The 72,089-nt window shown below is 40.6% G+C and overlaps 3 protein-coding genes across 3 annotated transcripts; 2 read left to right on the top strand and 1 right to left on the bottom strand.

The window, feature by feature from the left end:
* The first annotated feature begins 40,378 nt into the window (after window positions 1–40,378).
* Window positions 40,379–42,123, top strand: LOC128714713 (calcium-independent phospholipase A2-gamma-like). Its single transcript, XM_053809591.1, has 5 exons — window positions 40,379–40,400; window positions 40,466–40,545; window positions 40,637–41,048; window positions 41,121–41,341; window positions 41,455–42,123. The coding sequence occupies exons 1-5, from the start codon at window positions 40,379–40,381 to the stop codon at window positions 42,121–42,123; spliced, it is 1,404 nt and encodes a 467-aa protein (XP_053665566.1).
* Window positions 42,124–43,751: 1,628 nt separating this feature from the next.
* LOC128715138 (uncharacterized) lies at window positions 43,752–44,600 on the top strand. Its single transcript, XM_053810019.1, has one exon. The coding sequence runs from the start codon at window positions 43,752–43,754 to the stop codon at window positions 44,598–44,600; it is 849 nt and encodes a 282-aa protein (XP_053665994.1).
* A 13,544-nt stretch (window positions 44,601–58,144) lies between these two features.
* LOC128716222 (ankyrin repeat domain-containing protein 13C) lies at window positions 58,145–63,479 on the bottom strand. Its single transcript, XM_053811142.1, has 6 exons — window positions 63,368–63,479; window positions 62,786–62,827; window positions 59,786–59,890; window positions 58,904–59,706; window positions 58,572–58,819; window positions 58,145–58,202 (listed from the first exon to the last, which is right to left on the bottom strand). Exons 1-6 carry the CDS (start codon window positions 63,468–63,470, stop codon window positions 58,145–58,147), a joined length of 1,359 nt encoding a protein of 452 aa, XP_053667117.1. The 5' UTR covers window positions 63,471–63,479.
* Window positions 63,480–72,089: the final 8,610 nt, after the last annotated feature.

The following is a 72,089-nucleotide window of genomic DNA, read 5'->3' as shown; positions in this document are numbered from 1 at the left end:
ACGAGGCCCCCTTTTGTACCGTACTTTAATCCTTATCTGCCTCCGCACACCGTGGATGAAGAGCTGAAGAAAATTTCGGCACCAAACTTCTTCCTCTCATGCTTTGCCCCGTGCTCAAAAATCGATACTCACTCAAAACAGTATAAGCTATTTCCCACCCGAAACGGGAATATTTTTGTCCATCAGGGCACGCTTCAAAATATTTGACATTTTCAATCAGTCCTTCCCGTCGTTATTCCGATCGTTACCTCGCTCGTTCACCACACACCCATCTGCACAGATGCTGCTTCCACCGTTTGATACATTTGCAAACTAAATACATTGGTTTATTTATTTTTCTGCACTCGGGAGTAAAAGTGTCCACCCCATTTAGTGTTACTATACAAGTTCAACGAGTCTGTGAGTGAAGTTTAATTTCCATCGCACCATTTTTATGCCCCCCTTCTTCCCCCTTTCCCTCTATCCCATCTGTGCTTAGCATTTTTGCTTTCCACTTTCCACAGCCTGGCATTTGGGAAACAATATTCGCGATAGCGGTTTCTCGGGGGTCCGTGAAAACTCTTGCCCGTTTGCTGTAAAATCCGACCGGTAGTCGAAAATTACATTTCCACAACTGATGATGATGAAACGACATTTTGTTTCAACCTATAACCCTCCACGTCCACCCACCACCCCCGTTAACCCGTCCATCTGTCTGTCTTTCCATGGCCCCATGTGCTTCTTACCACCACTTACCCAATGCCCATTGCTGAAGTGCTGCTGGAAAACATGTTGCTGGTGGAAAAGCGAACGTGGTTGTGGTTGTTCACCTACACCCGCAAAAAACGTGTGGAAAATGAATCCGTTTGCGCCTCCACCAACACATCAGCAAAGGCCAAATGAGGAGACATTTTGGGGATGTTCTCCCTTCGGCAAGGAGGTTTTTTTCTGCTAGTATTTGTGAGCCCACTACACATGGTCGGCCGCATCGAGAGGGACAGAATCTTTTCCACGCAGAAGCCAACCTGCTGAGAGCGGAAACATGGTTTTGTCCCGCTTCCAAAGCTGCAAAAGAAAAGTGCTTCGGCATGTTTGTTCTCTCGTTTTGTTCTACAATCGGCCACCGCGAGAGGAAGTACGGTGCCATATGAGCGACAGCGGGGCAAACAGGGACAGCTGAAATTAATTTAAGTATTTTAGCGACTGCGCAGTTACGTTGCCATAATTTTACCCTTCGACCTTTTTCTGCTGTATTCTTTGTCTGGTGCTGCTTTTTGTCACGTTTCTGCGAAGGGAAAAACTACGCCGTAGCGTAATTGGAAGAGATCTTTGCTATTTTCCGTTCGTTTTACGTACCGTCGGTACGGTTCTGGTGGAATACGCCGTGGATGTGACGTAATGTCTGCCATTGCTTACTGCTAGGAATCTAAACGATGTAGGAATAGAGGCGGCATTTTTAACTGGCTGAATGTTTTCGCTAGCCATCCTATTTGTGAAAACTGGTGCTATGGTTTATCAATTTTAACCATTTGTGCAGCGCGTGTTTCCGAATTTCGTTGATAAATCAGCTATGCTGTTGTAAAATTCTCGAATAATGGAAACATTCTTTGATCGTTAGGTATAAAACATATTAATTTAAATTTGATATACAAATTTTGAATAAGAAGCACTAGCAACGTAGTGTCACAAACTGCGGGAATAAATTTTGCTTCACTTAAACACATTTTCGACGTTAATACCTTTAAAAAACTGCATGCAGTTTTAATAGTGAGTAGCAAATGAATCACCTACTTCAACCACATAAGAAACCTGTTACTGATGCACATGACTGATTGTTCCAATTTGATTTCAATTCCCTCATAAAATGTGTTATGCTTTGCGAGGCAAGGTCACCAGACGACCGATGAACAATGGTAAAACGGGTAATCCCTGCATCCCTGCTGAAGGCTCAAGGGGAATGGGCAACGTGCAAAGCGAAGGGATCGAGGTAACAGCATTAGCAGCAGCATAGAAAGTTGTTTTAAAGTCAAAGCTTTTTATTGTCCTGTTAAGTGGCTCGTTGGCAGCAGCAATTCAGTTTAAACACTATTCATTACTGCCCTTTCTATTTCTTCCAAGCCAACACTCCTGTTCTCCTGTGGTTCTCCTGTGCTCTTTCGCACTAGTGTGGGGTTGTTTTGATACATTGAAACGTACACTCACACGCAGACAGACACACGTAATCGCACCAGACAAGGCGCAATGATGCAAAAGCACGTGAATTATCCTAAGTGACGAAATGGGGCAGCACGAAACATGTTCGCATTCCCCAACACACAAACACAGTACATCATAAAAACATTGGGGCTCAACAACGAAAATGAGGGAAAGAGTCTCACTCAAACACATGCACACAGTGGCTGCATTTGAAAGAGGAAAACAAACCCTCCATCCCGGTCGCTGCTCCCGGCGTCCCCACCTCTACCAGCGTGGTCCTTATCATTGTCCTACGCTAACGCTCCTCCGTTCCCGTCCCTGCGATCCCCTTGACACGGTGCAAGGGCAGACAGTGGTGGAACGGAACAATGCGCACACAAGAGTGAAAGGCGAGGTGAGGTTTATCGACGCTAATTCCATTGTTGCATCATTCCGCTATTGATGCCAAGGACGAGTGCCAGTTTATTGACCCACCAACCGGATCCTTTCGGTCGCCGTTTCGCTGGCCAGCATTGGAGTTCATTGAACGTGTAGATGAGAGGAGTGCTGTAGATGGCTGTGCAGTGGGTTTGGATGGAGACCACGGGATGTGTAGATGATCGAACGAAGGGATGACGAGGAGGCACTGCGGGGCTGTGTGTCTGGTGCAGACGGAAGGATCGGAACAACAATAATGGCCGCCTGACCGACCGAATGCGGCTCTGCTTCTGATGCCGCTTTCAACTGGACAAAGTGCCGGCATAAGTGAAAGTTTTCAACTGAAAAGTTGCAAAGCATCACACCGCGACCACCTCACCAACCGTCCCGCTTTCTTTGTCCAGGAAGAAATCAATGTCGAATGGAATGAATCCGCGGGTGTTTGGGGTTGGTTGCAAGATTGGTGGCAAAGAGTGCTTATGGAAAACGATAAAAAAGGCTGATAAACGGGCACACGATTGTTGCAAATTTTCGCAATCGTTTCCTTTTCACTTGGTTTTGTTGTACGATAGCAGGACATGGTCGTGCGCACGTAGCAAGTATGCCCTTTTGTTGGGCCATAAACTTTTGCTATGAATCGATAAATTTAAATTTCTTCATATTTTGCATCGTATATGCACAGGGAACTGCCAGGATGGTTCAAATTGTGGCAGATTGTTGATGGACATTTGTTGCGTGTAAAAAATCTCTTTTGGACAATTAGTAACAGTAAACGATGTTAAAGTTGTTTCTCAGTATAAAAAATATTAAAGTATACCTGAAAATGATGGATGTTAGTAAGAATTCGAATGTTTGTAAGAATTTTGTAAAATATACAACACAATAGACTGTATAATTTTAATCAAAGAACAATTCAAGTTTATAGCATCAAAAATTATAACGTTTGCTTAATAATTTAAACTGTGACAAGATATGATGTAGATTTTTTTTCAGCAACAAGCAATTTCTCATCACGTTATGATTTCTTCATTCGAAAGAAATTTTTATTTATTTATTTATTTGATTTGATTTGATTGAAATGTTAAAGTTATTTTTATTAATTTAAGCAAAGCTTATTTGAATTGTAAACATTTTAATTCATCCTTCTCTCAAGGTAGGTAGTTTTGAAACGTTTATTTAAACTACCAATGTTGCTAAAAAATCCCCAAACCCATTTTCTGTTTCTGTTCAATTAAAAACTATTAATAATGTCCAAGCTTTTCAACATTTTTGACACATTTTTCCAACTAATTATATACCATGTGTTTTACTGATTTGTCCTATTTTTTCTGGATTTACTGAATGTTGTTCGTAATGTAGGAACAAACACATTAAAGTTATCACGACCAAACGCAATTATATCTATTATGGCATTGCGAAACAAACATTCATCATGGAGCTAATCATCGAGAGCATCTGGTTTGTCTCCTGCACGCCCCAGACTTCTCACCTTATATTCCGTCACATTACATTCCCCGGGCGAAGATACACAGCTTGCTTCCTTTGCGCAGCAAACGTCAGCTTGAAGGCGCTCCGGCACAATAGACACATACACTCAGTCGTGCTTCCGTAAGCAGCGGGAGTTCTAGAAGTGCTTGCGTCTCGTGATGGCCACTGACAAAACCAAACGCACAGCAGCAAACAGCGGTGGGCCACCGTTGTCTAGTGTGATTAGTTTTCCGGCCATAACAATGCGCCGCGGATGCCAGTTGGTGCAGGAATCAGGACTCCGATTGGAAGACAGTGCAATGGTCTGGAGAAACTTTTGCGCCAAGCCGAAAGAAAAGAAGGGGCAGAACGATGGCGACCTAGTTCGAACACCCGCAGTGCTGTTTGGATCAAAAGGATCGCCGTGTCTTGTTGAAGGGTTCATCGAAAAGGGATGGCGGGTCTCTTCTTATGATTTTTTATTATATTTTTCATTTTAGCAGAGTTCTGTGGATTCAACAGTAGAACAAGGAGGAGTAGAATAAGATGATGAATAGCACAGTAGTAGCTGTCATTCATCGCCCTGTCAGTAATTTAAACTCACACACTGTTTAAATGGGAAATAGATAGTTTAGACGGTAAACTGAGCTCAACAAAATTAGATTAAATTGTGGGAGTTGCTGCTGAACCTATCGGATTACCTTGTGCGGTGAATATTGGGTGTAATTATGTTAAAGTTTCACGATTTCATTCTATTTAACCACTTGTGAGCATAAACGGTTCATCATTCTTGAGCTCCTTTGTAAGCAGTAATATATTGCTATTCTAGAATTCGCTTCAATACCCATCGCAGTAGTTGACAAATGCCACAAGAAGCGCGTCACATTCCTAGATTGGGAATGTAAATTATTCGACCGATGGGCCGAATAACCCACGCACGCCCACACGGTTTCATGATCGCACAAGGAATTTACCACTTCGCCAAACTGCACCTTTATCCGTTCCCCTTCGATTTGGATTGAAAATGCCGGCAATGGATGCGAGAAGAATTTTGGGAATCAGGACGAAACTCATCGGCACCATTGGCATTAGAGCACAAACATTGCATAATTTCCTCCAACAAGGGACTTTAATCATGCTGTCACCGGAAATAATGATGGCCACCCCGTGGGCTAGTTTTATGTTATGTGCCGTCCAATGTGTGTAGGAATTTGGAAATTTATTTCTTTGATACCCCACGCATACGCTTTGTGTAGTGACTGAAGAAAGGAAAACAGAAGTTATAGTACTATCCAGTGGACGAAAAGACATGGAAGTAATGGTGTTTAAAGCATATTTCAATTCGCAACGGGCTGTAAGTAACTTAATGATAGTCTTACAACTAGGGTTAAAAAATTTTCAAACTGCTAAACGAAGGTAAAGTTTTCTCTGTAAGATCTTCTTGAAAGGTAAACTAATCGGTCGGAAACGAATTTCTTGGACAAGAAGGACTATGTTTTTGTGAAAGTGTTTCTCAAGCATATAATCTTCTTCGAATCCAATAATTTGATTTCCTATCCAGAACGGCAGATGATAGCGAATGCCAGATGTTTTAGTGTAAGCCAAGGTTTCGTAGTTTAAATAAGAATTAATAGTTTTTTTTCGTTTTCATTTCGTAATAAATTTTTCTTCATAGCATATGAAACATAGTATTCCAGCCATCTTTATAGTGTTCGATTATCATTATTCTTTTTTATCGTCGTTTGAAATTTGTCTACTTGTATTATGCATTCGTTAGTTTCAAAAAGATACACAATACTTAAGTTTTCTCTATGTCTTCTTTCCGCTTTCGCCTACGATTTCCTTTTGAATTCATTCTCATCTATTAGTTTCTTGTAGTTGAAATTGTAGGCTCAGAACAGTGTTTTAAGTATATTTCATGTAGTTAAAATGTTTAGTTATGTGGCAGACATACTGCTAAAAATAATCGTAAATACATCGCATAAATATGTTATAATCCATTCTGTTCCGTTATTCCATCCTTATTTTCGTTTCGATAACAGTGTCGTGATTCACGTGGGTTTGGTTTAGGTTTAAGTTTCAATTAGTTTTAAGAACTTTTTGTTCAGCCGTATTGGCGAATTTTTTTTTTAAATAAAGATAAAGATAATAGTAATCTTAGGTTCAGTCTCAGTTGACCTAAAGTATGAGTCTCCAAATACGAGAATACACTGTAAGGAATTCTTGTAGCCTGTTATATGACATATATGAACTTCATGAGTAGAATGTTGAGCCAACGTCGTTGTTTATTTTAGTTCCTTATTAGTGGGTTAATGTTGGTCTTTGGTATTTTAAAAAACTGCTTAGAAAATCATAGCCATAATCATATCATAGCAAAGAAAACAACAAATACAAACCCGCACTGGAAAACCTGCGAATGAAAACAAATTTGCGGGTTGAATAAAAACAAATTTGTTTCTCTTCAAACCGTTTAGCAACTCATTTTCATATTACCGTTGCGCTGTTATCCGTATGAACAATATTCGTTTGGGGTGGTGTTGCCGGCCCGATCCGGCGACCATACCTTAACCAAAACACTCATCCTCCGGTCCATAGGCGAAGTAAATGGCATCATTGCACCACCATATGATTATTGCTTTGAGAAAAAGCAAAAAATGAAAAACAAAACGCACAACGTACAATAAATCGAGGGAAGACAGAGCACGAAAAAACGAGCACATCCATGATCGTTAATCACTTCCGCGCGCCCTCCGACAGGCGGATCCCTTCGAGTGTGTAGGCCATTCGATGCGGTCCTTCAGGCGGGCCCTCGATATAGCACCCCGCAACCCATTTCTCGACCACGAGAGCGCCCATCGGATTAGAATCCGTTACAATTACAACAATATTTCCCTCCGCACTGTGTGGTACTTATTACACCCAACACTGAAACCAAACTGCAAAATCAAACTACTCCAACCGGCGCGACTGTGCAGGGCTGTGGAAGTGCAGTTGGAGGTTGAAGAAGGCCCGAACGCGATGGTTGGGAAATTAAAGAGTGCGCCGCACGGAGCGGTCGGTTTCGTTACATGTCCTGGTGAGTGTTTTTTTCATTTCCATTGCCAGCAATACTTCATCCTTCTAAACTAGCCCCTACGGATTCGAACACTCTCCCTACATCCGGAAGTTCTGCTGCATTCGCATCCCGATCGATTCAGCATTACACTAAGGTACACCAAGTGTCCTCCTGTCCAAAGGGGAAAACGATAAAAAATGATTCTCTACGTACGTCCTGCTTCCTACGTCAGGCGTTTCTTCGTGTCGTTCTTCTATTAACTTTGTCCATCCCTTTTCAACGCCAGCAAACTAGGGCTTTTCATGAGTGTTGCCATCTCTTTGAAGGCCCTTCCACAATGCTCTGATTGCACCCGAAAACAACGTATACACGCAATGACATCGCATAAAAAACGCATTGAAAATATTCCGTCCATCAAATCTGGGTCGGGGTGTTTCGTCATGGTTTTGCTGTCGGTACTACTTTTTTTCTACAGGCAATCAGACAACCCAAAACGGCGCAAGTCATTGCCAAACAAATCCACCGGCCATAATTTTGGTCGGTTGATTTTGCATAAAAATTTTCTGAACAAACTACTGCATAATTGTCAACAACGAGAATTTGAATTCCCAGCGAAAATAACGAAAGATGGTGCATGGATTTGAAGGATTTTATTTGATTATGATGTTTATATTCTTGCTTTACACGTATCTTTTCTCCATTTGGTTACAATTAGCTAATAATGCGAAAATCCCACTAGCTTAGCTGGTGTCCTTGTTAGATCCTGTGTCCAACACAGCTCACTTCAAGACATTCCGGCAGTGTCACGCAAAGACCGGTTGCGAACTTTCGCTTCTTCTGTCTACTTTTGCGTGTAAAATCCATTCAAGGATGGTTCAAGTTCAACCAGCATGAAGTGTACGGCTATGCTTTTCATACCGATCGAACCATCGAACCGCCCGGTTCTTCGCCATCATTCGCTACGGCATCGAGATGAGCGGAACGATGATTAAGCATAGAAAATGTTGCAGCTGCTTGATTGTCACGTGAGCATAATTTTTATGATATCCGTCGCTAGTTGGATCGGGCATGTTTTATTTTCTGTTCATTTTTTACACACACTTTTCCCGTTTCTTTCTTTTCCATCGTCAGTTCCAGTAAACCCTCATTGATGTGTATTTCAGATTATGTGTATTTTCTCTATCAGCGAATGTCATAGCAAATGCGCTGTAAAGGACCCATAGGGAACTGGTGTTATGCCTTTTATGATGTGGTTTTGTAATTGTGGCCAATATTAGCGATAATCGATTTTCCTGTGCTCGATAAGTCAATGTGTTCATCAATAGCTAGCCACCTATACATTATGTATTTACATGAACTTTATCCTTTAAAATATGCTTTTAGCATAGACGCGGTACTGATCAAATTTATGAATGTTGTACCTTTTCAAATATAATCAATAATTTTTAGAATTCTGCGAGTCCAATAGACTAAAGCTGGATTAAAGAAAAGTGAAAAGAAGCAATACGAATACAGGCAGTTCCTTAGATACGCTATTATAGCGAACCGCTATAACGCGGGAAAAATCCGCCTATCTCGAATTTCCGCGTAAGTCGAATCCAGGAGTAAAATTGTTTATACTTCAAAGTTATATAATTGACTTTCTTCTCTACACTTCATTTACTAGGCGCGCTTTACACGACGCGACTACGCGACTTTCCGAAAGAATGCATTAAATTAAATGAAAAAGAAATGTTTTATGTTTTATGGAAGATATTTTTGACAATTTTTTTCATCTTTTTGCTTAGGTTTTGTGCTACAAACTAACTCAGCTGTCAAATTTCCAAAAACTGCGTATCTCGGGGACTGCCTGTACATGCATTAATTTGCAAACAGAAATATTCTGATGACCACATTAATCAAAAAAATATTTGGTCCTTCTACAGTGAGAGACACAATGCATAGTTTAACAATGCTTTCCTATTTCCATTAGGCTCTAATCAAATGGAGAGCAAGACATTGTCACCTTTTCACATTATAAAACTTCAAACTTATTTATTTACTTGGAGAGGTCCTTTTGCATTTCTATTGTGCTTCTGGAGGAATTAATTGAATATGACATAAGCCGCTTTTAATTAACATACGTACCGTCTGTACCGTTTTCTTGCAAAAATGGTACATATTAAACTACAATTTGCATACATAATAAAGCATTATAATTGAGATGTATGATATTGCCAGCAATAAAAAAACACCTGTTCAAGAAGATGTAAAACATGTTATCTTCTCACCTCGATTCACGCTGCTTAAACAAACTCAACTCCAAGCGAGCTCCTTAGAAAACAGGCAACTGCAAAAATGTTTTCCCCCTTTGTCCTATCCGTGCCGAACCTCAACAAGATGCGAACAGCGTGGCGTAATGCATACCCCAAACCACAATTGATGCTTAACACCGGTGCTTCACGGAAAGAAGCACTGCAAAACCCTCCTCATCACCTGAACGTAACTCGCCGGAAGCAGCGCTAGGGAACCACCGGTCCTAGTACAATCAAAGTCCTGGCAAACAATGTGATCCTTAGCGTTCGAAAGAAGTCATTCGGTCCATGGTACAAACTCTCCCAAATATCATTTGCACCGCCGATTATCCTTTGGCACCGGGGAGGGTTTCAGCAAAGGTTCAAACCGTTGCAAGGCCAATCGGTGTTAGGTGTGCTCCGGAACTCGAGGAATCACGGATCACTTTCGGCCGCTACGTGATTGAGTGTGCGAGTGGTGATTTTCTGAACCGGTCTAAGGGCGCTTGGACCGCTACGCACACATACCAACCAAGAACCACTCCCACACTAACTATTATATACGCAAACAGACACACACACACACACGAACTTCATGAGATTGTGGTTTTTTGGAACTTGCAGAATCCTGCTTTAAGCACTTCTCGACAAATCCCCCTTAGGGGGATGTAGTATGTGATGTGTACATTTTTTTTGTCTTTACGACCCTACGGCACCTATTTGCATGGAGATTTCAAACCGACAATTGCGGGCCAACGATATATTGTATAGACAGGGGGTGCAGGAGAGATGTCCTCACGTATTTACATCGCGTGTCAATCGTCTGCTGCGGGATGTTTGGTGCCTTGGAACGTTCGCACTCCAGAATCGCACCCTCGGCTACTTGTGGTTTCAGTATTATTTCGGAGTAAAGCACACTCGAACACATACTCGCACTCACCCGGACAAATCCCGATTTAGTTTGCGAGGTACGACAAAAATGCAAAGAGAACAGAGAGAGAGAGAGAGAGAGAGAGAGAGAGAGAGAGAGAGAGAGACCGAAAAAAACGTACAGATAAAACAGTGCGTCCTGCGCCAATGGGTGTAAGACGGTCCTTGGTAAGTGTACGGCCCTGGAGTGATCATCAACGCTCAAGTGAAGATGAAAGTTCGCTCGACTTTGCTCTGCGGAGTTCTTTGCTCCCGGATAATGGAGGAGCGCACCGAAGGCCCTCCAACCCGCAGGAATCCAGTGGTAGGGCCAGGCTTCGAGTACAGAATATATATAATTTACATACTATAACGTCCGGGACATGGCCGAAGCATAGAACCAATGCCATTCAACAAATGATTATAGTCCGTATGACGCAAGTCTGTATCATTGATAGCAAGTAATATTATGTTCTCTCAACATTCAACAGGACAGAGAAGGGAATGCCAAGAAGGGCTCCTTTTTTATTCTTGTCAATTTCTCCGTAAAAAGACCAAATTTTATTCCTGATCGATTAAGTTCCCCACAAATTTTACCCGAGAGACGCACATTATAGACGAGTTTACCGACTACTGCTGCTTCTGAGGCATCGGGCACAAACCGGTCCGTATCGTAAACCGTACCCGGATTAACAGTGCGCTAAGCTGCGATGATTGCGAGAAACAGAAGGATTAGATTTTTATCGTCCCCTCGAGGCATCTGATCGTATTGCTGGAAGAAAATCGAGGGTTGTGCATTCGGAGACAGTGGTTTTCCTCTTTGGTTCTTTCGGACCACGAGACTAATCAGACCGGTTGGCTCACGGCCATCACATCACATCTGGCTAAATATCGAGTTGATAGAGCTCGATAAAAACGCAAATCTCCACAAGAGAAAAATGACCATTAAAAAATGACTCGCCAGGGGACGTATGGAGGGTACTCGAAACTACAAGGCTCATTCTAACGGATGTTATCATCAAAGAATATCTGGCGAAAGTCAACAGCGTAAACGGCGGTTGTGCGCCAGGATGTGGATTACGTGCTGCATTTAGTATTACGCTTCGTGGGACGGATTGCAAATGAAGCGAATGGAGAGCAGATTACCGCATGCCTACCGAAAGTATACACCGTTAATGCTAGCCTGCATCAGGTTTTTTCAGAGTTTTTGCACATGTGTAAACATTTTCTTCAATAATGGCGAAAATTTGCTAAGATGCGTCAGAAATCTTAGATTAACTTGAAATAAAAGGATTTTTATTTCTTATGCTTCAATGCTCAACAAACTGTAAATTATGGTTGCCTTTGTTCGAGATATTTAGCACCATTGCTAAAGAACTCAAATCCATTGTAATTTATAATTTAACGCATTATATTCTAGCTATGATTATGATTAATCAATCAAAATATCCAAAAAACATTTTGTCCAACTTATATCAGTTCCTCATAGACCCTACCACAGAAACTCATTGTACGCATCAAACAGGTACTAATATCATTCGTTAAACGTTACAAAACTCATCTAACCTTTTTTTTCTACAATCTTTCACCTCTCTGCCATCTTTACCTGCGAAAGGTCGGATGGACCAAATTTAATTATAATAATCCGCATATAAGATTATCTGTTAATTGAATTTCCATTTCCTGTGTGCGTTGCCGCATGTAACAACGCTGCTAGGACTATTCGAACGGTTGGTCGAACAATCAATACGAGGATACTTAGGAGCTTGGAGCTTCTGCCGCATCCTTTGCAGCGTACGTTCAGCACGGCAAATTCCTCACAGCATTCATCCGGTGCAAGCGTTCTACCAGTCGGACCCACATCATCATCATCAACGTCCATTAGATTGGTAGGGTTTCTTCTACGGTTTCCGTGTCTTCGGTTCCTCTCGTCATCCCTTTGGTTCTATTCGACGAATCCTCGAACTGCGTGCAACGTCAATCAAAATGTGTCACAACAGATTTAAAACGATATCGAAAATGCAAAAAGTGCTTCATTTGGTTAAATAAATTAATGTCACGTGGCCGACCGTACGCCACCGCCACACGACCCACCACCTTTCCTGGGTGTCCGAGGAAGCCATGGAAGGGTGGTTGCTAGGCCTTGCGGGGGTTTTCTCGCCATTGATTGAGTGAACTGACAGCCGCAAAATCGCACTTCCCGCGTTCAGCATTCTTGGAAACGGTTCCCTTTCGGTCACGTCACGTCACAACGGTCACTCACTCACCAACACCGAGCGTGTATACCAAACGTGAATGGTAACTAATCCGCCCAAAGCACAGCCGGCCAGAATTAACTTCGGGCCCCGTGTGCCTTATTAACTGACAATGATTATCGATTTCATTACACGGTAGAATTGTTCGCAGGGAAGGATTATTTGCTCAGCACCTGAGCGAGAAGGTGTAGTCTTGCCGAGTGTGTTTAAGAACATTAGCTCTATGAATATCGAGTTACACGTGAAATAGCCTCGAGTAGAAACAACATTGATGATTCTAATTATAACTCCAAGCTGAAACCGCACGATATAAAATATCATAGCAGACGTGAATTACGTTACGACCATCTCATCCTTTATACATTGCTGCATAAATTGGAGACTTTATATATCTTTTACAGGTTACGTATTTTTTTAGAGTTTTCATCGGAAGCTCGGAATTGAAATTAGATCGTGTGAAGGTAATTATCTCAACTTCTTGAAAAGAAATCTGTTTGGTACAACGTTAATGTCCATCCATTCCCCATGTCGTTCATCCATTGCCGAAACCCTGCGTAACACATGTTTTGCTGCATCGCGTGGCTACTTATCATTAGTATCTCCCAGATAATAGTCACACACACACAACGGAGGTCGTTCAGCGAACGCTTCGACATTAAACGTCCGGCAACGTCAATCGCAGGGCCCCGGATCCGATTCGCACTATTTCGGTGACAGTAGGTATGATTCCAGCGTTCTGTCTCTCCTTCCCTCCCTCTCTTTCTCTATTTGTGATGTTTCGAGAACTAGATTGATGTACGGACCCGCGGACCCAGCTGTATGAAGCAGGGAGACCAGGCTGGATGATAATCACCATTTGGAAGCCATAACGAACGCCGTACGAATGCACGGCCTGGGACGATTTTCTTCCGGAGCCGCCAGCTCCGACAAGGAGCGGACACGGGAAACCGATCACCTTCCTGGTGCTTCCTCCGGCTTCCGGGAATGAGCCGAGAATCAACCATTTTCACTCATCGCACATCAATGTCATCGCGCGTACAGCCCAGAAACATCATTCTGGCACGGTGGCCCGGTTGATAAATGTGCGGATAATGAAATTCAATTTTGCACCCATTCGGTACCCCCCAGCCTCCCCACGGTTCTACACGGTGTGGTATCTGTAGGATGGGCTGGTATCAGCGGCAAGGTTTATATCTCACCGTCACCGTCCGTTCGGCTACAGCTTCAATCCCCTCCCGAACGCGACGCCGCTGATGAAGTTGATGAAGTCTATCGAAGCCTTGTTCTTGGCTGACGTCGCCTAACCATCGGGGCGTTACCGTTGAAGTGCGTTAGGCACGTGACAGGATTGTGGTGAAAATTTTACAACTTCTCTAACCACCCCAACAGATCCACCCCTACGCAAGGTCGGTCGCAGTGCGACTGTATGCGTAATGCTGATGTTCTTTTCCTACTTAATGGTGGCAGCTACTTTGCGAACGGAGCGTAATCATTCTCATACCCCGAATGAAGTGATGCAGTTGCAGCGCACGCTTGCACACACAGGCGCTAAACGCCCTTGAGGATGTTTAATGGCAGGCAAGGATGGTTGGTTTGCTGCTTGCTTTGCCACTGGTTCCCTGTTGCCGGTGTTGCCAAGCAACTCGTCAGAAATATCATCCCAATCCTTGAGCTCGAATTCTCGGACCGAATCCGATTTCTCCTGGATTCCATACCGCTTCCGTTTCCTGCTGCTGCTAGTACTGATTGTCAGTGCAATTGTTTACCTCGGCTCGTTAGTGAGCGCAAGCTACTGGAAACTCGAATCGAAACGTCATTCAATTCGGTCGCATTCAGACGCCGCCTCATTCGTAGCCTGGAGGCCTTCTTGCTTCACATAACCCGAACGGTAGCAATACACAGCTGTTTTGCGCTCATTGTCGGTTTTAGCAAATGAACTGTCGATAAGCGGTTAATGAATGCAATAAATTAATTAGGACCTGCGGCGGGTTCAATATCGCGAATGCATTCGCTTCAATCTCCCGTGTTCTGCGTCCGGAAGCCCTGCATCGGATTTGTTAAAGCCGATTGGAAAGAGCGGCTTTAAAACAGAAAGCCGTCAGATTATTAAACCATTTAATGCCTTCGTGGTGCTTTGTTTTCTACAATGCAGTAATTAGTACACCAGGGTGTGATTATTTACCAGCATAGGTAAGCGGTGGATTTGTTTGTTTGATCAACAATTTAATCACTGAGACCCGCTTTTAATAGAATACTTCTTACTGAATTATATAATAATTTTGATTCTTTTTAATGAGCTCGATAAAATTACTTGCAAGCTTAATTGATTCCATTTTTTGTAAATGTTTTAATCGATTCTTAAAGAGATTCTGGACATTAATTCTTTGTTGAATTTAACATGCTACTGGGTTAAAATTCGTTAAAGTTGCTTATTTTACATTCCCCATTTCATCGGCCCAACAGTCTCTTGGTTAGGCTGTTCCAAACTGTGCGCCACAAAATTGAACAAAAAGTGGACCCATCGGTGCCGAATGAACATAGTACGGCTCTTCAAAACTTTAAACTCAATTACATAATGACCAGTGAAACACTCGAAGCTGATGCCTTCTCACTCCAACCGCATTACTGGGGCTGCGGAAACGATTCAAACCACAACACACTCAGAACACTCTCGGGAGTTGTTGGAGTCCTTTTTAAATTACCATCGAGCGTGTAATGCAGCTGAATCAAGTGGTGACTTTGGAGTTGTTGGTCCACAAAGTGAAAAACGTTGCAGGACAACCACCAGTCCAGCACCAGGTCCAGTGCGGAAGATACTGGACGGATTCCTGCTCGAAAAACAATCTCAATTGCCCATCATCAACGGTGTAGCTAGAAGCACACGGACCATTGACAGTAACCTAGCTGGTAGAAAGGCAGCTAGAAAGCATGATAAATGAGATCATAATTTTTCAACAACCTATTTATACCTCCCAGTTTGGTTTAGCCGTACGTTCGGAAAGGAATTTCAGACTTTTTTTATGTTTTGGCTCTCTCCGTATTTCACCTTTGGCTATGCAAAATGATGTATGATATTTACCTTTACACGGCTAGCCGGACTAATTCAAACTGGCTATGGAAATGATTATGATTTTGATGATGTTTTTTTTGTCGATAATGACCACGGCATGTAATGGCCCGTAGGACGTCCTCGATGGTAAAGCACTTGGCAAACGATAATTAATCGGGTGGCTTTTTTATATCATTCTCTTGGGTGTGGTTTGGTGAAAGTCACGATCTACAAATCCTAATTCAGCTTGAGCAATTACATGTATTAGCGTACCTTGTTGAAAGAAGTGAATTTGGAATCAACATTTGGGCGTACCTTGCGAAGTTTTATATTCCATAACGTTACCACAATTCTGTTATTTTTGAGTTATTGATCCGCTATTTTTGGGTTATTAAACTTTAAATGTTGGAGTAATTTGAAGAATTATTGTGGTGCTAAGCCATGCCTTATTGAACGTAATATCGCGTTACTAATTGGCCAAGTTAAAATAAAAAAATACATACCCCATGACCATGACAAAATCTGCACTAGAGATGGTCAAAGGACATGAACAGAACGTAAAAAATTAGACCATTTCATTAAATGACATTTGCCGCTGGCCTTAAACGAAGCAGACAGGAAACGTTGGTGCAATGAAAAAAAATGGCAAAATGACATGAAAATCTCGTCAGCATCGTCTTATGGACGTCGATTTTCCGTCATCGCTATTACACTATCGCCCTGTTCCGTCTCATTACACATTTTGCACATCAACATCGTGCGGATCACGTTTCCCAAACCTTCCGTCTAAAAACGGAACAGTGAGAACGGGTATCAATGGATGGTAGACGGCATATTCGTTCAAATCCTTGACGAATGACCAGCTTTTTGTGACAAGCGCTTGGGTACCATCATCATCATTAGACGCGATCGCGATGGCAAAAACAACACACAAGTATTGGTATGACATTTGGGCTGTACTAGTGTGTTCAAGCAAGGCTTAGAATAAAATGGAGGATTGTAGAAGGACATTAAGTCCACCGGTCAAAGCTTGTCAAGATTTTGAAAGCCCCTTTGATTTAGCAAAAAACAATCCACATGTTTTTGTAGCTAAAATTGGTTCGGCTTTTGACACGTTTATCGTTGGATTTATGTTTCCTTGAATCTAATTAACATCAGTTAAAGTAGAATTTTATCAATGAACGATATGATTCGTCGTTAATCGTTTAAGATTAATTTATTTTTATATGTACTTGAATAATAAAATTATTGTCTTGTACATAGCACATGTTGTAACAAACAAGATTTATCTATTAAAAACTTTTAATAAGCTGGGATAGTTGTATTTCCATGACCTTTTTTTAGAACATGATCAGTTTCAAATCCCACTTGAATCATTCGTTCATCGTATTCAACCGCAGATATATAAAGTCAATGAATAATTTAAATAATTACAATTTATTGGTTTTGTTTGATTAAAACCATGCACAGTGCAATACCATTTATGTGGCCTTATTAAGAAAGGACTATAAGGATAATTGTACAACACAATTCAATTCTATTTTTAAATTTTATATTTAAACACTAGCCTCACTGGAGATAATTTTAACTATGTAACCGACCAGTTTTCTAGTTTACCGACTAGAGAAAGGTCGATTTAAGAATAATTTTGTATTACAGCATCGAATACTTATTTTCGAACGATTTTTAAATTATGAAGTGACAAAATTAAAATTTCGACGTATTTCGATTGTATTTTAACAATAAGAGTTAAATTCTACCGAAAGTAGTTTTTAGAATAATGGAATTGAATAATAATGGTTAATATTTACTTAGGGATATTTAAAATTAGAATTTGAAAATCACATATAAAACTCTACGAGCTGTTCAACTTAAAAACTCTGCATATCTCCGAATCAGCGTAAGTCGACAACCGCATAGCTGGGGTAAAGACTGGGGTAAAGGATTTGTTGTGATCTAATATCCTGGAATAAAATGCTGTACAATACGCAGCCATTTGGCTTTAAACCATATAAGATACAACTATACATTTCATAAATAATACCAACAGTGCATCAAGTGTTTTTAGTATTTCCTGCCTATAAACTGTAAAAATCTCCTTAATGGAACGAGGTCCAACTTGTTTGACGCCTTGAATAACATTCACTTACCTGTTCCCTGTAATTTTCCACCATTGTAGATCTTCTATTTGCGGTAGCTCTAAGGCAACCAACAAAAAACGCACACACAATTTGCAGTATTGAGACGTTTCACATCCCTTAGCAAACACACCTGGGGCAACAATTTGATGCGGTTTATCAGCTCATTAAAATCAATTTGGAGGTGATTTAATTTTTCCGCCAGCCAGCACATTTTCACCCTTGCATTGTGGTGCGTGGTAAGATTCTAGCCAAAGTACAGAAAAGAACTGAGGCTCACTCGTAAATCTAGCACTAAGACTTCCTCCCAGGCCCCGGTCTGTTATGATACCCGTGACGGTATCATCGTCAAGTTGTCCCCCACATTCCAAACGAACTGTTACTGTTACGTGAAGGCAAATGCGTGTGCCGTGTTTTTTGATTGATTAGCCCTTAATACCATGGCTCCGGACGGGGCTCCGGTAACGACCGTCATAATTCGCAATAATTTATTCATGCATCCCTGCACACGATAAGCCTCCCTTCACTCTGTCTTCGCTTCGTGTGAGTCTCTCGTTCCCTCTACTACCTCGACTTCGGCGGCAGCACCGTCAATAAGCGACGCCACGAGTCCGGACCGAAAAACACATCACCAGCGCCTAGTAACGTGGCAAGCGAGCGACAATCTTTATTAGATATTATTACATTATTATGTTGTTCTCGGGCATGTTGCGAGCATATGTTCGCTCGATCGGGACGAGGTGTTATGCTTCGACACCGTCGGTGCACAGCACCGGAAAAGCCACCTACGACGCGAGCCGAACCAGGATTGATCGAAGGGAGTGCGCTGTTCCTTCCCTTCCGGTACGCATGGATTGTTACTGCGTCGAATTTTGGTCCTCACCAAACCCATCGCCCCTGTCGGGTGCCATCGGGTGTGAGACAAACTCGTGATTTTACTATAGCATTATCCCCCGAAAAGGGATTGGTGGAAATTCAATTTACCATCACTACTATCATTCCGTCCTTCTCGCTCATCACTCAGATGGTGGGATTTACGGGAAAGAGCTTAGCACACCGTGCCGAACTGAACGCTTGTTGCCATCGGCCGGAAAAAGAGATTAGGCGCAGCAACATCAGCAAAGTACAGTTTAACACGGGAGCAGTCGCACGCACACGGGTGGCGGATTTTCGGACCGGTTAACCCCGCATGCATAGCATGCGAGGTTGACGAAGGCTAAGAACATCGACCGTAATTTGCCCCATCTTGTGCAGCGGTTCCTTTTCTTGGCACGAAGAAAGGCCAAGCAGCTCTGGCAACAATCTTCTCCGGACCCGGTCCCTACAAAACACAACGCAGGAAGCATGCAAGCTGTGCAAATCAGGCATAATTAGAAGTAAATAACAATCATTAGGAAACAATCGAATTTTCTTCCCACCACCGATGCACCAATGTGCAGAACGAGCGCAGAAATTATGGATAAAGTTTGTTAGAGTAGTTCCGAACAGAGGCCGGAAATAGTTATGGCAAAAGTTATAATTAATTGTCGCTGCATTTGGCGCGCATGGGTAGTAATTTTCGGGTGTTTATCCTCGTTTCGGTGGATGGGTGGATGGGCCTGTGGTTTGGTTTATTTTATTTTAATGTTCAAACGTTTTAAGATCAGCTGTTTACTCATAATTCTTCAATTATCAAAAATAACATTAGTCCGCAGATATTATGAATGATATTCGATATCAGATGACATACGATATTATTAATAAAGTATATTCAACTAAATAAGCGAATAATGTGCAAATGATCAACATTGAATGAGATACTTTTGCAAATAGCCTTATGCAATCTCCATAGGCTGATTGCTTTTGCATGTGAAGACAATAGAGTTTTAAGTTTAGTTTAGTTTTTAAGTTTAGGAAAAATAAGAAGAACTTTACTGGAGAATGATTGCTCCCTGAAAACAACGTTCTGGCGTCTAGTTTTTCAATTTGAAGAATTATCTTTTGAATAAGCGGTAGAAGAAAAAACTCCAACACAAATCGTCTAGCAAAGAACTAATTGAAATGTCTATATTTTATTTTTAAACGTTGTCATATGGATTTCACAAAAGTTGATGAAAGGACTAAATTAAGTGAAACTAAAAGCTTATTTGAGGGCATTACGATCAATCTAAGCCCCATTTATTGCTAGTGGAGTAGTCTTCTTCGCCGTAAACATTACAGACATTGTTATTAAACATACGAAACAACTTTAAAAAACAGTTAATAAAACCAGCAACACTTTTCCCGATCTCTCGATCTGGGATTCTACCACTTGTCATCGCTTAAAAAAAATGCTATCACCAGTAACGAATCTGGCTGAAAGCCAAACTACGTAACATACGTTTAGTTGAGGCAATGTCAGGTTATATTTGCTGCTCGTGTTTCCGTTTATCTAAATATTTGCCCACTCAATCAAACCAATCTACAGTTCACACGATACCCTAGCTTCTCCGGCCGAGCGGGAGTTCCGGAGCCCTCGGTCAAAATTGGACAGTTAAAAATTGGAAAGACGATCGCCCGTAAACGGTACGTCGTGCGACCCACTAGACGCCGTAGTGCCGTTGTGCAAATCGGGCCCATCCGTACCGGGGTAGGAGTTGCTGTGTCTAAATCTGATTTATATTTACCTCTTTGCTGTTATCTAATACTTTAAAATGTTTCTTCTTTCGCCGCTTTACCGTGCGAGCGCGCGTGGCTCTTCGGTGCCCCGGACAACAGCGATGATTTTTTCTTGAAATGTCGTTCTGAGCCAATTTCCCAAGGGTGCCGTACTCAGTCGGGAGTTGGGCAAACGGAAGGCTAAATACACACACACTATTCGGCATGGACCACGCTGCATCGTCCGGAGCGCCGACTTCCGACGGACGGAGACGATGGTTTAAAATGGTGCCAACGTGGAAATCCATTTTCCACCGTCTGCAGTTTACAGCGCGGCAGCTGGCGAAAGGGCTTCATACCAATGTGTGTAAGTGTGGGTTTATTTGTTGAACTTATCTTTATTGACAGTCATATTTCGTGGACCGCTCCGGTCTTAGCGAAAACGGAAGGAAAGCTGATATCACCGTAAGCGGTATCCAGGGAAAAGAGCCATCATTTCGAAAGGCGCTTTAGCATTGCACGCGTATATGGTACGCGGTACCGATACGGAACAATGTGGATTTTATGTACGCTGGCCAGCATCCTGCTGACGAGTTGGGAGACAGTGATGGTTTGTTTCTTATTATTCACCGGAAGAGTAAAGGGGTCTTGTATGCGAAGTTTGGACTATTCCTAGTAATCCGATTGCTGCAAGGGATTAAAAATAGTTTGCCAAATTCTTACCAGCAGAGTAGATAAATTGACTAAAATTCTGCAAGAATCTGGTCCTTGTCAGAATGATCACCAATGTCCAATATTCTGTCGAACGTTTGGCAAGATGTTATGTAAACTCAGAATAACTATCAAGTTACCAATAAGTTACCAATTAATCAGTCGCGTCGAGCAAACATTTAAATTGAACTGTCAATGTCTAATATCGAACATCGTAACTCGATCGTAGAAGAATATTCGCAACCTTCATTCCATATCGCGCCCGTAACATGGTGTACATACACTATAAATTAACGATAACCCTTATGTGTTTAATTGGAAACAAGTCTCTGCGGCACAGTGCGTTACTTACCACTTTCCGGGGACGCGTAAGAAAGAAGATCTCTTTACTTCCGAAAGTGTCCCCAACATGGGGACATGTCCACATGCAGCTATATTCACCCCTTTTCACCCAGGCACAGCAACGATGCTCGGCTTACACTCAAATCAATAATTCACTGTAGACCGTGTACATAAATTAACCATTGCAATAGGGCACTCGTGTGGGTTTTGGCAAGCGACACAATTTATTGCCTCAATTATGTCCGTGCACACTATGCTTCTGGTCAATTCTTTGGCTGGTCGATGCGCATGCATCGATATGTTCGCGTTCTTACTCACGTTACACACTCACTCATGGACGCGCATCCCGACGGCCCAACCACAGACCTTGTATCGACTCTCCCGTAAAGTATCCTTGTTTTCATTCGGGAAGAATCCATTTTAACACCAGTCGACGGCCATTTCAATGCCGTCGCGGTTTGGTACGCGAGGCGTAGTAATAAATTAATGCAACCATCGCGCAACGGCAACTACGGCACGCGAAAGGTGCGCGTACGGTGTAAGTTGCACCGGTCGGAAGCACTACAAACGCCAATCTCAATACTCTGCTGTTGGTGCTTCTATTATTACTTCTGCTAGTGCTGTACCTAGTTGGCTGCGAGCGTTAGTAATAACACATGAGCAACATTGTTAGACGGTTCACCAGTTGACTTGTGGGCTCAGTGCTGAACACTCCTAACCCTGGTCGATACCGTCACAGGGATCGGTACTAATTTATGTACGACGTTGCTGGCATTTCCATTGCACCGGCACTGTGCGCCGAATTGCTAAATTGCTTTTATGTTAGTTTTGCACGCGAAAAGTAAACATCCCTAGAGTGAAAAGCCCTTCCGTGGGGAAAGTATCACAGACCCAGCCGATAGAACGGTGTGCCGACTGTTCCAATGGCATTGGTGGTTTGGAAACAGTTTCAGTAACTGAAAAGCCAACGAGAGATACGAAAAGAGTATAACAATACGAATAACCTGACAATGAGTACTAAATATTCTTGATTTGTCCGACTTATTCTCAAAGCATGTAAGGTGCGAAGTTGAGATATTAGCATATTCAAAAAAAAAGCTGTATGTGTAAAACAATATACAAAAAAATGTATGTCCTACCCCCTACAGTTTATTCAAATATCAGTACTGATGTTGAAACTGAAACTAGACACAATTTTCATTTAGCCTGCTTGTAATCCTAAATATTAATAATAGTTGTGTAGGCTGTGCAATCTGTAAAAATAGTAACTCCATTTACGATGAAAACTAAGAGTTAATTTAGTCCTAAAAATGTTGCATCGATAAGCCACTTTCCTTCATGCGGAGTGGCTATCGACCATTGGAGATAAAAGTGTTTTGATTTGTTTAGCGAAAACAGACAGTTTTGGTTGGAAAAACAAATAGATATCTCATCACCATCAATACTTCGTGGAGGAAAACGAAGGCGACATTCGCTCTGCAATGAAAGCTGAGTTCACACCCTAATTGCGTTTGTATTTATTTTTACTCTACCAACCCTTTTATCATAGTCATCTCTATGGAAGATATTACACCGAGGTTTCGCTCATAGAGTTCATAGACATTAAAGTAACTTAATATGTAACGAAAAATGTACACGATTATAAACGTAACAAAATAAATTGTAATACAGCGTGATCAATAAGTTCGAACACAATTTCAAAATTCGACTAAAAATACCCAATGGTATTTTTGTTTCTGGTTTTTGCCATTGGAAATTTGCCTCATATAGAACATATACAACATTTCTTATAGTTCTGAAACCACGTTTGGATAAAATTGCCACATGCACTCATCTTTGCTGAGGTTTCGAAAGCTAGAGGCAACAATTTACACCAAACATCAAGTGTTTAAATACGCCGCGTTGAATTTGGTGTTTTTTTCCCTAGCATACCAAAGAGGGTGTCCGCGATTGCAGACTGTCATAGACGGTGCAGTTTGGATGCGTGCCATGTTCCTATTTGTCTCAGGAATACTGTCCTAGCTGGAGGCTACGCCCTTTCATGTTGCACACCACGTGTGGCTACTGCAGCACGAACAATTTCTCTTCCGAAAAAATGAATTTTTGACCTCCGTGCCACAAGAGAAAAATCTATGCTCGATTCAACCTCTTTGTTCCTCTCTTCCTCCGGAGGAATAACAACTGACAGGAAGTCAACACATTGCCTATTCCAAAGTGAATATGGACAGTTATAACTGACAACAAACACAGAACAGGACATGAACATGATGCAAAAATAATGACACATACTTGACGATGTAAATTTGTATTGGAACTTATTGATCACGATGTTCAATAAATACAAACAATATAATTAATACGGTAAAAGGAACGTAACGATATGTTTTTCATGTCTCGAAGCTTTAGCTCGTCCTCTAAGTAAGTTCACTAAAGCATCTACATTGATGTGTATAAAAAATACCTTCTTGTTTTATGAAACCGATTTCTGATAGTACACGATATAGTTGGAAAATAGATTCTAGTTCCTTAGGCCACATTTGGAGCCATGCATTTGTTTTAAAATAGTTAATTCCTTATACTAATACTCCTTAAAAATGCTAAAAGTGCTACCGGGGAACGGTGCTACCGGGGTGAGATTTTGACTTGGTCCTGCCGTGTGGGACCTGTACCACTACCAAATACAATACCGGGCCGTACATGAAATACTTTCATAATCTTTTATTGCTTTTTTCGTAAGCCGTGGTTTTTTTTATGTTTAGTGATGCTTGAGGATTTTTTGTTATTTTAACAATACGGTACGATTATGGACCGCATTATGGACTCCATTTATTATGGAGGCGCCTAGTAATTGATGAAATTAAACAAAATTGGAACTGTTACTAAACCTTGGTCGCATAGATAAATATTATAACTGATTTAAGTAAATGAAAAGGATGATATTAAATAACTATTCCACTTCTTCCATGTATATTTGATTACAAAACTATCATAAAAACGGTAGATGAATCCGTTTTTGAATTTCAAACAAATTAAAATGGCAACAGTTCACTAAAACAATAAATAGCAACAATGATAAGGTAAGGCCCCATGACCATATGCTCCGATGCGTTTCAAGTGGGTAAGACACGGTTTGTCACTTCTCAAGCTGCTTTTCATAATGCTCTTCAGCGTATAATTAGGGTTCACAAGTTTTATTACCCGTACACGTGTTTTTTTTAATTAGAGGGCATCCCATACAAATGTAACAAAAGTCAATATGCTAGAAAGACTGTTCAGCATAATGTGTTGTCTCTATGTTTCTATACTACATGTATTTTCTCAGGGTAATAAATCGAAAAAGAATCTCGCAAGTGTCTTCATTCATGTATCGCTAGACCGTAGCGAAAAAAAAATCCAAAATCCAAAAGAAAACTAACCCAACACGCACTCAAGTGTACCGTTTGATGCTATTCATTACAATTTTGTAATTATAAACTCTCTCCGAGTAGCACTAATAAGCTCTGGTATGACACCTAATGCGAGCTCTTGAGCGGAGATCTTGTTTTGCTTTTGTTGGTCAAATGCGAGGGCAAACCATCGCTACCGCGTTTTGCTGATTCAAACTTCAAGAACCCACGGGCACGAGCTGGAACTACTAATTGGACACTTCAACCCAAAACACTCTGATTGCGGTCGCTGAAGTCACGAGTATAAGCGGACTGACGATTAATGCAGTACCTGGGTGTGGCAAAGTTTATTTTCTTCCACACTGTTTGTTGCCTTCATCACCTGTTCCATCATAGGAGCGTTTGTCGCGTGGCGTTATAGCTACCAGCGTGGGTCTTTCCTTGCAGTTTACCAGCCACGTTACGGAAACGTTAGACCGACGCCGCGCTGTGTATTCAGGGCCAATACCACTAAATTACGGCAATGTTATAGCATTAATTATGTGCACTTTTCCCATCAGCCATGCACATGCACAGTTTGTGGCGGCACCAAATGCTATCAAACAGAAACCGAAAGGAGGCCTGGTTTTGTCGCAGTACATACGCACTTGACGCGCCATCATAGATGGATGGCAATGGAAAAGATTAAAGCAACCCGGAAGGGCCATCCAAACTGGATCACGGCGGGTGCAGCACCAACGGATGTAAACAACAAGCATGCACCAGGCGGGAATAACCGGCAAGTAAGGGTGAATGGCGAAAGCGTTACACTGTACATCCCAGAGGTACCGAGACAATTAACGGTTGTCAACGGTTGAGAATGAAACCAGCCAACTCAATTAACCAGTGTTCATGACGTTCCATTCTAACGCCTTCCGCATTTATGCTAGTGCAAGGTACCGTGTTTTAGTGGCACTGGGTTTTGTTTTTGTGTTACTGCACGTTTTCTGTGGCCATATTCCAGCACATAAAGGAAGGAGATGAATGCGATCTCATGTGGCTCACAGTCACAGCGGACCATACCGCAGTTGTATAGTGATTTAAGAAAAATGTGATAAATGAAGTTTCTTTCATCTTTGATACCTCGATATGGCTTTGCTTCTATTGGCATTCAAAAAAGAACGAGAGCACTTGCGCATGCTGCCCGTACTGCTAAGTGAATACCGTGCATGATTCTTTTGCCGTAAATTCCTGCTGTTGCTTGTATTCACCTACTTGTCAACGTTAATGTTTATGCTCGGTGCACGCAGACATACACTTAGTGTGTATTCTTGAGTTTAATTATTGCGTCTTCGAATCATGTTCACTATTAACCATTTTAATTTTTTATCAATACATTGTTTTGGTCAGTTTTTTTATGATTTTAAATTGATTAATACAAACAACAAACAACAATTAATACAAATCAAACAATTATATCATTTTGCCAGTAACAAATCGCAGCCATGTTTACGTTTAATTTAGTGGCGAATGAAGAAAACTGAAATCGAACTTATCTTAATTATGATTATTCATCCGAAGCGGACCTGGATGGACTATTGCTCTGTACGAGGGAATATTTAAAATCTTCTTCTTTTTCTTTACCGGGAACAGCATCAAGAGCGTTAGGTTTGCCATTTGTGGCTTTCTGTGGCTTTATTTAACCGTAGCTGGATAGTCAGTTTTGCGTACGGATGGGATTTTGGTTCGGTCCGTTCGTGTGAAGACCACCGCTACCATCATGCCATCGTGCCACTGACATAAAATATATATTTTTTTTATTTCGGGTATATTTAAAATATCATCTTAAATACCCCAATATTTAAAATATCATCCAAAAATTCTTATTAATACCTTGTAGTCCACCTTTTACAATTTCTGTTAACTTGGTTAAGTGACCAAATCCACTAACTACGTGTTTCAATTATTTGTATTTTTTTAACTGATTTTTTTTTTAAATTTATATAATAAGATTAAGATTCCTTCAAATATGCGTATCATATTTTTAATATTTCATATTTTTAAAATATTTTTATTCAGGTACATTATAAAAATGTAGATTGTTAAAACGATAAATGATAACTATGATTAAATGATCAATTATCCTGTTTGATACATTAAACATGTTTCAATTAATTGTTAATTATCTAAACTCAGTTAATGCTTGAGCGCAAGACACAATAATCTCCACTTTCAAGTTTTTTTTAATTTTGCTTATCTCAATAATTGTCTACTAAGTGTGCTCTAGACATAACTAATGGTACAATATCGGCTAGGAGATCATTATGATCCTTTTGTAGTAATCGCTCGTGCTTTTTTGAAGGAGTGTGTATTCGGAACAGCAGAAGTTTGCTTTCATAGGTAGATATTCGGTTTTGCACTTTAAGCTCAAACTGTAAATGGAAGTTAAATTGGCAGGCCGTCTCAACAATGCCGTGATACCGAAATGTTTTTACGTGTCCTCTGTACTTGAAAATTTATGCTACTGCACCTAGACTACATTTCTAGTTGATGATCTTGGAGTGGTGGACACAATTGGATACAGTTGGTTATATCTTAATGTACCCTGTTCTTCTGCAAAGTATTACCTTTCCTCTCTTTTAGTACTAAACTTTTTTGAGAACTTTTAAACTTTTGAGAAATTTCCTCGTTTTTTTTCTGGATTACTTTGACACCATTCATCCGTAACATAAGGAACCAGTCCTGATGCGATTTTAAACCCATATCTACAATTAAATCACCTGATTTCTCGGACCACAGGGTCCTAGTTAAAATTCGCAACGTATTGGGATTTGAAACACATTTGGATATTTTAGAAATTACCATGCTATTACCCTTGGCTTCGCGTAATGGTATATTGCTTTGAATTGTACGAAAACACAAATTTTATCCCAAATCATACTTTGCGTCAATCTTTACGATTTCAAAACAAAACACATAAATGATACTGCAAAAACCAGCCTTCCAGTTTTCTATATATTCTTCCTTTCTTCCAGTTATTGGCGCACTGGTATTGGCCCTGGACCATCTCATTTTTTTCTTCTTCCCAGTTTCATCTTCCCTATTCCAACCTCCATGCCAGAGGGCAAAACCTACGAGTGGTGCGATTAGAACGAAAACAAACACCACCGCTTTCCCTAAACATATGCTTCGGGCACTTTCACAACGGTTCCGGGGATTGCAAGCGCTGGGAAAAGGGAGTTACCAAAATCGTATGTACGACGGTCGGTGATTTAGGTTAGAAAGAGCGTAATTGTACCTTTTCAAAAAGGGTCATACAGTACGTTTTTGCCATTTGTTTACACTCTCCGATGGACCTGTTTCGCCACCACCGTGCGAAGTTGCATCCAGATGCTTAAAGAACGTGCATGTGACTAATGTTGAATGGTGTCTATAGGAATCAGACGCTTCTATTTCGGTAAATCGGTTTAGTTCTACCTCAATGCATACACATTGGCAACATTCCCTCTTGATCGTTTCCGTGTTGGACGATTTTGTTAATATGAAAAACGAAACAAAATACAACATACACAAGCGCTCATACAAAGCATACCATGCGGCTAAGCCAAAACCCTTCAGAGCTAAGACATACTGCTGGTTCTAATGGATTCGAGATGCTTTCACAGCAATTGACATAAAAGCTAGCCAACCAAGCTCAAATGAACATGTTGAAGCGAATGCTTTTAGCGTGCAATGCCGTACACATCATTGATGTGCATACGTGCTAAACGGTAATCGTGTTATTATTTTCAAGATTTAACATTATTAGGCTAAGCTTAAAAGCTACGTTCGCTTCCCATTGATAAGCGTTGCTGAATCGTTTCAAGATAAGTAAAACACTAGTGAATACATCTGATGCAGTAAAGAGTCGCTGGTGTGAAGTGCAGAGTAAAGAACTGCACATCTAAACAACATTTGTAAATGAAGTCTCACAGTATGGATACAACATGCTAAAAAAATAAACGGTTTCATCGATTTTTGTCTTCTTAGTTTGTGTATTTGTTTGTATAAAAAAGCTTTCACGATTTTTGCACTAGAATGCGTGCGGACACGGACAACGGACAGTATGTATGGTTAATAGTTATGAATAACTTAATCTGGATTTCATTGAAATTTCTACTAACAATAATTGAATGTAATGTCTACATTCTCCGGTCCTTTCGAAATTATCAACTGCCTTAAGAACATTTGATTTAACTTTGGCAAGTAGATCAACGAGGCAAAAACCAAGTCGATGGTGGCACCACCAGCGGCCCTGCTAACAAATCCTAACTTACGCAGGGGTGATGTACAAACAGGTGATCGCACTTTCGAAGTAGTCCAAAATTTCACCTGTCGCGACGAACGAAGCTGGGGCTATATAGAACCTATATAGTTCCAGTACTCACGTATACTTCTGAGACATTGACTTTGTACAAAACTGACGAAACCCTCTTAGCCGCGTTAGACTTGCCAGGCTTTGGTGGGCTGGTCACGTCATGAGAATGACACCGGACGACCCAGCCAGTAAAGTCCCTTTAGGTCGTCCACATGGACAAAGGAGACGTCGTAGGCTGAATTTGAGATGGATTGATGACGTTGATGCGTCCGCCAGAAAGGCCGAGATGGTGAATTGGCAGACGAAGGAACTCGACCGTGGGCGGTTTAGAGGACTCCTGCAATAGGTGAAGATCCCGAATCGGTTGTAGCGCCGGATAAGTAAGTTGGCATTAGGTTCTTGTTCAATAAAAGGTTAAAATATATATCGCTTTTCGCTTTAACTTTATTAGAGGGGCACCTTAAAAATGCAGATTAAAGAATGAACAAACAGTTCTGAGGTTAATGCTTTCGTAATGTTTTGCGCCTCAGGTGCCCAAAGATCCTCGTAAAAATCTTTGAAAGAAGCTCCCGTTGCTTAGTGATGTCGAATAAATGATGCACATCATCCTTTACGATCAGCCTTGTAAACTTCCTTAGCCATTTCCGTTCAGTATCACGTTGACAATTGTGCCATTATGGCGCAATTCGTTTAATTTGACTCACGCATAACAATGGATTAAATGTACAAACGGCGTGATAAATTCACAATAAAATTGGAAGATACATTATAACATTACACATCATTTGTATTTTACGAGAACAACAACTGATTAAACGATCTTTGTGGATAAGTTTGGCTCGTTTTTAGTGACAGTAAAATAATACATTATCTGTAATGATTAAATTTTGCAGACTTTTAAAGCTTAATCGACTATAGTTTGCTTCACTGTACAAAATTGCTATTTGTATTGTGACAAGTCCAGTTTCATTGGGTTCCCGTACCCAGTACCCAGCGTTTACAGGTACTAAATGGTACAAATGTGCAGCCACAGCTGTCATAAATCACGCGACTTTGGCATGTAAATATCACTGACAGCGACGTAAGTATGAAAAGTGGCCCTTCTACTTGTCCCTTGTCTTTCTCTCTCTCCCGCTCTCACACACACTCGCTTTGGCACTATCGCATTCATCCTTCACCAATGTACCGGAAAAACGACATTTACAGGCTTCCCTTGCATTGCGGTAAACATTATCAACACACATAACCCACATCTTCAAGGAGCTGGCGTCCTTTAGCCACCACCCGAAAACCTGTTCAACCCGAGACTTATTACCGCGAGGTGTGCACAGGAGGGTTCATTGCGAAATCACATATTCACACTGCACGCCGTCACAGGAATAAAGTAGTCAGACCTCATCACCTCAACCGACATCCGTTCCGGAGGCCATCGCAACGAGGCGTTGATAATAATGGTGCTTTTTGAACTATTTGTGGTTCTACGCTCCAAAGGGTACCGGATATATCGCTAACGGCTCCACAAGGTATTTGCGCTTCACGTTGCCCTTTCCCAACCATCCCATTCACCGTAATGGACGAAAGTAAAACGGAAACGTACGTTCGCGCCTTCGCAACCGTTTGATACCGGTTTCTTCCGAAAATCCAAGGCTCCCTCGCAAGTACAGGAACAGGAAGCGGTAAATATGAAAATGCTTTCCTTTTTGCTGCCACAATGTGCAAAGCTCGTGTGCGTGAACTTGAAGAACTTTGGCGTTTTTTTAATGTTGGATATGAAAGGGATGTTTATGGATGTTTATCGTAACACGAAAGAGTGTTGCGAAAGGAAGTACTTTTATAAGCAAGGCAAAAGAAAAAGGAAAAACACAACAAATGTTCGGTCGGTAGAGGCTTTAAGATTTTCAGTAATCCGTACGTGATTCTGTGAAATGGTTTAAACAAGTGAGTGAGATGGAACTCTATCGTTACTATCGTTGGCCCCGTATGTGTGGAAGGACAACGCTGGAGCCGCTACAAAGACGAGTTCTATGAGCTGTACGGCGAACTTACTGTTACTGTACAGCGGAACAAACTCGTCCGGTTTCAGTAGGCTGGTTTCGTCAAGCGAATGACACCGGACGATCCAGCTCGTAAAGTCCTGTAAAAAAAAAGTGCAGTAAGATTCATGTAGCCTGACCTTCCCATTGTTGAAATTTTTGACAACTCAATATAAACTTACTTATGAAGCACTTAAGATGTGCTCCAATATTCAAATAAATAGAGTTTTCAATGTTGCACTCATTGATGAGATCACATACATTATAGATTCTACCAAATCACATTAAAAAGTATGCTTGCAATAAAAATAATCTGGAGTTCAATAGTGCAGTTAAAGATAACTATTCGATAGGAACATGATCAAATCATTGCAAAAGCAGGATTTTTTTCAGACAATCTCAATACCACCAATACCATCAGTAGTAGCATCTGCTCGGTAGCATAAATCAATTGATTTTATTACCTCCCAGAACGCTGCCGCAGAAGCTCACGTGTGTCTGTTTATAGGGAAGTGTGCGCATTCGGCACGATACGAATCCACCAACACCTTTCTTGATTCAGGGCGATCCTTTTGTTGTTAGCTTGTCAGCGGGATAGCAGCGCGTAGGTTGTCGGTTCAGTAGCACCTGGTCCATTAATCGTTACCAACCGTTGACCGTTGTATAAGTGGCCGAACGCTCGACTCGATTGTAGGTAGCACAACTGCCCACGTACATGACGGAAAGAAAATAACACAAGAATCCTGGAGATTAGAAAATTGGGAAGGTAAAACGTATGTTTGACTTGTTTTAGAATGTTTTCTCATCATACTGCTGTAAAACTGTAAAATTAAAGTTGAAAAAGAAAGATGATTGATACAATATACTTCAAAAATATGTAACCTATCACAACGATTTGCAAATTATTTGACATATTGCATAGAGGTTCGTGATCCAATTCAGTTAGAATGCGTACCTGTTAACATGGGCAATTGATTTTATGTTCTCATACCGAACGGGTATGGTATGTTCCTGCATCATCCAATAACCATCCAGTGTAGAAGCGCTTCAAACCCAAATGAAACTTGTTGGCGACTGAATTTAATGAAAGAAGAAGAATTTGCAGTCATTAAATGAGTGTATTACTATTAGTATTGATATTTTCAAATAGTTATGCATGAGACGTTTAAACCTCGAAATTGATCGAATTTTTTAAATGGTTTATTTACAGGTATTACAATTTCAAAACAACGTTTTTCTTATGCTAGTTTAATTTGGCTCTGGAAAACGCAAACATCAAAGGGAAAAGCTCTGGCCTAGTATTAATTAAAATTTTAATTCATCTGGTTATATGTCCTACTGCTGTTGTCGAGGTTTCACCTAGAGATGCTTCGGCGGACGCTCCCATAACGGTTGAGACAGACGCTGCCAAGACACAGTTTGGCACGCTTTTGGAGACAGATATATGCTGTATCTACCGGGGGTATCAGCCCTCACGGATGACAACATAGGCAAGATCACCAAGCATATATCAAGAAAGCACGTCATCGCGCCGAATATCATTCACCAAACACTGGAAAAGCGAGAGGGAATGTGCGCCACCGCATGTCATCAGGACGCTGAATTTTCCGATCCAACCGTCACACAACCGTCCGATCGAAAAGAGGGAGAAATCAATGAGATCCCGAAAGGATAGAAAAATGTATACCGAGTCCACCGAGAACCGAAAGGGAAATGTCTCCCCATCACATAGCATAATAACCTGTTGAACTATTAACGTCTAAGTGTAGTCTATAAGATATACGGCCCGGCCGTTCTGCCGATAAAATAAAAAAAATAATTCATTCTTCTAGTTGCTACCAAGCTACAGCAACTCTCTAACATTTTGCAAATTTATTCCCTATGCTTTCTTCCTAGGTGCAGTACGAGCATAACGCAACTGTCGCCATTGACTCATAAGCTCACCAAGCACAATTGCTTTATTTACTAACAAGAACAAGGTTAGCTTTTGTACTGAGCTCAACCTAGCTCAATGCAAGTGTTCCATATTTTGTTTCATGATCAGTCTGCCCCCGTTATTACTTTAGCGACTGGTAGTATTTGAACTAATATTTAAATTAGACTTATGATGATGGCCTGTTTTTTATCTTTAGCAGAATATAGGCAAGGTGCAATTAAACCGCTTGGTAAGCAAGCATGTACTGATGGTATTGACGTTGGAGTTTAATATGATCGGAGTGAACCTTAAGGCATTGTTGTTCCGCTGGAAATTTGTTCGTTAGCAAAACATACGTTTTTTATAGCTGGAATGTGTAAATTAATCCCTCCCCTTCTATGTAGTTTCACCATAAAATAAAAATTTTGCATTACTGTGTTTCAGTTTCGAGACATTGCTTCCCTAACGTTGTTTAAAAACAATATTCCTGACAGTCTTAGCTTTTTTTTTGTGTTTAGCCACGATTTGGTTAGATGACGTACACATTCCTACGTCCAGAACGATTGTCTTTTTAACGTTAAGTTTAACCCCTGAACATTATCCCAGAGCTTCAAAGAGCTCTCACCGCTTACGAAGAAGGTTCTTTTTTAACTATGAATATGTTGTTGTAATATGTGTGATATTTTGTCAATCTTATCTAATCCACTATTTCCAAATCGTTTACGGTAGAGTGTCGTCCTCTGCTATCACTATTCAACTTATGGCAAGGCGTTAGCCCCTACCAGTGAGCAACTGAACAACATCTGTTGCGACAGAATTGTCACCTGTGTGCGGCATACACGTGCGTTAAGAAACGCAAAACTAGGATCCGGTGGGGACCGTGGGAGAAAAAGAAGAGTGGACAGGAGGACCTCGTGTTTGTGAGGCAGTAGGATGATCGACAACGAACGCACTAGGACGAGCACAATTTTAATAGCATGGCGCAACATGCAGTACAGAATACAGTGACAACATCCGAACCGAAACTGACAACATCACTTCAACTCGGTTTGATCATGGATGAAAAGACTTTACTGGTTTCATTCGATTGACCAGATCGACTGCTCAGCCTGGGAAATTTAAATCATTCAACAATCTTAACGTCATTGTCGGAATTTTGGATAATGAGTGGGCACAATTTTAACTAATCACTGTTCAATTTTATTGCCGCTTACTGTGATGATTCCGATAAAAACGAGGCTCTTCTATGTATCATTGCCACCTGCACAATGGACGTATTTAAAAAAAAAATCAGTGAGATATTTTAATAATCCCATGAAAGTTGCTATAAAAAACCTCTATGTTTCCACATCATGTTTTATTTTTACTTGGTTGGTTGGATAAAGGTCTTACAGAGACTTTGAGTAGTTGGAACTCATACAATTTTAACTACATTTCGGTTGTGTGTACCATTTATGTTTAGAGAAGCCATTTATTTATGTACTAAACTACAGTATAATACATTGCAACACTTGATGCAAACTAATTGATAACCACTGCAGCGGGTTGCGAGAAAGTCTTAACATGGATTGTACACAACAGAATTGTTCCCTTTCATTCATATACATTTGCTGCTACAACAGCATACCCTTGTTTCAGCTTTCCCATACTGTGGACTTGATGCTTTATAAATCAAAGCATAAATAACGCGACAATCATGCACGACTTGTGCGCTGTGTATGTGCAAATGACTTCGAATAAAAGCTAGAAATATGTCAAAAGCAGTTCGGCGAAAAAACAAAATGTAAAAAATGTTGTCTCGGGATTTGCATAACTGCATCCCTGCCAGGGTACAATAAAACATTGTCTTAATGCCTAGCACAAGTACTATCACGTGGGGCGTAAAACATTGCGCTAAAATGAAACATGCGCTCGGCGCAATCGAACAAGAATGTGCAACAAACCTCTTCACGGCTAGTTAATGTGCTTCCGAACGGTGTACTGCAGCTGCACCTGCATTGACCTCCGAATGCAACTCTGAATATGGTGCACACAAGCAAATTAGCTCTTTGCACTCGAAAAGTGCTAATGAAAATTCACTCAACCAGAACGGCGTAATGAAGATGGTTCGCGGTAGTTTCGCTTCCATTGAAGAAGATTGACGTGCAGATAGAAAAAAAAACCCTTGTGAAGAAGTACAGGCAAATCATTTGCTATTCTTATATGTTTTCGTTTCCTTTAGATTGTGATATTTCCTTCGCTTGTTTTGATGACACTCATTACATTTATGCTTTTGTTTATCCACTTGTATCATTAAGAAAAACTTGGAGAACTTTTCCAATAACAAAATTTCAGCCTCACTTTTGCCGAAAAGTTCTTACTTTCGAAAAGTGCTTTTCTTTTGAAGGAACATTTTACAATACTAATATTTTAATAATTGTAACTGATATATAACGCTTGCATATTAAAACTGAAAGATACATTAAAAAAAACAAACAAACAATGTATTAGTAAAATAAATAAGTTCATGAGGTTACTAATCGACGTCGAAACTAATATACTTTACTTTAGTGCAATCTGGCAATACTGTCATTTTGAAGTGTCTTCAATTCGGTTCTTTTACACTAGCTGTCATTTTGCTGGAATGTAAACAATATAGCTTATGAGATCAGAGTCTCTCAATGACAAAAATTGTACTGAATGAAGTGTTTTTGCGGGAGTTTGGCTTTATTACTTCAGAATGAACTAAACGGCTGCCTGTACAAACGTGTTAAAATCGGTTTGTAGCGGATCAAAGGGACAATTTTGTTTGCCAGGCCAAATATTCGTAGCGCGAAAATCATGTTGCGTATTTAGTGGGAACAGCTGGATGGTAATTATTACTTTGAGAAAATTACTTTGAGCATTGAATAGTAATACAGTAATTTGGCACTATAAAGCATCTATATTCGAAAAAAAAGGCTTTGTAGTCCTAGTAAATACAATAGCTTTTATTATTATTCATATAGAACGCGATGTACATTTTTTCAAAATAATAATAATGCTTTAGGAAAACACACAACATTCCTTTGCACAGGATGATGTCATTATCGTGGGATGATACAGTTTATCACAATTCGTAATTTATTTCCACATCCACCGCATATTACAGACCGACCATGCGTGCGATAGAGTGTGTGTGTGTGTATCGCTATCGTCTTTAATCTTGTCAAACGATCCAATCGGAAAATAATCTGCCTTTGATTTACATCAATCATTACGTTTCCCTACCGGTACACTGCTCCTGGACCTAGTGCTTGTTGCAAGAGACATGTTTAGCGTGCCCTGTGTGTTCACTCTCCCTCTGGTCCCTGTTCGGATGGGGTCCTTCGAATAAACCACCGTTCCAGGACCGAAACCATCGGCTTTAATCAGCTCGTCAAGGGTGAATCCATTTAACGTTAATCGTTACTGGATAAAATTTATGTGAGAACATCGACATATTTTTCCCTTTTCCCGCAAACGCATCCTATCCGTGCGTTGACCGCTGGCCGTACCATGGGCGGAAAAAATCGAATTAAATTCATATTAGCTCTCGGAACATTACTCAATATGGGATGTTTAAATGGCCTTGTACAGTTTGTTTAGCAGAAGCATAAGCAGGGGTTGAAATAGTATAAAGGAAATATTGATATAAATTTCGTGAGATAAATGTTTCTTGAATCACGTGCATTACGGTTTGCAATTGCAATTTAGAAGGATTTTTTTTTTTCAAAATAAATACATCCAGTTTATTAAGAAAACTACACGATAGAGCATGTTAGAAAACTACTCTGATGGTGAGGGGTTTGTTAGCTGATAATAAGCTTTAAATTTTATATTTTTGTGCCGTACTGCAACGTCGTCCGACCTGCATCGTTACGCTATTTCAGCTGGATAGCAATGTTGTTGCCAACTGACTTAATGCCGATACTGACATACTGACTTATTGGACGCGGTTGAAAACAGCAACGACAATCGATGTTGCTGACGCGTTGACTTTTAATTAGCGCAGGGCAAGTCACCCTGCTTCAAGTACACAACTACGATTACGGGAAGCTATACGAAAAATAGAAACGGAATCAATGATAACCGACCCACGCTATGCCCCCGGGCTAAGATTTTTATGGGCTCATGGAACGTACGCACTCAGTATAGAACTGGAGCAATGAAGTAACTAGATGTCGCCTTGGCCACACTGAACATGGACCCTGTAGCTCTAAATCCGATATCATCCTCTTCAAGTCTATGGATGACAAGCTATGCTCCCTGTGAATGCGAGGCAGATTCTTCAACATCAGCCTCATTAACGTTCAGTCCCTCCTGAAAACAAGGACGAATAGGAGAAGGACCTGTTCTACGGCTGCCTCGCAAAAAAATGGACCAGTGTCCCGGGCATGACCATCATCATCCTGGGTGACTTCAATACTAGAATAGCTAGGGAACCGCCAATATATTGGCGGGCACAGTCTACCAAAGCACAGCAGTACTACCAATGATAGAAGACTGGTCCAGTTTCCAGCAGCAAACAATCTGGCTGTTGGGAGTACAAATTTCACGTAAACACACGGATTCGACTCAACACAGACTCCTTAAAGTACATTAATGTCCAACAGGCTTTCGCATCCGCCATAGGTGAGGCACTAGTACCAGAAAATAGTCAATACACAACTATAAGAACATTATCAAATGTGCAAATGCCACAATCCCATTACTTGGGGTCAACACCAGATTTGGCTGGTTCGACGAAGAGTGACCAGTGACCGACAAGTGACCGAATGTAAGAACTGCGCATACTGAACAATGCAGCTGCGGCATAATACGGCGAGCATGCGAAGATGAATACACACGGTTCAGACGGTAGGAGAAAACAGTTCCTCACGCCAAGAAACAATTCTGGGAAAAGCAGCGAGTGCGGGAACGTCAAGAAATCAGGATTTCTACGGACCCGGAAGAAATTTTTGCCAAGAAGTAGCAGGTCACCGAATCAACTTCAGACCTAAGGTGACCTGTTGTCGAAATAAGTATGGATCTGGTCATCTGGTCAATTACTTGGGAATATTCTTCCTTATACTACAATATCGTCTTGTCCCATTTGTTGAAAGGGTAGTTGGAAACTATTAGAAGAGATTCCGAAACGGAAAATCGACCTCTGATAAGATCCTCAGCATGCGACCTTGGGGATGATTGCGGAACATCAGCTATACTCGTTTCATCTCTTCATCGACTTCAAGGCCGCATACGACACCATGACCAATGATGATGGTAATAATGATGGGGTCTGCGCCAATGAGATGGGCTAGCTTGTCTACTCTTCTACCTAGAACGCTAGAAAAGGCTTTCCTTGACTCGGAGGTGGAAACTTCGGGGACCATCTTTTATAAGTCAATCCAGATCCTGGCATACGCTGATGACAAAGATATCATTGATTTACGGCTCTCCTACGTAGTGGATACTTACCAAAGGATTAAGCAGGCGTAAGAAAACCTTGGGTTGGAGATTAACGAGGCAAAAACCAAGTTGATGGTGGTACTACCAGCGGCCCTGCTAACACATCCTAACTTACGCAGGTGTGGTAACTTACGCAAATAGGTGAACGCTCTTTCGAAGTAGTCCAAAATTTCACCTATCTTGGGTCAAAAGTCAGCACCGACAATAAGATTGATTTTGAAATACACGCTAGGGTGTTGGCTGCCAACCGGTCATACTACAGTCTGAGGAAACTTCTCCACTTAAATCACCTGTCGCGACGATCGAAGTTGGGACTATATAGAACCTATATAGTTCCAGTACTCACATACGCCTCTGAGACATGGACATGGTTTGATTTTATCGACGTTCACTTGTCTAGCTCGAGATAGTTTTATTGAATAGAGTAAAATGGTCGATAAACTCACTTCGGGCTCGAATTTGAGTAAATTTGAATATCTTTTATAAATGTTATGCCTTTCAATGTCAATTGTATAAACGTGACGTGACGACGTGACGACCGTATGATCTTCTTTTTGTGGTCGACTTAATGATGACTAGACTTAATTTTACAACATAGCCCAATGGTAAATTCGTTCTCTGCTGACGGCTGGGAGCCGTCGTGTCGTGTGGTCTGTCGTGTCTGCGCCTCGTAAATAAAACATTGTATCCTTTTCCGACATCCTCATCACGTGTTTCAACTATCGTATCCTCGGTTTTAGGACCGGTCAGTATAACTGACCCGCGAAACGATTCGGCAAGCTCATGGATCATTCTCCTTTGCCACTCACCATGTATCGTACACGACTCATTGGCATATATGATTACCGGACGTATCATATATATTACCTGTATATGCTTGCGATTCGTATCTTAATGAAGTATTCTGAATCATAACAATTTGCTCATATTAGGTAAGGTAAAGCTGAGGGTCCATACTAGGCACGGAATTGCCATCGTTCCGACCTAGCAGAACTCCTCTACCTACTGAAAAGGTAGATCAATCCAATCCAATACTTAAGGCTTCGCATATAAGTAGGGTGTACGTCCGATGGTGATAATTTCATCCGGGAAACCAACCTTGAAGCTTTAAGCCAATTGGAAACCTTGACTCGATTATTGACCCTTGTATTTGGTAATAGGCTGTCATTCTTTAAAGAACGTAGATTTACGCTTAGAATCGGACGTCTTTTTATTTTTTTAACTGTTTCCCGAAGTGGGGCAGTCATTGTCGTCAGTTGTTTATTGGAGCCTCGTGAGATTTACGTTTATTCTGACTGACGGAACTAGTTTCGAAAACACATACCGAACATTATATGTGTAACGAATCGTCGGTTCAAATGAGATTTATCGCAAGTACAACTTCGCATGCAAATTGCATACAGTCAGGAGTTCGCATTAACCGCTGCTTCGCGTTTTGAAACATAGGTGTCGCTAGCAATTTCTATCTACTCCGAAATGTCCGCAACATATTTGCAGTTCGAAGCATTTACGCAACGAGAAAAAAATACACGTTGGTACGCTAGTTCTAAAAACTTCGCTAAAATCTTCGCTTTAAAGGGACACAATTTTAAAACAAATTAATTTAACTTATAAAACATAAACATAGCACCAAACTTAATGAACACACTTCATGTTTCACATCAGAACGTTTCCCGTGAAAGTATTCTATAAAACCATCTAATTATTACAATAGCGGTGTACCAAAAATGATTTTAGCAAGTGTAACTTCTTCGATTCGATGTAAACAACGCGATTGACGTTTAAGTTACACAATTCGGAAAAGGTTTGTTTGTGCAAAGAATGTATCGTGAGTTTTGATACGAACGATAGTAATGTCCAGCTGGAGGACTATTGGTAAGTGTGCACAGCAAATGTGATAATCTGTTAGATGATATCCTAAGTCGATACTCTTGTTTTAGGTATACGTTCGCCAATTCTTACCAGCGCAAAGGTATCGCGAACCATACCACAACAATGGATCCTCCAACGACAGCAAAATGTAAACAAAGCCTCTTTCTCGAAACGTTAGGCAGCATATTGTGACTGGTGCTAATTAAAAGGGATTTTATTTACCTTACATTCGATTGCAGCGAGAAAATCAATCGCAAACCCGACATGCTCTGCTGGACTTGCGCCGCAAGGCAATACCAGTTGATCGGCAACGTCAGGTACTGTATGAGCTGGTGGAAAAGTTTGAAAAATTTCCACAAGAGAAAGCGTTCGCGATAGAGGAGGGTGCCGTCGAGCTGCTTAAAGAACTGAAACACTCGACCGACCCGGCAATAACGCAGCATGCAAAGCTCGGTCTAGCGCTGCTTGGTTATGTCCCGTCTCTTCCGGGCGAGGGAATTCGCATCCTGAGCATCGACGGTGGTGGCATTCGGGGTATCATTGTGATGGAGCTACTGCGCAAACTGGAACGACTTACCAACCGTAGAATATTCGACCTGTTCGATCTGGTGTGTGGTGTTTCGACCGGCGCTATACTGGTGTGTGCCTTGGGTAAGTTGTCTCCAGTACGTCAAGTATGAAGTCAAAAAAGAAATAAATTGCATGTAAAAAATTGCATTTTAGCCTCCGAAAAGGGACTTACACTGGCGGAAGGTATTCACCTGTACAAAAAGATAGCCTACAAGATCTTCCATCGTCCATCAACGCTGGACAAACTTTCAGGCGCGTCGCGCTTGTTTTCGTCTCATGCTTACTACGACATCGACCTGTGGGAATCTTTGCTCAAACGACATGTCGGGTATCGTCGCATTATCGACACGGTGATGCTCCCAAATGTGCCGAAGGTGGGATAACAAACACATTGGTAAAACATAATACCGAATGCACATCCGGTTCTCATTTGCTTATGGTCATTGTTTTTTTTTTTTTGTTCGCTCGCCCAAATGCCAAAACGCAGTTCTGCTGTGTTTCAACTACGGTCTGTGATGAGCATATTGATGCACATGTGTTTCGCAACTACACGTTACCACAGAACGTGCAGTCGGTCTACGCTGGGTCACACACAGCACGTCTGTGGGAAGTAGTACGAGCTTCATCGGCTGCTCCGGCCTACTTCGGAGATTTCCCGCTAAACGGTCAGCTGCATCAGGACGGTGGCATACTGTACAACAATCCCACGACCGTGGCCATCCACGAAGCCAAATGTCTTTGGCCGAACGAACGGATCCAATGTGTGGTATCGTTCGGTACGGGACGCACCCGGGGCAAATCAAACGATGGGCAAAAAATCATTAGCCCAAACATTCTCGAGCAAGCCTCACTGTCCAGCTCGTGGAAGACCAAGTTCTTGCGCATACTCGATTCAGCCACCGACACGGAGGCGGCTCACACAGTGCTGAGCGATTTGTTGCCACCCGGTCACTACTTTCGCTTCAATCCGTACCTCACCGAGTTCCTGTCGATGGTTGAGGTTCGGCCGGAAAAGATCGCCCAGCTGGAAAAGGATACGGCCATGTACTATGCGCGCAATGAGGACAAGTTCGAGCAGGTGGCCGATCTACTGACACGCAAACGATCAATCGCACGCAAAGCGTACGATGTTGCACGGCATGTTTTCTATCGCTAGCAGATGAGCGGGCCTGTTTGAAAGTGTGTTAACTACTGGATTCCAAAGATTATTTAGTATTCGATTCTTACAGGTCAAAAGTGGAAGAAGCTGTTCCTCAAGAAATAACCGGAATGAAATTATTTATCTGATACATTTTTTTCCAATGGACCATGGCAGTACCAACGATCATACCTCACACGACGGTGAACTATTCAGGTTTTATTTCGATAGTATGGACGTGTTAGTATTACCTGCTTTAATTTTGTGTTTAACTTGCTTTGATCTTTTAATCTGTTATCGCATTATCATTAATTGTGTGAATGTGTTACTCTCAAATAAAGTTGTGAACGCTTGATAATTATTAACTCTAGATCCATACCGACTTCAGTCATCCTGTGTGTCACAAAACTTGGTATTGTTGTAACGTTCGAATATTTCTGTGCCTCTTGAAACCCGATCTGCTTAATTTAGATGGATAGTATTGACAGGGTACCAAGAATATTCCCTAGAATTATCTTTAGAAGTTTCCGTGGTCGGTTGAGTGCACCATGGGCATGGATTTTCTGAAATGTAGACGTATGAAAAAAACGGGCTGTACATGGGTCTCTTGTTCGATGCAAATTTAAATCTTCTTTCCCTTAACCATTTTCAAATTCCCTCTAGCAATCTTCATTCCCTAGATCATTCATGCTAACTCATCGTTCACGACACAATCAGAACGATCCTAATTCGAATAAATGCACCTCCGCTGTTGTTCCATCATAACTTATATTTTGTATCCCTACATCCCCATTACCAGGTCTACGATATTGTTCATTGTTTTAGGTAATTTGTTATTCAAGTTAAGTTAATTAGTTAACTTATTGGAATAGTTTGAAATGAAAAGAAAATATGCAGACAGATAAAGCGTCCGATAATTAAACTATTTCTTCAAGGAAAAGCTTCCTATTTTACAGTTTTGGTTGTGTATTGAGTGACTTCAGTTGAAATATGTTTTAAAGTGTATTTATTATAATTTGCACTATTTTTAGAGAATGTTGTAGAGGATTTGTAGAATTTGTAGAGAATGATGATGGGTAACGATCTTCTTATTTTTCATGCCTATCCACCACATGTTGCTTCTCTGTTTTATACGAGAGAGCGAGTATGAGAGAAAATTGGAGTTTTCCTCACGATCGCTCGGCTGCTAGCGCCAGCACAGATTTGCGCCGAGAAAGAGGACACCGGGATTTATTTTTAAGTAAATCGACCAGCGCACTCATCCCGATCGGTCACGATCACCGCGTAGTCGTGTTCTGGCCACCAGATAGCACACATTCGTACAAATTTTTACACCGACGCGTTCGAGATCTTGTGAAGCGAAAGTGAAACAAACTGCTAGAGGAATACACGTTTGGGAAAAGTTAGCTTGCATCGGAAAGGGCCCGCGCGTCTGGTTTGAAGTGTGCCGCAAGATTCTCGTGTGAAGTTAATTTTTGTTCAATTTATGATCTCTGCAGCTCTCGGAGTGTGTTGCACGCTTTTGTTGAGACATTTCGGAATGCAGGTGAATGTTGTGCCGTACTGGGCGCATAATTGACCATTTACAATTACAAATTGAGAAGAATACGAGTGGGAGTGCTGGATAGACTAAACATACGGCCAGGATGAGTAATATGCAACCGGAAGAGTACGAAAATACGGGCTGGCTTTCGTACTTTAGCCGGCACAAAACGACCTACACTGCGTCCGATATTCACAAGATAAGTAACGAGCTGAACAATGTGCGCAAAAACTTGACTGCCACCCAGTACGCGTACGGTGAGCTAAGCAGTGAGCTGAAGGCTCTGAAAAGCCTGCAGGAGCAGCAACGTTTGGTGGACGAGTACGAACAACGGGCTGCCGCCAGTAGCAAAGGAACGAAATCTACCGAGAAGCGATTGAAAGAGCAGGCAGATGAAATCAAAAATCTCAAGAGCGATCTGGCCAGCTGTCGCAATGAGCTGTCCAAGCAGATCGCTGCAATGAAGGTGGCGTTCAGCGAACAGAGCAAGAAAAAGGGTCTGTCTGGGAGTGGGAAATACGCCGCCGGAAACACCGGCAACAGCGCGATGACCTTGAGCCTGGAAAGCCGCATCATCGCTGCCGAGGTGCAGCTGGAACAGCTGAGCACCGGACAGACGACGGAGCGTTTGAGCGCTTTGGAGCAGAAAGTAGGTCAGCTGGAACAGACGAACGGTGGTGCCGGTGACTACGATGCACGGTTGAATGCTCTTGAGCGAGATTTTACGCAGAAATTGCAGGACCTGACCAATCTCGTGGTGGAACTGCAACGGAAGCTAGCGAAGAGTGAGGCCAAACAGGTGGAAATGGTGCAACGGTTGTCGGCGGCCCAAACGACACTGTATGAACAGCTGGAACATCGGTACGACGAACAGTGTGGGAAGCTGCGGGAACTACAGGTTCGATTGAGCCATCTTGGACAGAATGACGATATTGATTCAACGTTCGTTTGAGTGAAAGAAGAGACGAAATGTAAGTAATGGGCGTTGGTCTAAATGTGGTCTAAATATTAGTATAGCACTGTGTTGTTGATACGAACAACCAATAGTAAACAATATGATTTCCCAACAGACATGAACCCATGCATCCTGTATGGTTGAAAGTCTTTAAATATTACCGATGAAACGGGATTCTAATTATCCGAGCGTAGTACCATTGTTTTGGTTAGATTTACCACCAAAATACTGCAACTTGATCATCGCTATGGCAGCTGACAAGACGACTATATGGTGCATCAAAGGAGAGTGTACACAGAACCCATGTGAAACACACCTTCGGGTGATGGAATTGGTTGGGAAAATTTTATGGCGAAAACGTGCTACATAAATCAAAGTCAAATGCGTCGGAACGGAAAATTTAACTGTACGTTCGACAAGGCTCTACAAGTTGGACTCTCTTACCCTCCCTTTCCTTATATACCGTGATTTCCTTTGTATATAATTTAATCGTTAGCATTGTTTTGTCTTATGTAGCTATTTTATTACGCTCAGACAAAATTAGTATCATTTAATTTGTAGCATTTATAATAAAACTAGTAAAGAAATTATTTTGAAGCTTTGTTCAAACTGCATGCGTTACATAGGAGCAAAGGAGGATTACATGGCGAGGCCTTTTGTATCCATCGTATCGTATCAATCAAGTTTATAATATATCTTCTATCTAAAAAAGCCAGAATGTTAAACAGAAGTTTTACCAAGAGCTCAAGAACATACGTTACCGTAAAATACAGCACAATCTAATGATCATCCTTATTGAAGACAATTTACCACGCAGTAAAGAAGCACCTGCCAATCTTTCTACCTTTCAAAAGGTCTTTCGACAGTCTGAGGAAACTTCTCCACTCAAAACACTTGTTGCGAAGAACGAAGCTGGGTCTATATAGAACCTATATAGTTCCAGTACTCACGCATGCCTCTGAGACAAAACTGACAAAACCCTTTTAACCGCGTTCGAGAGGAAGAAGCTCAGAAGGATTTTTGGCCCCGTGTGTGTGCGTGGACAATGGAGTTATGAGCTGTACGGCGAACTTATTGTCGTTATTGATTCGCCAGACTCAGGTGGGCTAGTCACGTCATGAGAATGACACCGTCATGAGAATGACAATCCAGCGGAAATATTTCAAGCTTATAGCTTCTATAGCTTATAGTTTCAATGCCAACACGCAGGGACAATTGATCAGCAAGGCCACGGAAAAGCTAAACGAAAAGCTATCGTTAATGTTTTTTGTGGCCTTTACTACGGTTTATCTAGAAACATAATATGCGCAGAGAGCACGTGCCATCCACGTCGAATTCATCTGGCGCTGTCTAAGAAGGTGACTCCATTGTAGAGGCCCCTAGTGCAGATAAGATGTTTCTTTAAATTCTGTACATCTTACTAGAATATCGTTTTTATTCCTCTCTTTAAGTTTAACTTAATCAAAGAAGGAAACTATGCACTGTATGACCTTATTACCTGTACCCATAGGTCTTACCTGAGAGGTTTTAGGCTTCACAAAGTACCTTGGAATTCTTTTAACCATATTTCCGACCTTGTACATGTTGATCAAGTAGGAAGATAATCATTTATATTTACGGGTGTGGCTTTGATCTACAAAGAAATGTAGGTAGGTAATGAATGGAATCTATTTCACATAAGCTTTGTATAGCCTGGTAATACATTTTGGAGCGCTATAACCATGCCATACGACAAATACGGCACCGAAACAAAATCCCATCCGGAATGTTCCCCTGCAGCAAGGACTGACAATCCGACTACGTGATAAAATCAAACAGCTACGATCTAGTAGGTCGTTACAGCAAGAAAAATGCTTTGTATAAGGATATATGAAATATGAACAATACAATGCACAATATGATATAGAAAGGCACATTTTAAATTGTTTTGTTGATTTGGTTCCCTCGAAAATAATTTACTCCTTTCAAATAAACAACAAACAATTAAACATTGCCTGTTTCACAATAAATACACTGCAAACGGAAAATCAGCTTTTCCTTCGCCATGCCACCAATTGAACGAGTCGGTCCAAACATTTCGGCCCAAAAACGTTTCAGTCATCATCATCGTCATCCCTAATGGCGCAAACACTTTTCGTCAATTCCACCGAGAGTGGTATTTTCGTGCAAAAATGGTGCAAATCGGTACTGCTCTCCCTTGCGAGCGGTATCGGTTCCTGGGCCGGGAAAAAACACAAACAATCCGCCCAAACACGCGTTGGAAACCGGGACGGTTGGAAAAACAAGCGCGACCTGTCAGCTTCAGTTTGCGTTGAGGATCGTTAGACAAACAAATCATCGTTCACGCTGTCGAAGCAAACGCGCCAAACGGGTTTTCCGATTGTGGGGGTGTTGCCTGCTGAAATGTACCCCACAACTCCTCCCCTCACACCCTCACACTCTGGTGATCGATGGTGATCTACTTGGTAAATATGATCCACTGCCGGGTGTGCTGTGTTGTATGTGAGTTGTTTGTATTTATGTGGGTTAGCAAGAGCCAACGATCGGGCGTCCGGATTGGCACGCACCATTTGGTAATGGAATATAAATGATTTTTTTGTTTCGCTACTTTTTTAGTACACTGTTTTCCATCTTGCTTATGCTGCTCTTTATCTGTCTCTTTCGCTCACTCTCTCTCTCTATTTTTATGGTAATTTTTGGCTCTAATAATTTTGCGCTATGACATTGTTTTTGCTCTCGAGGATTTAGTAGAAATGTGCCTGTTTTGACGGTTTCCTGTCAAAATAGACAGCTCTCGGCGGTGAACACTAATCAAGCTTTGCGCTTCAGATACCGATGGAGGCGGATGGTCGTTTGTACTACGTCACGAAGGTAACGTATGGGCCAAGGAAATTGATGGATTTGAATCGAATTACTCGATTGGTAGTGATTCTTTACCGTCACCCATGTACCACTGTACCACTGTTTGTGTGCAACCGTAAACAACACCCTCTGCGTAGAAGAGTAACCCAAATACCATGCATAGACGGCTAACAAATGGCGTCCTGAGGTGCGTAGCGCTTTGCGTGAATTTTCGTGCGTGACAGATGTCGTTTTGCTGGGTGATAAATTGACTTACAAGCCACCGGTGTCTTTGCAAAGTGTTTTGTGTTTTAGTGTTGCTATTTCATTCCTGCTCATTAAGCGGCAGAACCATAGCTGTTCACCTTGTTTTCAGTCTTTGTGTGTATCGCCGTTCTATTGTGCCTTCTGTCTGCTAAACTGTTTGATGCTGTATCATGTCATTGCTAATGTTAATCGTTGCCATCGCACGAGATTCATTTTCCATTCGCAATCTGCTATGGTGGTGACCACCTTTTTTCAGCCCTGCTTCGTTGGCTTCATTCGTTGTGGTTGTTTCTTTAAACGTTTTACTCTCATTCTTTCTCCTGGTGATCCTTTTAAGTGCGTTTGCTTCATTTTGTGCTATCAAAAAGGTGAAAGGAGGAAAAAAAATGAGTATAAGTGATTTTATTAATACGACACGAACATTTCGAACGGGCGTGAAGGAAAAAAAGTACGAAATGGAAAATGGAACCGTGGGGATGAAGAGCTGAGAGAAAATTCCGAAAAAGTTGCTAACTGACAGGTAGATATTTTTACGAGGTGACCAATATTCGTTGGCTCTAATTTATGTTTCTCTCGTGCCGTTAGACGCTGGCGAGATGAATGGGATAAGCGTTCGACCTATGTTATGTTAGCAAATTGGGGTGCAGTATTTTTTAGTTTTCCTTTTAAAATGTTACGACAACGCATTAGGTTGATTCCGTCTTATTTTTCTTGGTGAAGAATTTTCAAGCATAATTTTCGAAAGAACCAATTGCAATCGAAATTATAAAACCAATGACAAATAAATTTTCTACACTAGATGTTTTTAAACAAACTAAATGTTGAGTAGAAAATTCACAAAAGGATTTTTGTTTTATATCACGTTGACTACAGATCTTCTAATAAGCTTAGAATAGGATGAATAAATGATTTATGAGAAGGAATAGACCGAATCGCTTCTCTTTATCCTTCTCCTGCCTTTTTACATTTCCCATAATTTACGACTGGTGACGCATCCTCAGCATGTGGCAAGGTGAGAAATAACGTGAACAGTTAAATTAAAAAAAGTTCCAATTTGCCAAAATGTTTTATAGGTTTAGAGCACACTTAGAGATGATATGTTTGACTCGGCACGTGTGAGTGGCCTGTATGCAGTAACGTGTTACGTTGTAGTCGTCGTAATGCCAACATCTACTGTGATGCTAGATATTCTACAATGGATGGCTGTTGCATGGAAGATGTTGTACCTTGGCATTTATAGTCAACTTATTAAAAATGATGCTGCCAGAGTACTTGCCAGGAATGCCAGATGCTCACCGATATTGTACAATCAGAGCAGATTCACATGAGTTCACAGAGATCCTGGATTGAAAGCATTTCGAGCGTAGAGTGGAGAGTCAGTAGAAATCAAAGATACGCTTGCAAGTGTATATGGATATTGTTCATCATCATTGTGGATGATGATAAAATTTTAAAATATTTTTTAGTAAGAAATATTGAACAAAAATAAAAGAATACAAATGAACCTAGGTTTTGAGACAAGTGCGTGTAGTATTGAACATTTGCAACTGATACTCGTCGGAGTGCTAGCCGTATGCATGGAACAGTGTTCCATTAACGCTTGTAGACCATTCCCCATCCACGAGAGACCTTAAACGAGGTGTTGGGATTGGTTTTATTGTTGGAAGCGTGAGTAATCTACGCCATGGTTTATGGCATGGATATGAAAAACATATTGCAAAATTAAAATATCTTTAAAAAAATTTAGTCCCTCAACAACCTGTGTTGTGGGAGGTGTTGTATCCGGTATCATCATAGATCGATAAGCTGTCTATTGAGGAAGCACGTTTAACCTATACTTCCAATTTTTATGTTCAAATTGAAAGTGTTCTTTAGCGCCAAAAAATCATCAAATCTGAAACAAATGCTCCAGCGCCTCTTCCAGTGACTTTAAAAAATATACTCAAACACAACAAGCTCTAAATTACTTCCTTTAACTGCTGGGACCAAATGGGTCGTTTCTTCCGCGCCATCAAAAAATGCAAAAAAAAAAATGGTTATGCGCACACAGAGAAAGATAAATAAACTACGTGTCCCACCGAAAACCACCGATCGCCGAACGCGTACTTCATCATGTTCCAAACATGTGTCGAAATTCGAATTCCACGCACAACATAATCATACTGCTGCTCGTTTGGAAGGAAAAATACAGCGCAGGAAGAAGCGACCTTGCCTGGTGCGTGTCTGTGTGTAGCTCAAAGTAAATAAACACTTTCCACGGTATGGTCGAAAGGAAGAAACTACCAATTGGATTTACAAGGAATTCTGTAGCTTTCTAGTGAATTTAGCCTGATCATTTTTAATTCTTTTCATTGATCTTAGTCTTGTTGAGGATATGCGTGGTTGAAAGGAAAACTCATCTAATTGCGTGCACCATGAAGTACAGACTTTAAATGGTTTTGCCATGTTTTTTTTATAAGACTTTAAGCTGTACATTAATTTGATTATTTCCCTTCTATTTTCCATGCCGGTGGCTACCTTCACGCTACACGCTGACCGATGCTTTATTTATAGTCCGCAGAGAGACGCATTTTCGATCGTTTATCCGTATTTGTAGCGAGAAATCGGGCCGGTGTTGTTTTGGTTTCTTTTTTATCCCTGTCTACGACAAGTACGTTGGCCTCGGGTGAAATTGGGAACGTGTTGCCATCGATGGCTTTGGGTGTAATTTTTGGCACATCGTTAAACGTGGTGGTTTTGGCAAATGCTCCTTTTTTCATTCCATTTTTACATGCGATGAAACCAAAGAAACGTGCTGCCGGAAAATTTATGGAAGAGTATTTAAGGTTTTGTTGGGTGTTAGAGAAATATACGTTGGGATAAGAACAAATGTGCAGCTCTTTGGAATGAATAAAAAATTAATTGTATTGTTTCGTATTAATGATCGGATCATCTACGAATTGAAGATTTAAACACAACGTAACTAACTAACTTGCAATGTAGCATATCGTTTTAATGCACAGTATTATGTAAATTCCATTATCCTAAATACACACGATCGAACGAGATCGCAATACCCCACAACTAGATCATGACTAGTAGGCCACGCGGTCGCCTCAAAAATCAACAGTTATTACCGCATTTATCGTGATCATTTTTAAGATTAAGGTACATGCATCGCTGCATTATAATCGATGACATAATCGATCAATGTAATACCAAATTTCGTATGCATCGTCCACTTCCCTGATGGATTTACCGCTCGTTACAGATTGAAAGCTATGGCTTTACATGAACAAAATAAAATCAACTTATTTGCGATGGTGATATCTGCCTTTGACAAGTACCCTTTCTTTCCATCACATCCGGATAATTTATTCGCGTGGGTAATACGGAAAGAAGTTTCTCCTCAACCAACACAAATAAATACACACGTTTGCGCGTAACATTTGCAGCGATTCCCTCCTACTATCGACTACTTGTCATCATACGTGTCGTACGAAGGTAGGCCAGTATAATGGAATTCCGTTTATGTCGTTTTACGCTTTACGAGCTTAGATACGATCGGGGCGACGGGGAATTGACGCTGGTCAACGGCAGTGCATCCGCGAGTTGCATACAAAATTGGAACGAATTATGTAGCGCGTTGTTTGGTGGTGCATGTGTTAATACTTTGGAAGGAGTATTTGAGAGATCGGCTGACCGACAGGCCTGTTGCGATAGCAATAAAACAACACAGGGAGTTATCACAAACAAGCATCACCATGTTTATGCTTTGCAACGGTGGTGGATATAGGTTTAAGTTTAGCAACAATAATGAAGATCTATTTACTTATTGGTAACAATGTGAAATCATCTTCCGTGAGCGATACATTCGAATGATATACGAAATAGTGTTTTCTTTTTCCATTGTGCAAAATATTTTCAGTATGAAAAGATTTAGGCAGATGTGAGGGTATGAAATACTATTTAATACATCTCACGCCGAAAACTGTTACAAATAGCTCAATTTGTTATCGTTTAAAATTGTTTATTTGGAAAAAATATTAATATCTTTATAAAAAAAAACTTATCTAACCTTTACTTTGAAACATTCTATATGATGTTCAAAAAGTCTGAATACACATTTTTATCAGCAAGCAAGTTGTCAGTTTTAAGTCCAGGATGATATCTCCAATCTCCCAAACTTCAACAGAGATGAGCACTGTGTGTTCCATCAGGTTAGCCAGCCCAAATCCCACACAGTAAATGGGATCCAATTTAACCGACCTCCCAGACAAAACAGCTTGTTCTCCCAGCTTCTCAGATCTGAATCCTCTGGACTTTTTTGCTTAATCTACATGTTGTCAAAACTGATCGAATACATGATCTACATTGTGGACAATATCAAGTTCAATTGGAAAATTGGAACGAAATGCCAATTCAGTTCATGTCTGCCGCTTGCAATACGTTTGAGTAACGTTTGCAGCTCGTAAAGTGGTATAAAGGTAAGTTATTTCTAAGATAATCCTTACAAACGCAGCTGTCAATAACACAAACTCGAAAAACAACATACTACATAGTATTTTTCCACTATTAGAATAGTGTGCTTGAAATTATTGAACATCTTTTCAACACGTTTAAATAAATTCTAATCCATTCAAAATGGCGTACCATTGTTCACCTACAAGTGTTCACTTAAAACAATGTACTACACTGTAAACGAATTTTTCAGAGCTCACGTGTTGTGCAATGCTTACTTCCGCAGCTAACCTTATCAATCGTTGTTGGTGGGAAGAAACTCCCCCCGATTGACATTTTAAAAAAGAAGCTACCATTTACAATAACCCCACCATTGCGCAAATGCCCTCAACATATCCCATCCGATGGAGGAGGAAACAAAACCAGCAAACGGATAGTTGGTTTACCTAAATTTGGCTGCGTATTGTTTAAAACGGGTTCGGTTTGACGTTAAGGTGATCAGTCGTATTGTGAAATTTTGGTGTACATGTTCGTACACGGTGATCGATCGTAACAATCGAATTTAGACAAGTGACGTGAAAAAGAAACAAAATATTATAACATGCCGTTCAAAGTGAGTAACAATTTTAGTGCGGTTGTTGAGTTAAAATTTGTGAAATGGCGATAAATCATAGTGATGAGATATGTGTTTGAAAAAAAAAAGTTATTAAGGTCACAACCTCCTCCAAAACGAGTTCCCTTTTATAACGAATTATAAGCACAACGAGCAAATAGAGACGAATGCAATCGAAAGACACAAATATTCTATAAGCCGACCAAAAAAGCAAATCAAAAAGATAATTAAATGCCTCTTTCAAAGGATAAAATCTCAAACAGGCTCGTGTCTGGAACTCTTTTTTAGTGCACGGTGCCTTACTAAAAGCATTAGAGCCATTTTAGCCTGAAATGAAATAATCAGCAGCTGTTCACGATAAATGTCATTCGAGAACCGATCGTGGATGTAGTTGTAACTGGTTCGTTGGGAGTTGAAAACATTACTATCGAATAGTTTCTAATTGAGCAACCACGCAGCATTTGTCGAGTTATTGACGGAAAAGAAAAACAATAGAACCAAATTGTATGCTCTCGAAGGTATTTCAAAATATTCAAATGAGATTCACGTTTGAGGTATATAATGATATTCAAACAATTGTTGATTGTTGACAGACTAACGGTCTGTTGAATTTAAGCAATATATATGCATTAATTTACTATTGATTCACCACAAAAATAAAACCATTGAAGAGAGATGTACAATCAAGATGTTCAATAACCAAATTGGTCGAAATTGCGGTCTCTTTAATAACTCATTTAGCATAGGAAGTTGTAAATAAAAAAAAACATACTCATCGCCTTATGAAAACGTTAATTCTCAATGTTCAAATGCGTTTTTCTCAAAACGATATTTTACATTTCGATAATGATAATTTCTCGGATACCTGTGTAAATCGATTGACTGAACTTTGTACCAGATATTCTTCGTACAAAAAAATGTATACGCCTTAAATATGTTTAGGACTCCGGTGATTTTTAACAAAACGCGTTTTTTAACAGTGGCGAAACTCTTTTTTTTCACTGAAGGAAATCCCATTCAATCTTGAATATTTCGAAAGTCGAATCCCGATTTGAATGATTTTGCATTAAACATTATAAGAATGAATCTTCTCAAAAGATTGATTAAGCTCGAAACTAGTTATTGGCCTAATAACAAGAAAAACAAACTATATGCGCCTTAAATAAGAATTATTTCGGAGTGGAAAATATAATTTAATTTTTCACGCTAATTTTATGGAAAAGAGCTCCCAGTATAGCAGGATTTTCTTAACGACATGCAAATACAACTAATACAACTCATATACAACCAATAAAACACTGGAACGATTTAAACTCGTTCTAAGGGAATGTCTGTCTGAATGACTGTCCTATTCCAAATTGCAAGAAAAAAATGTTTACCACAAAATTCAACATTATAAAGTAAAATGAAATAAAATAGTAAATAAACTGAGGCGAACCGAGTGGACATGTACTAGAGGATGTATTTAAATAAAAAAAAAAACAGATCACCTGGCGTCTCCATTGGGAAACCTCGAGGGCGATCAAGTCATTTCACTTGGAAATATAAATTTTTTTTTGTAGTAAAAAGGGATATCTGTTACATTTTCTCTTACAGATTCTATTAATAACAACATCGTTGGCCATCCTATTGACGAGCTTGCCTTTATCGTGGGCTAGTGACTTGGAAAGGTAATAAACAAGTACAAATGATCAAACTAGCATAAGTTAGCATATAATAGTAAACCTATTATACTTTAATGTTATGACTACAAATCGTACGTACCTATCCCACAAAAAAACCACATACAGATGAAAAGCACCAACCTAGCATGGTATCGTTCGTACATGAACAGCATGACGCGTGTTACCACCGTCTCATCGACATCGAGATAAATGGAATACGCTTACGTTACCAACATACCAACTTCGTGCTTAGTTCCCTGTGAAGAAGAGAACAACCTGACCTTTAACCTATGATGCTTTACCCGATAGAAATAAAAAAAAACCCTGCACGGTCACTGGCTGTGCAAAACGTTAACCATCTGCCAAAACAAACCGGAAAAGCGATCCGAATACCTCGAATCATACATACATGCCTGCTTTACTCTCCGAGACCACACGCTAGTGAATTAAGTAAACAGTTTGTCGGTGGTATGGAGCAATCGATTAGTTTGCAATTAGGTTGTAAATTGGTTCGGCGAAGAAAACCACCCCAAACGGGCAGCGCATAACACACAGAACATGTTTCTCGCACGGCACCTTTTGTGCCGCTTCAAATCGTTAACGAGTGGGTGGGAGAGTGATAGAGAGGGAACAGAAATAAAAAAAACCTCCATAATTTACTGCAACGGGTGGAAACGCGCTAATGAAACCGGTTCGGCGGGATAGCTTACGGCGACGGGAAAAAATTGGCAATGTGCCCATTATATGGGTGGGTAAGGGTTACCAATTACTGGGATTTTATCTTACGCGGCCTAATCTTGACGACTGAAGAGTGATTTTCTTGTTCAATTTGCCACGAAACGAGGGGAAACGCATTGGGGACGCTATGGACGAACAGTGGAGTCCACCATTTTCCAATTCATTTCCATTTGTTCACAGTTGAAGTGGTGTTTTGCGTTGTGTTGATGCACATGCTTCAGTGAAGTTTGGTATAAACACGAACGAATGCTTTTACCATTTTAAAGTGGCGATTTACGTATCCCTTTTTGTTGGAAATATTTCTTCGTTTAGTTCACTTTACGATACCTTATTGTTTATGCACTCATCCCTATAGCTATGCTGCCAGCGAAGCACTTGCCCATCATCACCATCACGACGATCTAGTGCACCATCATCCGGATGCACTGCTGCACAGCCTGGCGAGTACCGATCATTCGCTACTGCATCATGACCTTCATCACGATCTGCACCACGACGTACACCACGATGTCCATCACCACGATGTGCACCATGTGCATCATGATCATGTGGTCGTACCGGCCGCACCACAACCGACCGGATTCTGGAAGAAGAAGCTCGTCTGGAAGCCAAGATGGATTAAGAGTTGGCAGGAGAAGAAGGTGTACGTCGGTGTATGGAAGCGTGTCTGGGGACCAGTCCAGGTGACAGAGTGGGTACCAATCCCGAAACCACCACCAGGTTGGTCCCCCCATCACTAGAAACGCGTTGCGTAGCTGTTATGAAGTGCGCGTAGTGTTAATAATTCAATCAGACCGTAAGCCAGTTCATGTGTCGTATTGGTTAGATCTTAGAATGTCGATTATGATTTCGAATTTTAGCTGTAAAATAACACATTTTGTATAAAGAGAAGAAATAAACAAAAAAAAATCTCTGTTAGTGTTACTGTATGTAGACGAGTCACGAGTTTCATTTGCGTACATTGCTGTAACTTTCGCTCGAAACTATAAATGTCACTACAGGTCGGTTTGCATTCCACCCGGCGAAGGAACCATTATTTGGCATCTGTACCGACAAATTGCACCCTGAAACGATTAAGATCCGTAATGAGATAAATTCCACAAGTACACCACACATACTTCAACAGTACTGAAATCTTCGAGGGGATTTGGTGTGCACATTGGTGCGCATAGGTGCTTTAGGATGATAAATTTGTTATTAACGTTTTTGCCGCATGATGTAAGTTCGGCAGTGGATGGCGCGCAATCGTGAGCAAGTAGATTGCAAAAATATATTTTGTTCATTTTGTTATAGAATGCAGGGATGGAGCATACAAAAGTTTTATTAATTAATAAGTAGTCAGTGGCAGTCATCTGTCAGATAACTGTGGCAGTTATTTCGGTTTAAATGAAAAGATATTGTTGATATGGATATTGAGTTCGCTCACTAACCTTCCTGGGTTTGTCCTAAGTTTTCCGCGATTTAGTTCTCAGTTCGTTTCATTTTCTTTCCCTTTAGAAAATAAACATTATTTGAATTACTAGATCTTTGTATGCTTTCTTTGTCTTCTTCACGTTTTCCACACTCATCTCCACACGCTCAGTTAGTCAATTTAAGAAACATCTTACAAATTTTGGTTTAGAGACACATGTATGTATATCCGTTTGGTAGCAAGCGTACAAGATTTGCATTACAGTTTCCTTCTTTCAACCTCCTTCGACACCCCGTTGACAAATTGTTCCTCTACTGCCTAGGGGTTTTACGCAGACTCTTTTACTGGACGCTGTATTACTTCACCTAGGCCGTATAGGCCAAACAATGAACACAGTTGCAGGCACGCTGCATCGATCCGAATACACAAAGTTCAATGTACGATCTGCTACCAAGTTCGGGGTTGGAAAAATTACACCAACTACTACTAGACCACCGAACTTCACAGTACATCGCAGTAAAATGATAATATAGTAATAGACAAATGGATGGGATTTGTGGAGCCGATTTACATACCGATCAGGTTCACGAATATCAAACAACTGCTGAACTGGACGTTGGTAATGGTTTTTTTATCATGCTTTGTAAAAATGTTCTCGGGTCGTTTCAACTTCATTGATTTTATACTTCACTGTGATTAGGTTTGTTTAGCTTATGTGGTTGTCAAATTCATGATAAATTCGTTTCCCTGCTACGTACACCAAAAATTTGTATTCCTTTCGTTTTTTTTCTTCTCTTTCCTCATATTACCGTCTATGCTTCAGGTTCGTTTCGTTCAGAGCGTCTTAATTATGCATTGCCTTTTTCTTTATATTTTATAGCGACTGTCTTCACATGCATCTTATTTCATCCCTATTGCAGATATTGGTCAGCTGGAATTATTTAAATAAAACATGATAGACTTATGAACAAAACGGCCCTGTAAGCTAGTATTTAAGATGACTTTTGCAATATTCTCTTTACAAACAAATAGGAGATCCAACAGTGGCTGGAAAGAAGGGCAAGAACATTGCTGCTGGAAGAATGAAGACAGCCTTTCACTGCATGTGAACATCCTTTCCTTCGATCGCAAACTGCCACTTAAATACAGCATGTCGTAGTAGGACAATAAAATACTATGCTAACAATTGTAATACGCGTCCTCTTAATAGACATAATATGCAGCCATTTCACTGTTACAACCTAAAAACAAGCCAACACTTTCTGTTGCAAATCCGAATGAAAACCGGCTAACATTTGTCTGTATTGATACTGCATTGTTCAAATCCAACGCGATCGTGGCGACAGAAACCGGGAGCTTTGCGTAGGGGGAACAACTTGTAAGTCAATATGGGCTAACTGTCCTTCTGAGCAGCCAGATCATCCGAAGGTCATGCACGAGCGTATCAATAATTGTGGAGAAGGTGAACACGAGTATCCCACATCCCCGTCGCTACCAATGGTTGAGACAGGCGACTGCGGTGCGGTTTGTCCAGGTCGGCTGACAGCAAAGAGCAGCGCGCGAGAATTTAGTCCGTCGAAATCGAAAGGTCATAAATCAGGAAATCTATGAAATAAATGAGAAACCTGATCGCATTAATTATCAATATCATTGGCGAATTTACCAGTGTGCACGGTGGTGCTCTCGCGAGAAACAATCATAGAGGCGTGAATCATAGAGATGATGTTGACATACGTTTTGTTGTGCGTTTTGAGACACATGTGTGCGTATGTGTGGGAAAAGTGTGTTGGTGCGTTGGTGTTGATAGTTGTACGGTGCACAAAATATATAACAATACGAAGGAAACCGTGTGGAATTTTTGGAGAAGGAAATGTAACCGGTAAGTAACACAAAAGGGAAGAAAAAGAACAAGAAGAGAACGAGAGAGAAAGAGAAAACAAACGAGAGAGCAGCACATTAGATGGAACGCGGAAAAGGTATAGTGACGGGTTTACCTCATCGTGTCCTCTTTGTAATCCTCCGGAATGACAAACAGATCAGGTGAAATATCGTCCCGGAATTCGAACTTTTGAAACGTAATCTTGGCCGACACTGTCGGCAGGATGGGGATGTCGATCTTCACCGGGAAGCCGCTGGGTAGTTTCAGTGTTACGAATTCACGCAACTTGCTGAAATGCTTGAACGGTGCTATTACTTCCAGCACGTTCAACAGCATATCTACACTCAGAGGGAAGTCTTTGCTCTGAAATGGACCGAACATATTACAAAGGTGTTTAATCAGAATAGAAATCGTACTACGCATTCATTGGTGCCCGATTTTACTTACCATAGCTACTGTTGCTTTAAAATTTTTGCTTGATTCCTTATACACTAGTTCACGACCTAAGTTGGGATACTGGCCCGGCTCAGCCGAAACGTATTCCTCCCAGGTAACCTCACTGTTAGGCGGCGGTTGTAGCGATTCTCGCCGGTAAATCTCTCCATTCTGATCGATACCGCCCTGTTGACTCTGTCCTCCCTTCGTCAGTGACTCCATGAGCGCCTTATTTTTCTGTAGATCATCCCGTGATAGATGCTCGCGGCGTTTGCGCTGCTCCAGCGTCAATCCGTTTATGGTGTACAGATCGCTATCGTACTGTCCGGCCACCGTTTCCCGCCGATCTTCGCGGAAGATCCATCCCGATTGTGCTTTTGTAAAACTAATACCCTTGGTTGACATCTGTGCTGCAAGGATGTCACTCGACATCAGTATATCGACCTCATCCTCAATTTCCATCTCGGTCTCCTCGTGCCGGACGTGCTGGTAGCAGCGGCACTCATTGTCGAGTGCTGTCAGCGAATCCTTTGGCGGGTTTTCGCCTTTGAAAATGAACGAAATGTCACCCCGCTCCCAGCGCATGTCGGAAAAATCGACCAGCGTCGTATCGAGCCGTATCGAGCAGCCGGACTTATGAATTTTACAAACGTCCGAGGGAAGTATGCGTGAGATGAGTGGAACCCATGAATGAAAATCCCACTTCAGCTCCATATAGAAGTCACCCATCTGTTTGAGGGCTTTCACCAGATTTGGACGCCGTTGTTCCATCTGTTCGCGGGCCTGTTGTTTCAGTTTCCGCAGCAATGCACTGACTGAAAAGCAAATGAAGTGCACAAAATCGAATGTTTAATGTTTAACTCAAGCTACAAGCTACAGGATACAAATACATACTTATCTGTCGATCCCCGTACGAGATCGCTTCTGCTAATGGTGACCATCCTTGTGAATTTTTTACTTTAACCGGTGCGCCATGTGCAAGCAATAGGAAGATACACTCTGAAAAATAAAAACATTTATAAGTAAATTTTAATTGCAGAATTGAATAGCTTCCGTATAGCACAGTGATATGTGGAAGTTTGTCACAAGAGCTTTCTTAACTCTAAAGCTTTTTTTACAGCTCTTTACTTAATCCTTTAGAATTGATGGTATTTCTAAAGATTTTAGTTTTATTTTTATTTTAGTAAGACGCACATGTAAGATGTGGTCCATAACAACGCTACTGATTTATCATATTTTCAAGCTGTCTTAAAAGGGTTGGAATTTTACACATTTTTGTTGCGTAGATTTTGGTCCTTTTTGTGCATATATGGTTTATAAATAAATAGCTTCGTCTCGAGTTTCGCAGGACAACTGATACAATCTAAAAAAAAGGTATGATAAGCTAGCAGCAATGAAGGGAAAAGGGCGCACTTTATGAAAGGTTCCCTCGAACGCTATAAGGATACGGTCGCTTCCTTTCAAGTCAGGAAATATAGCTAGTTGCGTGACTATAAATAAACAAATGAAAAACAACAGATCCGGACGATAGGTGGTGAAGTTTGCCGGTGTGGCGATGAAGACACCACGAGCCATCGAACTGGGCACGATATGGAGGTCGAGTGAAAGCGTAATCAATAAAGAAATTATAAAAAAAGAAACCTAACGAGCTAAAGGAAGTATGCCGCGAAAAAAAGGATCCCAAGGTTCCGGCTGGCATCGCTCGTTCTTATATTCCGCTTCTTACACCTCCACATCACCGCACTATGGCAACAGTTTGTTGGACTTCAGCATAGAATCGTAATAGCATCAAGGTTACTACAAAACGGTAAAGTAGAGTCGTTTCCTTCTAACGAATCATCTTTCGTTGTGTCCATCCACCACGTGCAGGAGTGAGACCAATCGACCCGCTACAGACAGACAGGATGATGTGCAAGGTTTTGCAACGGGGATAGGGACAGAATTTCAATCTCCACACAACCTAACGGTGCAGGGATGAAATATGAATTAAAAAATGGAAAGAAATTGACCAACCCTTGATTACTTCACATGGGCAGAATATAGAACCGTAAGAAGGAGACAAACGCGAACCGCAATTAGTATTGCTTCTCCCATTTGTACATAACGAGAGTCGTTTTGGAATTAAATAAATTATGTACAAAGTGTAGTAATGAGTAGGAATCGTAACATAAAATAAAAATTCGTACTATAAATAATTGATAGAACAATGTAAAACGATTGCAAAATTATACTGCGGAAAGATAATTAGACATCTTTTAGAGGCTTACAACGTTCTTTTGAGAAGAAGAAGAAGTCAATAAGATTTAAAATCGAGGATCTGGGATCTGGTGTGATGTCACCAGGTTTGGATCAAATATTCGAATGGACTGGTGCACTGAATAATATGTCGGAACATGTAGTACTCATCTCCTATATGTCCTTGTAAGGCTTTGAAGACTAGAGGCAACAGCCCACACTAAAATCAATGTGTTATAGCGCATAATTAGACGTTTTTTTTTATTCAGCCTAGGAAACCATCACTAACGACGCCTTGGGGAAGCGAAAGATGCTTATTTTGGAATCAGGAATGCTGTCCCATATCGCAGTCACCACCTGGTCTTTTTGCACAACATGTGATTGCTTCAGCACGAACTCTTGACCACCGCGTCAAAAAGGAAAAAATTAGGTCCAACCGAACCTTTTTGTGCTGGTTCTCCGAAAAAATGACTAATAGATTATCAACACCAGACACATTGATAAATGTATAAGTGTAGCTAAAACTGACAACAATATCAATAGAGACTAAGTACTGTGCCATGTACTGATAATGCACACTCATGGATGGAAAGTTGTATTCATGCTTATTGAAAAACCTATAGACAGACGAGTTTGTACGCAAGTTCTTTTTATCTTGAAAATTATTTTCAAGTCATCGTGGTTGGATTGATTACGGGTGAAATCACAACTAATCCGCGCGGTTTGACCTTCTATTTTTGGTGAATTCTTCAGATGCCTAACATACTGAAATGCGTATATTTATTGCAAACGGGCTTCTCTTATCACAACCATAGGATGGAGTTCTTGCGAACCGATACGCTCTTGCCCTGTTACTTTGCCACCGTTCATTATCTAATGACAAACGCTTCGAGCGAATGCGACGAAAGGAGGGCAAAAGCCCATTAGAAAACGATTCAATAAACAAAAAAAACCCCGCACGCAAACGCGGCTAGGTATAAAATTTTCCTCTTGCGATTTCTTTGCCAAATGATGCTACCACCTGTTCAAGTGGTCGCCACGATGCGATACTCGCTTGATAACAGCCAAACGAGATGAGAGAATGTGTGTGTGGTAAATGTTAAGGGTTTATCAGTTTCCCGCGACAGTGTGAACGTATGTGCCATTAAACTAAAGGTAAATAACTATCTATGAGGTGTGCTTCACCTATGTTTCCATATCTATTGACCATTATTAAAGCACCGGTGGTGTTGTCAGGGTTTTGATGTCTTTTTCGACTGAAGTACGCTTGAGATGTGCGGGCAAACCACAGATCACTCTTATCACTCATCTGCACAGCAGAAAGCGCACCAGAGCGTCTCACCGTTCGACGCGTTTCGCTGTTATGCAGCTTGCATAATATAGGTTTGGTTAACTCTCCTTTCCAATGTAGAAAATGGAAGGATGGTACGAATTTGGACCGAATGTATACAACACGTCAACTTCCCCACACATTTTCATTAAATATTAATTTCACGATGTTGAGTTTTGCGCGAACGTTTGGGTGGCAAATTACTATAAACCATGTGCCGAGAGAAGTTCCCAACTGGCTTTTTTCTGCATTGTGCACATTTTACCGCCCCCGAGATGCTTGGTGGGGTGCCAGATTTGTTTTCGATATCCTCCTGCTGGCATAATTACCTTTCTTTCCTAGCATAACAGCCAAATGGAGTGGAGTGTTTCCTAAAACGAAATAGCAAATAAAGAAGATTAGATTATTCGAATAAACAAGCGTTGTGTTGCATTTACAAGGCCGTACTATATGATTTTGTAAACAAAACTACACGTCAAGGTAGCGGAACGGTTTGTTTAGTTTGTTCGAGGGTGACGAAGTAAATGAGATATAAAGACAAACTTTGCGCTCATTTTGCACATGAACAAAATCATTATTGATTACCATGTGAAACTCCGGAAATGGCCTACAATAATTGAAACACACATTATTTGGTCCAGATATCAAACGCACCCGAACTTATCATAGCGCCACAGCGCAAAGAAACGAATAAGTCCCAGATACTTTTTACATTTTTTTTGTTGCACCATTACGCGGTTGCGTGGATACGTGCGGAAAAGAAACTTATCGATGCATGAATATGATTAGCTCGTTCCGTTTGTCAACCTTCCGCTACCGCCGCTAAGTGTGGCTGTTTGTTCGCTATCGAATCGATAGACATTCGCAGCCTAGCCAACCAAAGAGAACCGATTAAAATCTGGGCAACTCACCATGCTTGTCCTTTTCGGCGATTTCGTGTGTCCGGAGCAGTAGCGACAGTTTTCTGGTATCACCGTTAAAGACGCACTCATGCAGCGGAAACGTTTCCGTCATTATTTCGCTGACTTCCGCTGCAATTGAGAGAAAACATTTTACTGAAAGACACGCACTTTTCGCGACGCGCAGCAGTCGATTTTTTCTCGATCTCTTCCGTCGCTTCTCACCCGAGTGCTGCCTATCACCGCAGACAACAATTTTCGCCTCCCAAGGAACAATTTTTACCCCGCAACTACCAGTTCCACAACGACTGATTCCACATACTGAGCGGCTCTTGGTAAGATATTATTCCTATCCCTTTCGCACATTTTGTTGCCTTGTCGCTCTTTTGAGACTGTGTTTTTCTGCTGTGATTAACACATTCGCAGTTGTTAAAGGCGGCGTTGAAGAGAAGTGCGTGTGTAGGTTATTGTAGATTTACCTACGATTTTGGTTTTAAATGTTAAGTAAACCAAATATAATCGATCAAGCAACGTTAATGTATACTGTCCATGCAAAAGTTCGCAGGAAACTTATCACAACAGCATTCTATCGGCGTTCTTTGACGGCACCCGTGCTGGATATGTGTGTGTGTGCGTGCATGAAGTGAAATGTTGCAAGGATTAGCATAGTGTTTTGCTAAAAAAATAGGAATATAATAAATAAAAATAGGAATGTTACGTCTTGGTAGTAGCAACATTTTCCAATTTTATCCCAGAGCAAGGAGCAGAAATTATACGCGTGGCCATTGCAGGAACGCAAAAAAAATTCGCGTAAAAGTTTCACTGCGTGTTTCTATTCACATCCGAAAACAGCTGTGGAGGAAGCGCAGCCGTTGTGCGAGACCGCTTCTATCACCACTGTCGCGAAAAAAAGAGAGCCATGCACCAGCACGGCCGCTGCCTTGTTCCTTGCTCCTTCTATTCATACCTCCTCGTTTGGCCCAACAATTCTGCTATTTAGCCCGCTGTATGGCCCAAAAACTTCCGCAATTGCTCCCTGGGATTTTCGTGATTGTTTTGACTGAATGTCAAACTTCGGAAGAATGGATCAGCTTCGGCTTTTCCGGTAAACGTCATTAGGCTGTCAGTTTGCATACCGGTGAAAATGCTATAGCAACGGTACAATAGTTTAGTACAAACAATGTCCATCTGGTGTTGGAGTTTTCAATTGCATACATTTAGGCGAATAAACAGTATTTGGAACAAATTAGCTGCTAGAGTCAAAACATAAACGGACCGCTGTTTATGTAATTAATTAGAATGTTATTTATGGAATATTGTATGCAATATTGACACAGTTAAACTGGATAAATAGTCAATAATCTTCATTTACTGAAGTTGTTTAAGGTGTTGGAGAGACTGAGCAAGAATCGCTCATATTTTGGCCCTCCTACATGGGACCCCATGTAGCATGCGTTCATTCATTGCTTTTCGGGCCGGATACTATCCCAAACAACATGATCTTTTCTACATTACAGCTCTCTTCGAGGCACAACGAGGCAATAGGCGCCTGCATCGCCCAACGATCGACTATCTAGCTACGGGTAAATAAAATTATAGAAAGCCAGAAATGGCAGACCTAGACCTAGAGGCTGTTGACGATAACCGAGAAGTACCTTCTATCGATTAGAATGTTTTAAAACTGTAAATATATCTGCTATGGTGTGGCCACATCAATGAAAGTGGCTAAAACGAGCTGCTGGCTTGAAGAAGGTATAGCATTAAAGTTGTCGCAGGCAATTCTGACATAATACAACTGGCAGCGATCGTACTCCCTTTCTAAATGCGTGTCAAAGCTGACCCCTCATCATCGGTGCTGTAAAGGTGGTACAATTAATCATGCTGTTGAACTATACTCTTCGAATCTTCAACTGCTACATTTGTTAGTTGATCGTTCCACACTCAACCACTCGTTCCCGTATGTCGTCTATCAATTGGAATTTAATGACTCTATAGCTCCCTTCCAGCGTACTCATTGAATTCTGAATACCGCACTCTAACCTTTTTTTAAAGAATTCAGGTACTTTCACGTGATGAAACGCATCCACAATTCCACGTTCTGAGTTTAGTGTGATGACATTGCGACATTGCAGGGTTTTATCAAGTTATTTAAATTTGAAGTCGAACAGAAGCTGATTATTTTAATTCCCCTCTATTCGATCACTTCACTCATTCTTCCAAAAGAGATAAGATTTCCTATTCTTCATAGAGATAGGGAGATGGATTAAGATGTTTGAAGAGAGATTTACTTATAACCCATGAGTAGGATATGGAAAGCCTATGTCATCCGTCTAGAGGTTTCGGATCCATTACCGTATTAGCGAGCTATTAATAAAACAATAATTGTGGAACTAGATTTAGGCAATGTGTGTTATAAAAGGTAGGATTTATTTGAATTTATAGTACACCCAACAGGGAATATCGTGGTTGTTGCTGGCAACATTTCGGGCTCATTCTCCGTTAAGGCATTTGAAACTACTGTTAACAAGTGTAGAAAGGTACGGCAGATAAAAGTGATAGGACGAACAGATCTTGCGAAAGAATAATAAAGCATTCAGGAAACATTTTCGGAAGTTACACGACTTATCTAACTAAACTGATCTATTATCAAGTGGCCAGAAAGGATATCAGGTAGAAGCAATTGGTTGTTGAGACTGAGGGAAATTGCCGATGTGGTTCGATCGACCGCTTCCGATATTTGACAAAAAAGGAAGTAAATAATAGAAGTGAACAATCAGCTGTACACCAACTCAAGAACAAAAATTCCAGCTTACCGTTTTAAAACACAAAATGGTGTATCGAAAGCAAACGCATCCGCAAGGCGGACAATCCTCCAATCTTGACTACCAAATAAGTTTATTTTTCTTCTTTTACATCTGACAATATATCTTATACAATGTAAGTAAATTTTTTTCTGCAAGTGGTTGAGTGTGTATGTTTGTGTGTTTGTTTCCGTCAATGTATCATTTCATTTGTGCTAAACTGTTCCGGGGAGTATCTATCCCGTCGCATTGCAGTTTCGTTCATCAAACTTGTAAGAGTAAGTAAGTATAAGTTTGAAGTGGTGTGTTTTCCATACCGCGCTACTTCTGCACAGTTAGCGTTTTAGTGTAGATGAAGTTCATTCATGGTGGAAGATGCAACGGACGCAGGAGGTGGGTAAGAGCAAAGGAAGTGGCCAAACTATGTTGGACACTCTAATGCTAAAACCCCGTTCCTTCCACCATGTTTAGCATGTAAATACGGGTGAACATAGTTTTGTGTTCGAAGCTTCACGATATTCCTGTACGACTGTTAAGTGGTGCTGCTGGCATCTGCTGTTTGCATGAACTATTGTAATGTTTTTACTCTGCTTGCCTTGTCCGTGGGTAGACTTAAAAGTGCTCTTATGCCGATTCAGTATGTTTGTTCGTATGGTAGGGATGCATTATGGACGTGAAACACAAAACCCATTTTCAACGGCATCTCTGCACCGCGGCTCATTTTAATCGGAAACGATAGTAGAAAATGTGTGTTTTGATTTGGGGCGTTGATCAATTTGCGCCGAATGCGGTTCCTACAGCTAATAGTTACTTTTCACCATATTTTGTTTTCATTACTATCTTTACAATTTCGCGCACATTTCAACTTATCAAACAATGCTTACATAGTAGCGGTTTCCGTAGTTCTGCTGTGGTGTAATAAAGTTTTGCAAACAAATGAACTATTGCTAAAACCGCCAGCAAAAGTAACGTTGTAGTATGTGTCACCGAGTATTTTGTAAACAACTTAAAATCACATTAAAAGCACAGAATCACAATAGATAACAAACTAAACATAGGAAATTCCAATTTCTAAACAAATAAAACAACAAAAAATAAAACTATCGCAACTAAAACGATCATTGCATGTTGCGAGTACAAATGTAGTTAGTGTACTTAATTAGTAGGAACTCTTTTTACCATTTTCGTTAGGTTTTGTTTCTGAGTGTCTGTTCATTTTTGATGTTTTCTTGTTCTTCCCCCTGGTGACATGTACGTTAATTATACGTGGGTTGATTGATTTGTTGTTAAATAGAGCCGGAATGTGTTTACCCGCAGCCATCAACGACAGTGTTGAAGTTTTGAGCTATTTTTCAAGTCAACCTTACAACATGATGGCTTCGGGTAAGTACTATTCATTTTCTAATCTCGCGTAAGAAAACTCGAAACACTTCAGACAAATCCAATCCGGATGGAACTACACCTCACTGTTAGTAGTTTCAGTGTCCATCGGATTGATATTTGAAGTGTTTCTGACAGAGTTTTCCTATTGCACGATCTGTTACGATGAAGCACTTCAATCATTGTCCCATTCGAAGACTAGTGTTGCACAAAAAAAAACTCACAAGTCCTTTCAATTATTCGTCCAATGTGTCAATTCTCAAAACAATTGTCGGAAGCAACGTCCTGCAAAAAGGATCTTTTTACATGGTTAGGTATGATTTTTCGACTGGATTTAAAAATAAGACTAACAAATACATTAGTTAAAAAATACAAATAAACAATTTTCCCTTGAGCGCCGACCATTCCCCTATGCGATCGGACGCCAAAAAGGCAAGGGAACAGGAACTTTGTAGTAGAGGTTGTTGGGGTTTTTTTGCACGGGGTTTTGTTTTGGCCTTCGATTAGCTGTTTTCTGTGTTTTGGATTGACATAAAACAACAAACAGACCAACAACAGTTTTGCTTCGTGCGAAATAAACGACCAAACGGGAAACGATTAAGGAAGTACGCTAAGTAAACCGTGTTCTTTGCGCTTTGCTGTGTCGAGTAAGTTGTTTAGTAGTTGGTGTGTAGGTAATGGTTAGTAGTAGTAGTAGTAGTAGTATTCGTAGCAATAGTGGTATTACTAGTGGTGGTAGTAATAATAGTGTGTTATGTTGCTTGACATTTGACACATGAAAGAACGTTTTATTCGTCTCCTTTCCTCATCTGGTTTTTGTTCATCTTTGTTTTTTTTTACCTTCTTGTTGCTGCTGTTCGGGATTTACTTTAAAAATTTTGCTTATTTTCATTTTTTTTTGTTAATGCGAGGGCAAAAGTAATCGTTCATGATATGTCGAGTCTTTCGAGTTTTTCATTTCTTTTCCCACTTTCCAACCGTTTGTTTTGGCTTTCTTTTGTGCTTGAGTTTTCGGGCTTTTGTTTGATTTTATGTTTATGGTTTTGATGTTTTGCTGATGTGTGTAGCATTTTTCTGGGGTTTCTTTCTCATTTGCTTATTGTGTTACATATTTTTCGTATTGTTTCAAACTTTTTCACCTTTCTTCACTTTGTTCTGCTCGTTCACTCTCTAACTCTCTCTCTTTCTTTCTCCCTCTCTCGAATAGGAACCAAATACGTTTCATTTTTAAGTTATGTGCGGTTTTAGCCATTAATTTTCTTCCCGTTTCATGTTCGAATCACACAAACATACATTTTCTTTTTTCTATTCAACCTAGTAAACTATTATTGTTGTTTTCGCGAGTATCAATTGCCATGTTTTGCGCAACATTCAATTTTGGTATCAGTGGGGAGTACGCGTTACCTTATTAAATCAATGCCTTCATGTGTGTATGTGTATCATGCGTGTGCGTGTGTGAAAACGTGCCGGGGAACTGTTTATGCATATTTTTTACATTGACTTAAACATCATTGCTGGATGTTCAAAAATGTTAAATTATAAACATATCGATCCGTTACACACGAAACTGTTCACGAAGTGGTTTCCAAACTCGTTCACAATGATTGATTGTTCTTTTAAATAGACAGATGCGTGCTGCTAGCTTTGTCACGCATTCCGTCCTTAGTTGGCCATGAAATGTTTTGTTTTGCGATCTAAAAAAGCTCGTTGCAGTTGTGTTCTGATCCAGCAGGTAGGGACCCTTTCCCATATACGCCAGTTGGTGGTAGTTGTTGTGAAAGTTCCTATGCTTTGTGATGACCGCGTTATTTTAGTGTATTCATATCGCTCTGTTTGGACCGTGGGTAGAAGCTCTTTAAGCGAAAGCTAACAACATCATTAGATCGGTTATTTTACTTGCATATGCGTATGTTTTTGTTTAAAGATTTTCTTTTCTATGTACTAGTGAATCGCATCGCAAATAAAAGTAAACAATAAACCATACCACTTATACATACGTTTGTTAATGATAGTACTAATACAGTATTCTTATTCACACCCGAAGTGTGTCAGTGTGTTATAATGTAATGTAATGTTAATGTAAATTGTCGCATACCCATTCTTGATCGGCTCGAAGAATATGGAATGATGCGTTATAGGAACTTTTCATCAGTTAGTGCTACCGCTTAGCCACTATCTAATACTACCCTTCTCACCCATCATCATTATAAATCTAAAAAAATATCTTATATGAATCGATCTTGCCAAACAGCAATGATCGTTAGTCAATCTTGAATCCATTCCCCTGTCGACTTCAGGAGACTGGTTTGAAGGTTGTAGCTTCATCATGGTGGCCTTAGGCTTTCAACGAAAGAGATAAAAGGATGAAGTGCCTCCTCGCATATATTTAGCACAGCATCCCGTTGTCTGTTTCGTTCCGATTCTTCATTAGTCTCACACCCAACTGTTGGCCTTTCAAACAGTTACATTGCACACAACTTGTATGTGCATTTCCCTTGTGCATCGTGTATCGTGTAATGCAAGCATGCGATCGAACGCACTCGATCGCTAGCTTTGATCCATGCGGGATCAGGGAGATCATTCAAGAAATAGATATATTCAGTAATTAGGTATGAATATTTTGTTTTAACTTCCATCTATTTTATGCACTCGGTAATACCTTTTTTTGGGGGGTTTTTTAAATGTTTTTATGATTTTTTTTGTTTTTTTTTGTGTCTCTTCGTTTTATAAAATACTTTCAAGTGTATGGATAAGCCGACTACAGCAGTTAAGTACGATCGCAATGCTTATCTTGTTAACGGTCACAGAGCTTCGTGTAATGGAACGGTTGTTGGATGTAGGTGTGTTCCGCTTCCCCGGTCCAAACTTGGGGTCAATCAACTTGCTCAATGTTGCGAAAATCGCCCGCATCAAATTGGGCGTAGGGCGTGACCCGAAGTACCTGGTGGATCTTTCTTCAAGTGCATCAAGCGGCTGGGGTCTCTTCTCGAGCCCCTAGGTCATGGAAATTAAATTTTTAATGGTATCGTATGGTACAACAATCATAAATCCAGTCCTCGGTTGACGCTAATTTAATTAAGGTCAATGTCGCTTCTACCTGTCTTCTTCTGATTCAAGTTAATTACAAACACACACACAATATAGCATTCCGTTACCGATTATTCGTGTTTTGTGCTTTCTTCACTGCACTTTTATTACATGCCTGCCACATCCTATCCTTTCACTTTATACAATTATTCATCAGTGTTGGTTTTTGCTTTTTTACGCATAAAATCACGCCAATTTCCGTTTCTGTCGCGTGGACCATGTAGTGTGTTGTTGTGTTTTTATTTTCATTTAAACCAATTTATCTCAACGTCTTTTGTAGCGTAACTTTCTTAGTACTACATGCTATAGTTAATAGAATCCTAGGTCTCATCTCATTTTGTTTTAAGATGGGAACAAGCGAGGTGCCAAAACTGTTCTGTCTGCCGCGAGCAACGGCATGTGGACTGTGTGCTTGCCAGTAACGTGTGTTGATTTTTGACTATTTGTCTCTAATTGAATACAAAAACCGCTCAAAGCTTTGACCATTTTTACTTTGTTAACTGAAAATTACACACTTTAAGATCAACCTGCCAAGGAGACGGAGTGTTCTTAACGTCGAACAGTCCGGATACCAGTTTGTAGGTTCCGTTAACGAAAAAACACTCCGACCAAAGGCGTTCCTTAAGGTATGCAATCGAGTTCAATAGTAAAATAAATCTTTAGTTATTTTTAGTCAAAAACGGAAAATTATTTCGTTTCGCAATATCCGACTTTACTTTTGCAGTAAACAGAAACATACGCAAGCATCAATTCCCAAATACCGGCTCCACGGCAAACGTTCAGTCTCTTGTAACTTTACATTTACATCATCACGATTTAGCGTCCATGATGTGTTGCTTTTCTTCACACAGTTTGTATATGCGTCTCATGTGGTTTTGTGGCATTTTTTCTGTTTTTTTAATCTTTCATTTATTTGTTTTTCTCTTTGTGTCACTCCCAAAAACATCGAACAATCCGATTTCGGGATAAATTCATGCGCCTAAATAGTACAATTATTACACTCTCGTTTATAACGTATATTTTTATCTATGTTTCATGTTTCATTTTTTCTTTATTTTAGAGTAGGAACTTAATTGTTGCATTTCTTCTGTTTATCTGTGCTTTTTTCTTCTTCTTCTTTCATCGTCTCATGTTTGCTTTCTTGTTTTACGAGTATGACGCAGGTCGGTTGTGGGTTGTATCGTGTTTTCGATGCAATTTCCTCGTTTTTTAATGTTCTTGCGAAACTTTGTGTTTTACAGTGTTCATGCGCTTGTGTATAATGTTGTTCCGTTAGGATAAAGCGTCGCGAAGAATCGTGTGGCATGCGTGTTTGTTGGAATCCTATATGTGTTCGATCATTTCGTTCATTTCTTGTTCTAGAGTGAAAGTCTGTTTTCTTGTTCCTTAAAGCAATTTTCACGTCAGCTCCGCGTCGTTGTTACGTTACATGGGTGGTGCGTATTTCGGGGCATTGTTAGTCCTTC

This window comes from Anopheles marshallii, chromosome 3 (assembly GCF_943734725.1).
Source record: "Anopheles marshallii chromosome 3, idAnoMarsDA_429_01, whole genome shotgun sequence".
Taxonomy (NCBI): Eukaryota; Metazoa; Arthropoda; class Insecta; order Diptera; family Culicidae; genus Anopheles; species Anopheles marshallii.
Note: the sequence above shows the minus strand (reverse complement) of the source record. Positions and strands in the feature narration are given on the sequence as shown.

Coding starts and splice junctions, on each gene's coding strand:
- LOC128714713 (XM_053809591.1), top strand. CDS start 40,379: ATGTCCAGCTGGAGGACTATTG. Junction 40,401..40,465: donor GTCCAGCTGGAGGACTATTG/GTAAGTGTGCAC, acceptor CTCTTGTTTTAG/GTATACGTTCGCCAATTCTT. Junction 41,049..41,120: donor TATACTGGTGTGTGCCTTGG/GTAAGTTGTCTC, acceptor ATTGCATTTTAG/CCTCCGAAAAGGGACTTACA.
- LOC128715138 (XM_053810019.1), top strand. CDS start 43,752: ATGAGTAATATGCAACCGGAAGAGTACGAAAATACGGGCTGGCTTTCG.
- LOC128716222 (XM_053811142.1), bottom strand. CDS start 63,470: ATGACGGAAACGTTTCCGCTGCATGAGTGCGTCTTTAACGGTGATACC. Junction 59,891..62,785: donor TGTTATGCTAGGAAAGAAAG/GTAATTATGCCA, acceptor TTTATTTTTCAG/AGTGTATCTTCCTATTGCTT. Junction 59,707..59,785: donor GTACGGGGATCGACAGATAA/GTATGTATTTGT, acceptor TTTGCTTTTCAG/TCAGTGCATTGCTGCGGAAA.